We start from the raw sequence: 72,089 nt of genomic DNA, 5'->3' as shown, positions 1-72,089 counted from the left end.
TAAACTGCCTCTTCCATCAATCTAATCAGCCAATGTTCAATCATTTGAAAATAAATTAGACGACCTAAGATTACGGTTATCCTACCAACGGGACATTAAAAACTGTAATATCTTACGTGGCTGAACGACGACATGGGTAACATACAGCTAGCGAGCTATACGCTACATCGGCAGGATAGAACGGCTGACTCCGGTAAGACAAGGGGTGGCAGTCTGTATATATTTGTAAACAACAGCTGATAAACAAAATCTAATATTAAGGAAGTCTCGAGGTTTTGCTCGCCTGAGGTAGAGTATCTCATGATAAGCTGTAGACCACACTATTTACCAAGAGAGTTTTCATCTATATTTTTCGAAGCTGTCTATTTACCACCACAAACCGATTCAGGCACTAAGATTTTTTATTTTTGTATTATTATATTTTTGTCATTTAGCAGACGCTCTTATCCAGAGCGACTTACAAGAGCAATTAGGGTTAAGTGCCTTGCTCAAGGGCACATCGACAGATTTTTCACCTAGTCGGCTCGGGGATTAGAACCAGCGACCTATCGGTAACTGGCACAACGCTCTTAACCACTAAGCTACCTGCCATAAGATTGCACTCAATGAGCTGTATAAGGCCATAAGTAAACAGGAAAATGCTCATCCAGAGGCAGCGCTCCTAGTGGCCGGGGACTTTAATGCAGGGAAACTTAAATCTGTTCCACCTAATTTCTACCAGCATGTTAAATGTGCAACCAGAGGGAAAAAACTCTAGACCACCTTTACTTCACACACAGAGACGCGTACAAAGCTCTCCCACGTCCTCCATTTGGCAAATCTGACCATAACTCTATCCTCCTGATTCCTGCTAATAAGCAAAAACTAAAGCAGGAAGCACCAGTGACTCGGTTAATAAGGAACTGGTCAGATGACTCAGATGCTAAGCTACAGGACTGTTTTGCTAGCACAGACTGGAATATGTTCCGGGATTCTTCCGATAGCATTGAGGAGTGCACCACATCAGTCACTGGCTTCATCAATAAGTGCATCGATGACGTCGTCCCCACAGTGACCGTACGTACGTACTCCAACCAGAAGCCATGGGTTACAGGCAACATCCGCACTGAGCTAAAGGGTAGAGCTGCCGCCTTCAAGGAGCGGGACTCTAACCCGGACGCTTATAAGAAATCCTGCTATGCCCTCCGACGAGCCATCAAACAGGCAAAGAGTCAATACAGGACTAAGATTGAATCGTACTACACCGGCTCTGATGCTCGTCGGATGTGGCAGGGCTTGCGAACTATGACAGACTACAAAGGGAAGCACAGCCGTGAGCTGCCCAGTGACACAAGCCTACCAGACGAGCTCAATCACTTCTATGCTCGCTTTGAGGCAAGCAACACTGAAGCATGCATGAGAGCATCAGCTGTTCCGGATAACTATGTGATCACTCTCTCTGTATCCGATGTGAGTAAGACTTTTAAGCAGGTCAACATTCACATGGCCGCACGGCCAGAATTACCAGGACATGTACTCCGAGCATGCGCTGACCAACTGGCAAGTGTCTTCACTGACATTTTCAACATGTCCCTGACTGAGTCTGTAATACCAACATGTTTCAAGCAGACCACCATAGTCCCTGTGGCCAAAAACACTAAGATAACCTGCCTAAATGACTACCGACCCGTAGCGTTCACGTCTGTAGCCATGAAGTGCTTTGAAAGGCTGGTCATGGCTCACATCAACACCATTATCCCAGAAACCCTAGACCCACTCCAATTTGCATACCGCCCCAACAGATCCACAGATGATGCAATCTCTATTGCACTCCACACTGCCCTTTCCCACCTGGACAAGAGGAACACCTACGTGAGAATGCTATTCACTGACTACAGCTCAGCGTTCAACACCATAGAGCCCTCAAAGCTCATCACTAAGCTAAGGACCCTGGGACTAAACACCTCCCTCTGCAACTGGATCCTGGACTTCCTGACGGGCCGCCCCCAGGTGGTAAGGGTAGGTAACAACACATCTGCCACGCTGATCCTCAACACGGGGGCCCCTCAGGGGTGCGTGCTCAGTCCCCTCCTGTACTCCCTGTTCACCCACCAGGCACGACTCCAACACCATCATTAAGTTTGCAGACGACACAACAGTGGTAGGCCTGATCACCGACAATGATGACACAGCCTATAGGGAGGAGGCCAGAGACCTGGCCGTGTGATGCCAGGATAACAACCTCTCCCTCAACGTGCTCAAGACAAAGGAGATGATTGTGGACTACAGGAAAAAAAAGAGGACTGAGCACGCCCCCATTCTCATCGACGGGGCTGTAGTGGAACAGGTTGAGAGCTTCAAGTTCCTTGGTGTCCACATCACCAACAAACTATCATGGTCCAAACACACCAAGACAGTTGTGAAGAGGGCATGACAAAGCCTATTCCCCCTCAGGAGACTGAAAAGATTTGGCATGGGTCCTCAGATCCTCAAAAAGTTCTACAGCTGCACCATCGAGAGCATCTTGACTGGTTGCATCACCGCCTGGTATGGCAACTGCTCGGCCTCCGACCGCAAGGCACTACAGAGGGTAGTGCGTATGGCCCAGTACATCACTGGGGCCAAGCTTCCTGCCATCCAGGACCTCTATACCAGGCGGTGTCAGAGGAAGGCCCTAAAAATTATCAGACTCCAGCCACCCTAATTGTAGACTGTTCTCTCTGCTACCGCGCGGCAATCGGTACCGGAGCACCAAGTCTAGGTCCAAAAGGCTACTTAACAGCTTCTACCCCCAAGCCATAAGACTCCTGAACAGCTAATCATGGCTACCCGGACTATTCGCATTGCCCCCCCCACTAATCTTTTTACTGCTTCAGCCCCTTCTCTCTTATTTTTGGATGCATTTGCTATTATTTTCCCTCTAATATATGCTTTAATAACTGTGTGACATGCCTCCAACTCAATCATCAAGTTTGCAGACGACACAACAGTAGTGGGCTTGATTACCAACAATGACGAGACAACCTACAGGGAGGAGGTGAGGGCTCTGGGAGTGTGGTGCCAGGAAAATAACCTCTCACTCAACAAAACAAAGGAGATGATCATGGACTTCAGGAAACAGCAGAGGGTGCACCCCCCTATCCACATCGATGGGACCGCAGTGGAGAATTACATTACAGTCATTTAGCAGACGCTCTTATCCAGAGCGACTTACAGTTAGTGTGTGCATACATTCTTTTTTTCATACTGACCCCTCTTGGGAATCAAACCCACAACCCTGGCGTTGCAAACGCCATGCTCTACCAACTGAGCGACATCCCTGCCGGCCATTCCCTCCCCTACCCTGGGCCAATTGTGCGCCGCCCCATGGGTCTCCCGGTCGCGGCCGGCTACGACAGAGCCTGGATTCAAACCAGGATCTCTAGTGGCACAGCTAGCACTGCGATGCAGTGCCTTAGACCACTGCGCCACTCAGGTGACCAGAGAAGGTGGAAAGCTTCAAGTTCCTTGGCATACACATCACTGACAAACTGAAATGGTCCACCCACGCAGACAGTGTGGTGAAGAAGGCGCAACAGAGCCTCTTCAACCTCAGGAGGCTGAAGAAATTTGGCTTGGCACCTAAAACCCTCACAAACTTCCACAGATGCACAATTGAGAGCATCCTGTCGGGCTGTATCACCGCCTGGTACGACAACTGCACCGGCCGCAACCGCAGGGTTCTCCAGAGGGTGGTGCGGTCTGCCGAATGCATCACCGGGGGCAAACTACCCGCCCTCCAGGACACCTACAGCACCCGATGTCACAGGAAGGCCAAAAAGATCATCAAGGACATCAACCACCTGAGCCACTGCCTATTATCCCCGCTATCATCCAGAAGGCGAGGTCAGTACAGGTGCATCAAAGCTGGGACCGAGAGAATGAAAAACAGCTTCTATCTCAAGGCCATCAGACTGGTAAATAGCCATCACTAGCACATTAGAGGCTGCTGCTGCCTATTGAAATCACTGGCCACTTTAAGAAATGGAACAGTAGTTGCTTTAATAATGTTTACATATCTTGCACTACTCATCTCATATGTATATACTGCATTCTATTCTATAATATTCTACTGTATCTTAGTCCATGCCGCTCTGTCATTGCTTGTCCATATATGTATATATTCTTAAATCCCATTCCTTACTTAGATTTGTGTGTATTGGGTATATGTTGTGAAATTGTTAGATATTACTTGTTAGATATTACTGCACTGTCAGAGCTAGAAGCACAAGCATTTTGCTACACCTGCAATAACATCGGCTAAACACATGTATGTGACAAATACAATTTGATTTGATTTGATTTGATTAGAGTTTTCCCAAACTGTGGAAACCTTTTCAGTTGCGCCTATGTTGATCTCAAAAAAGGATCTAAGATCATCTGCTAGTGATTGGCTAAATATCTCATCTTATAAAAGCATGGTGTTGAGTCTAAATCTACCCTTCCTCACATTGTCAGAGTTTATATCAACATGTAACTCTACTATAGCATGATCTGTGAGGACAATGGGACCAATCAATCACATTATTAACCATGAAATTAGATATCAAGAAGAAATCTACTCTGGAGTGTGTCTTATGACAGTGGAAGAAAATAGTAGATTCTCTATCATTAGGATGGACTAATCTCCATGTGTCTGTAAGGCTCATATCTTCTGCTAGCATATGTATTGCAAGTCTATCCTTTGGCATGGAGTTACCTTTAAATGTACTTCTATCAATCATATTGTCCATCACTTGGCTAAAGTCTCCAGCAAGGACGATCTGCCCCTCCATATTTCCCAGTATAATGTTGACCTCATTTAAAACAGTCAGCGTCCTCCTTGCTGGGAGCATGTATGTTGCATAACACTACCTGAATCCCATTTATAAGAGCCTCAATGCAGATGAGCCTGACAAACTCATCAGTGTTGCTTCAACATTACAAAATTAAGTATTTTGCTTATCAGAATAACCACCCCATTTTGTTTGGAATTAAATGAGCTATGATAAACTTCGGCAAACCAGCCTCCTCTAAACTTCAGTGCCTCTGTATCTGTTAAATGCGATTCCTGTATGAACACAATATCTGCCTGTTTTGATATAAAAAATGTCCAAATCTTTTTCCTCTTCACTTGGTTACCACAACCATTTATGTTTGTCACGATCGTTACAGGAAGCGGACCAAGGCGCAGCGTGATAAGCGTACATACTTTATTTATACACAACACAAACCAAAACAACAAATGAACGATACGTGAAGTCCTGAGGTTAAACACAACACAAACCTTAACGGAACAAGATCCCACACCGACTAGTGCCAAACGGGCTGCCTAAGTATGGTCCCCAATCAGAGACAACGAGCTACAGCTGTCTCTGATTGGGAACCACCCTGGCCAACAGATCAAACACGATCTAGAGAACACCACATAGAAAATATAACATAGAAAATCCACACCCTGGCTCAACAATTAAGAGTCCCCAGAGCCAGGGCGTGTCAGTACCCCCCCCCCAAAGGCGCGGACAGCGACCACGTCACACCAACACAACAGGGTAGAGCCGGGTGGACATTCCGCCTCGGAGGCGGATCCGGCTCCGGGCGTGACCACCACTCTCTCTCTACCCCCCCCCGTTGCGCCCCTGGTCTGGTCTGCCCCCGCTGGCCGGAGCTGGACTGGACACCGGTGGAGCGGATTTCTCTTGCTCCGGAGTGGAGTAGCTGACCGGTGCCGGACCAGGCACCGGTGGAACAGGCACGGGCCGTGCCGGACTGACGACGCGAACCACTGGCTTGGTGCGGGGAGCAGGAACAGGCCGGACCGGGCTGGCGACGCGCACCACTGGCTTGGTGCGGGGAGCAGGAACGGGCCGGACCGGGCTGACGACGCGCACCACAGGCTTGGTGCGGGGAGCCGTTTCTCCTCTCCTGCCTGGGCATTTACTTTTGCCCATGGCCCTCTGCCCGCGAATATGTCCTCCCAAGACCACCATTCGCCCACCTGGGACATCGCCAACTTCTCCTCCTGGGCACGCTGCTTGGTCCTCTGATGGTGGGATCTTCTGTCACGATCGTTACAGGAAGCGGACCAAGGCGCAGCGTGATAAGCGTACATACTTTATTTGTACACAACACAAACCAAAACAACAAATGAACGATACGTGAAGTCCTGAGGTTAAACACAACACAAACCTTAACGGAACAAGATCCCACACCGACTAGTGCCAAACGGGCTGCCTAAGTATGGTCCCCAATCAGAGACAACGAGCTACAGCTGTCTCTGATTGGGAACCACCCTGGCCAACAGATCAAACATGATCTAGAGAACACCACATAGAAAATCCACACCCTGGCTCAACAATTAAGAGTCCCCAGAGCCAGGGCGTGACAATGTTCCAACAGATGATGTTTACACATCTTTTTCCTCTTCACTTGGTTACCACAACCATTTATGTTCCGACAGATGATGTTTACAAATCTTTTTCCTCTTCACTTGGTTACCACAACCATTTATGTTCCAACAGATGATGTTTACAAATCTTTTTCCTCTTCACTTGGTTACCACAACCATTTATGTTCCAACAGATGATGTTTACAAATCTTTTTCCTCTTCACTTGGTTACCACAACCATTTATATTCCAAGAGATTATGTTTACATAATCATTAGCCATATTTGCGCTGAGTAGTTATTGCCTGTGAGTGTGAAGTGTTCCATTTAATACACGACAACTCTAATGAACATCATTATATAACATTTCACAATATATGCTCCAGCTGTACAATAAAACAATCCCAAAATAAAACAAAGCAGTTAGGAATGTAGTTTGAATTTTGAAAAGTTAGTGTGGGCGAGGTGGAAAAGTTATTGTTATCGATCAATTATGACAAACCTCCTGGCATTGACAACTTAGATGGAAAGCTACTGAGGATGGTAGCTGACTCTATAGCCACTCCTATCTGTCATATCTTTAATCTGAGTCTAGAGGAAAGTCTTTGTCCTCAGGCCTGGAGGGAAGCCAAAGTCATTCTGCTACCCAAGAATGGTAAAGCAGCCTTTACTGGTTCTAACAGCAGATCTATCAGCTTGCTGCCAGCTCTTAGCAAACTGTTTGAAAACATTGGGTTATACTAAATACAATGCTATTTCTCTGTAAACAAATTAACAACAGACTTTCTGTATACTTATAGAGAAGGGCACTCAACACGTACTGCACTGACACAAATGACTGATGATTGGTTGAAAGAAATTGATAATAAGAAGATTGTGGGAGCTGTACTGTTAGATTTCAGTGCAGACTTTGATATTATTGACCATAACCTGTTGTTGAAAAAACGTATGTGTTATGGCATTTCAACCTCTGCCATATTGTGGATTCAGAGCTATCTATCTAATAGAACTCAAAGGGTTTTCTTTAATGGAAGCTTCTCTAATGTCAAACATGTAAAGTGTGGTGTACCGCAGGCCAGCTCTCTAGACCTTCTACTCTTTTCTATTTTTACCAATGACCTGCCACTGGCATTACACAAAGCATGTGTGTCCATGTATGCTGATGATTCAACCATATACGCATCAGCAACCACAACTAAATAAGTCACTGAAACCCTTAACAAAGAGTTGCAGTCTGGTTTGGAATGGGTGGCCAGTAAATAACTGGTACTGCAACTAAGAGCATTGGATTTGGTACAAAACATTCTCTAAGTTCTAGACCTCAGCTGAATCTGGTAATGAATGGTGTGGCTGTTGAACAAGTTGAGGAGACTAAATTACTAGGCGTTACCTTAGATTGTAAACTGTCATGGTCAAAACATATAGATTCAATGGTTGTAAAGATGGGGAGAGGTCTGTCCGTAATAAAGAGATGCTCTGCTTTTTTGACACCACACTCCACAAAGCAAGTCCTGCAGGCTCTAGTTTTGTCTTATCTTGATTATTGTCCAGTCGTGTGGTCGAGTGCTGCAAGGAAAGACCTAGTTAAGCTGCAGCTGGCCCAGAACAGAGCAGCACGTCTTGCTCTTCATTGTAATCAGAGGGCTGATATATATACTGATATATATACTATAGTCTCTCTTGGCTAAGAGTTCTTTATATAAGAAACATCAATGTGTTGAAAATCCCAAATTGTTTGCATAGTCAACTTACACACAGCTCTGAATCAACACCTCCACACCTCCTCTCCTCCATACTATCTTGTAGAATCAACACCTCCACTCCTCCATACTATCTTGTTGATTCAACACCTCCACTCCTCCATTCCTCCATACTGTTTTCTAGAATCAACACCTCCACTCCTCCACTCCTCCATACTGTTTTCTAGAATCAACACCTCCACTCCCTCCACTCCTCCATACTGTTTTCTAGAATCAACACCTTCACTCGTCCATACTGTCTTCTAGAATCAAAACCTCCACTCCTCCACTCCTCCATACTGTTTTCTAGAATCAACACCTCCACTCCTACACTCCTCCATACTGTTTTCTAGAATCAACACCTCCACTCCCTCCACTCCTCCATACTGTCTTCTAGAATCAACACCTTCACTCGTCCATACTGTCTTCTAGAATCAAAACCTCCACTCCTCCACTCCTCCATACTGTTTTCTAGAATCAACACCTCCACTCCTCCACTCCTCCATACTGTTTTCTAGAATCAACACCTTCACTCGTCCATACTGTCTTCTAGAATCAAAACCTCCACTCCTCCACTCCTCCATACTGTCTTCTAGAATCAACACCTCCACTCCTCCACTCCTCCATACTGTTTTCTAGAATCAACACCTCCACTCCTCCACTCCTCCATACTGTTTTCTAGAATCAACACCTCCACTCCCTCCACTCCTCCATACTGTTTTCTAGAATCAACACCTTCACTCGTCCATACTGTCTTCTAGAATCAAAACCTCCACTCCTCCACTCCTCCATACTGTTTTCTAGAATCAACACCTCCACTCCTCCACTCCTCCATACTGTCTTCTAGAATCAACACCTCCACTCCTCCACTCCTCCATACTGTTTTCTAGAATCAACACCTCCACTCCCTCCACTCCTCCATACTGTCTTCTAGAATCAACACCTTCACTCGTCCATACTGTCTTCTAGAATCAAAACCTCCACTCCTCCACTCCTCCATACTGTTTTCTAGAATCAACACCTTCACTCATCCATACTGTCTTCTAGAATCAAAACCTCCACTCCTCCACTCCTCCATACTGTTTTCTAGAATCAACACCTCCACTCCTCCACTCCTCCATACTGTTTTCTAGAATCAACACCTCCACTCCTCCACTCCTCCATACTGTTTTCTAGAATCAACACCTCCACTCCCTCCACTCCTCCATACTGTTTTCTAGAATCAACACCTTCACTCGTCCATACTGTCTTCTAGAATCAAAACCTCCACTCCTCCACTCCTCCATACTGTCTTCTAGAATCAACACCTCCACTCCTCCACTCCTCCATACTGTTTTCTAGAATCAACACCTCCACTCCTCCACTCCTCCATACTGTTTTCTAGAATCAACACCTCCACTCCCTCCACTCCTCCATACTGTTTTCTAGAATCAACACCTTCACTCGTCCATACTGTCTTCTAGAATCAAAACCTCCACTCCTCCACTCCTCCATACTGTTTTCTAGAATCAACACCTCCACTCCTCCACTCCTCCATACTGTCTTCTAGAATCAACACCTCCACTCCTCCACTCCTCCATACTGTTTTCTAGAATCAACACCTCCACTCCCTCCACTCCTCCATACTGTCTTCTAGAATCAACACCTTCACTCGTCCATACTGTCTTCTAGAATCAAAACCTCCACTCCTCCACTCCTCCATACTGTTTTCTAGAATCAACACCTCCACTCCTCCACTCCTCCATACTGTTTTCTAGAATCAACACCTCCACTCCCTCCACTCCTCCATACTGTTTTCTAGAATCAACACCTTCACTCGTCCATACTGTCTTCTAGAATCAAAACCTCCACTCCTCCACTCTTCCATACTGTTTTCTAGAATCAACACCTCCACTCCTCCACTCCTCCATACTGTCTTCTAGAATCAACACCTCCACTCCTCCACTCCTCCATACTGTTTTCTAGAATCAACACCTCCACTCCCTCCACTCCTCCATAATGTCTTCTAGAATCAACACCTTCACTCGTCCATACTGTCTTCTAGAATCAAAACCTCCACTCCTCCACTCCTCCATACTGTTTTCTAGAATCAACACCTCCACTCCTCCACTCCTCCATACTGTTTTCTAGAATCAACACCTCCACTCCCTCCACTCCTCCATACTGTTTTCTAGAATCAACACCTTCACTCGTCCATACTGTCTTCTAGAATCAAAACCTCCACTCCTCCACTCCTCCATACTGTTTTCTAGAATCAACACCTCCACTCCTCCACTCCTCCATACTGTCTTCTAGAATCAACACCTTCACTCCTCCACTCCTCCATACTGTTTTCTAGAATCAACACCTCCACTCCTCCACTCCTCCATACTGTCTTCTAGAATCAACACCTCCACTCCTCCATACTATCTTGTAGATTCAACACCTCCACTCCTCCACTCCTCCATACTGTCTTCTAGAATCAACACCTCCACTCCCTCCACTCCTCCATACTGTTTTCTAGAATCAACACCTTCACTCGTCCATACTGTCTTCTAGAATCAAAACCTCCACTCCTCCACTCTTCCATACTGTTTTCTAGAATCAACACCTCCACTCCTCCACTCCTCCATACTGTTTTCTAGAATCAACACCTCCACTCCCTCCACTCCTCCATACTGTTTTCTAGAATCAACACCTCCACTCCTCCATACTGTCTTCTAGAATCAACACCTTCACTCCTCCACTCCTCCATACTGTTTTCTAGAATCAACACCTCCACTCCTCCACTCCTCCATACTGTCTTCTAGAATCAACACCTCCACTCCTCCATACTATCTTGTAGATTCAACACCTCCACTCCTCCACTCCTCCATACTGTCTTCTAGAATCAACACCTCCACTCCCTCCACTCTTCCATACTGTTTTCTAGAATCAACACCTTCACTCGTCCATACTGTCTTCTAGAATCAAAACCTCCACTCCTCCACTCTTCCATACTGTTTTCTAGAATCAACACCTCCACTCCTCCACTCCTCCATACTGTTTTCTAGAATCAACACCTCCACTCCCTCCACTCCTCCATACTGTTTTCTAGAATCAACACCTTCACTCGTCCACACTGTCTTCTAGAATCAAAACCTCCACTCCTCCACTCCTCCATACTGTCTTCTAGAATCAACACCTCCACTCCTCCACTCCTCCATACTGTTTTCTAGAATCAACACCTCCACTCCTCCACTCCTCCATACTGTTTTCTAGAATCAACACCTCCACTCCCTCCACTCCTCCATACTGTTTTCTAGAATCAACACCTTCACTCGTCCATACTGTCTTCTAGAATCAAAACCTCCACTCCTCCACTCCTCCATACTGTCTTCTAGAATCAACACCTCCACTCCTCCACTCCTCCATACTGTTTTCTAGAATCAACACCTCCACTCCTCCACTCCTCCATACTGTTTTCTAGAATCAACACCTCCACTCCTCCACTCCTCCATACTGTTTTCTAGAATCAACACCTCCACTCCTCCACTCCTCCATACTGTCTTCTAGAATCAACACCTCCACTCCTCCACTCCTCCATACTGTTTTCTAGAATCAACACCTCCACTCCCTCCACTCCTCCATACTGTCTTCTAGAATCAACACCTTCACTCGTCCATACTGTCTTCTAGAATCAAAACCTCCACTCCTCCACTCCTCCATACTGTTTTCTAGAATCAACACCTCCACTCCTCCACTCCTCCATACTGTTTTCTAGAATCAACACCTCCACTCCCTCCACTCCTCCATACTGTTTTCTAGAATCAACACCTTCACTCGTCCATACTGTCTTCTAGAATCAAAACCTCCACTCCTCCACTCCTCCATACTGTCTTCTAGAATCAACACCTCCACTCCTCCACTCCTCCATACTGTCTTCTAGAATCAACACCTCCACTCCTCCACTCCTCCATACTGTTTTCTAGAATCAACACCTCCACTCCCTCCACTCCTCCATACTGTCTTCTAGAATCAACACCTTCACTCGTCCATACTGTCTTCTAGAATCAAAACCTCCACTCCTCCACTCCTCCATACTGTTTTCTAGAATCAACACCTCCACTCCTCCACTCCTCCATACTGTTTTCTAGAATCAACACCTCCACTCCCTCCACTCCTCCATACTGTTTTCTAGAATCAACACCTTCACTCGTCCATACTGTCTTCTAGAATCAAAACCTCCACTCCTCCACTCCTCCATACTGTTTTCTAGAATCAACACCTCCACTCCTCCACTCCTCCATACTGTCTTCTAGAATCAACAGCTTCACTCCTCCACTCCTCCATACTGTTTTCTAGAATCAACACCTCCACTCCTCCACTCCTCCATACTGTCTTCTAGAATCAACACCTCCACTCCTCCATACTATCTTGTAGATTCAACACCTCCACTCCTCCACTCTTCCATACTGTCTTCTAGAATCAACACCTCCACTCCTCCACTCCTCCATACTATCTTGTAGATTCAACACCTCCACTCCTCCACTCCTCCATACTATCTTGTAGAATCAACAGTTTTACTCCTTCACTCCTCCATACTGTCTTCTAGAATAAACACCTCCACTCCTCCATACTATCTTCTAGAATCAACAGTTTTACACCTCCACTCCTCCATACTGTCTTCTAGAATCAACACCCCCACTCCACAATTCCTCCACTACTCCATTCTGTCTTCTCAAATCAACTCCTCCACTCCTCCAATCAACCACACTGTCGACTAGAATCAACACAATCACTCCTTCACTCCTCCATACTGTTTTCTAGAATCAACACCTCCACTCCTCCACTCCTCCATACTGTTTTCTAGAATCAACACCTCCTCCACTCCTCCATACTGTCTTCTAGAATCAACACCTCCACTCCTCCATACTGTCTTCTAGAATCAACACCTCCACTCCTCCACTCCTCCATACTGTCTTCTAGAATCAACACCTCCACTCCTCCATACTGTCTTCTAGAATCAACACCTCCACTCCTCCACTCCTCCATACTGTCTTCTAGAATCAACAACTCTCCTCCAATCCTCCATACTGTCTTCTAGAATCAACACAATCACACCTCCACTCCTCCATACTGTTTTCTAGAATCAACACCTCCACTCCTCCATACTGTCTTCTAGATTCAACACCTCCACTCCTCCACTCCTCCATACTGTCTTCTAGAATCAACACCTCCACTCCTCCATACTGTCTTCTAGAATCAACACCTCCACTCCTCCACTCCTCCATACTGTCTTCTAGAATCAACATTTCCATTCCTCTACTCCTAGATACTGTCTTCTAGAATCAACTAATCCACTCCTCCAAACTGTCTTCTAGAATCAACACAACCACTCCTCCACTCCTCCAAACTGTCTTCTAGAATCAACTAATCCAATCCTCCAAACTGTCTTCTAGATTCAACTAATCCAATCCTCCAAACTGTCTTCTAGAATCAACTAATCCAATCCTCCAAACTGTCTTCTAGATTCAACTAATCCAATCCTCCAAACTGTCTTCTAGAATCAACTAATCCAATCCTCCAAACTGTCTTCTAGAATCAACTAATCCAATCCTCCAAACTGTCTTCTAGAATCAACTAATCCAATCCTCCATACTGTCTTCTAGAATCTAGATATCAGGTAGAGTTACTGAGTGAGGTCCACATGGTAAAGACACAGGTTATATGTTACAGAAGGCATGGGGCTGCATGGTGAGGAAATCCTGTCAACCTGAACATGTGCTCTGTCTCTGTCTTTCCTCAGCCTTAGGTTGCAAACACACAGGCTGGTTGGTTGATGAGGAGATTACTGAATATTGAACTAGTCATTAAATATCACTGGATAAATATACAGACGTGTAGGCTATTATCAACGATAAAACAGTGTTATTACATAGTTACATAGTTTAATTGGGTATACAAAAGAGATATGTTATTGTGCTTACAGACGTGTAGGCTATTATCAATGATAAAACACTGTTACTATATAGTTACATAGTTTAATTTAACAAAGGAGATATGTTTTTGTGCTTGCGCTCTACTTACGGCTGGGGGATTAATATAAATTGATTGAGGAAGGATTAATTAACTCATATTAAAATTGCATTGGGGAAGAATGAATGCAGATTTAGACTACATATTGGAAACTACCATCTTTTCAGTTTTGCTTGCTGCATATAGCCGTGTGTCTCTGTGTGTCTAGGAAGGCTCGTCTTCTCTCAGCTCTGATGTCACTCACTGCAAGCGCCTGAGGCTTGGAGCGCGCCACCGGGGAAGTCAGTGGTGAGTCCATGCGGGGAAATCAGATTGAGAGCGGGTGATACCGGGATAGCTAGCACTACCAGGGTAACCGGTTCTTTTCTGGAAAAGACAGATTTCTCCAGTCAACTTTAAAAGAGGGAGTTATCAAAGGTAAGATTTATGTTATTTGAATGATGGGTGTCCAAGCCTCCTGTAGCTGAGTTGGTAGAGCATGGCTCAGTTGGTAGAGCAGGGTTCAGTTGGTAGAGCAGGGCTCAGTTGGTAGAGCAGGGCTCAGTTGGTAGAGCAGGGCTCAGTTGGTAGAGCAGGGCTCAGTTGGTAGAGCAGGGCTCAGTTGGTAGAGCAGGGCTCAGTTGGTAGAGCAGGGCTCAGTTGGTAGAGCATGGCGTTTGCAACGCCAGGGTTGTGGGTTCGTTTTCCAATTGGGGCCAGTATGAAAAAATGTATGCACTCACTAACTGTAAGTCGCTAAAGAGCGTCTGCTAAATGACTAAGATGTAAAAACATGTGTCCTTGTCCTTGAACGTTTTTCTGTTGAAAATATTATCTTCTGATAAATAGCCTATAGCCTATATTGAAACTTGTACAAACACCTCAACATGCAAATGTCATGTTAATTATTGCAACAACACACCGTTTTAGAATAACACTTTAATCATCAGTGTAACATTCAGTTCGTGTTTCTCCTCTGGCCCGGTTGGTTTCAGCACCATGGCCAGCGCCGGTTCCCAGGACAGTAAAGGAGTGGTGCAGATCTTCAAGCAGGACCAGTGCCCATCCGGTCGCCCCGAGGACTGCCTCCCCAACTTCACAGGGCAGCCCGGTTTCCTGGAGCTGTTCAACTACACGGCTAACGGCAGCTGGCTGGGGGACCCGGAGCCCATGTCGCCCATCATCCCTATTATAGCAGTGATGTACTCTGTAGTGTTTGTGGTCGGACTGGTTGGAAACTGTCTGGTCATGTTTGTCATCATCAGGTGAGTCTAGGATGTTCTGACCAGGTTAGTATACTCCTGTCCCTTACCTGTCTGTTAGTCACCTGTTCTGACCAGGTGAGTCTTCTCCTGTCCCTTTCCTGTATGGTCCATGTGGAGTAAGTTAGTGGTTATAGGCTATGTCATGCATCTAGATGAAGGCATCACTACTTTAGCACAGATCCAAGCATGCAGCCGTGGGAGTTTTTAACCCAGTGCTGGACCATGGTTAGGTGTTTTAATTGTATTTCTTTTTTTTTTCTTTTTTTTAAAGTCAGTTAAGAACAAATTCTTATTTACAATGACGGGCTACCCCGGACAATGCTGGGCCAATTGTGCACTGCCCTGTGGGACTCCCAATCAGGGCCGGGTTGTGATACAGCCTGGAATCGAACCAGGGTCTGTAGTGACACCTCTAGCACTGAGATGTGGTGCCTTAGACTGCTGCGCCACTCGGGAGGTATAATCTATATGAATCACTATTGAAAGAATTCGCCAATAAGCGACTAGGCCCTACTATGCTGCATTACTATGAGGACGTTGTGTGATAGTGTTGGTTCCGGTTTAACTTTCAACTGCTCCAGTGATTCAATGACATGCCATGGAGTTGTCTGAGTTTAGCGCGCGATACTGAGATGCTGTGTGTTTGAAGTTTGTGGACATTCCTTTGCGCCCCCAAGTGGAACACATTCAGAGCCAAAACTGTTAAAATACAGATTTAGATTCTGATTCATTTCACATTTAATAATTTTTCACTGTCAGTGTGCGTGCGCGCGTGTGCATGTGCGTCTGTGTGTGAAATGGATATGATAATGTGGTTCTCTGGATCCTTGATGCCTTTTTTTTGCATCAGAATCCATCAGGATTCTAGAGGTGATGATTGGTAGATTAGTAGAATGGTAGATTAGTAGAATGGTAGATTAATAGAATGGTAGATTAATAGAATGGTAGATTAATAGAATGGTAGGTTAACTTATTGGTAGATTAATAGAATGGTAGATTAATAGAACGGTAGATTGGTAGAATGGTAGATTAGTATAACGGTAGATTGGCAGAATGGTAGAATGGTAGATTGTTATAGTGGAAATGTATAATTCATTGATCCCCTCCGTAAGATCCTATTCCTCACTGTAATGCCAGGGAGGGAGGAAGGGAGAGAGGGAGGAAGAGAGGGAGGAAGAGCGAGAGAGAGGAAGGGAGAGAGGGAGGAAGAGAGAGAGAGAGGAAGGGAGAGAGGGAGGAAGAGCGAGAGAGAGGAAGAGATAGAGAGAGGGAGGAAGGGAGAGAGGGAGGAAGAGAGGGAGGAAGGGAGAGAGGAAGGAAGGGAGAGAGGGAGCAAGAGAGAGAGAGAGGAAGGGAGAGAGGGAGGAAGGGAGAGAGGGAGGAAGAGAGAGAGAGAGGAAGAGAGAGAGAGGAAGGGAGAGAGGGAGGAAGAGGGAGAGAGAGGAAGGGAGAGAGGGAGGAAGAGAGAGAGAGAGGGAGGAAGAGAGGGAGGAAGGGAGAGAGGAAGGAAGGGAGAGAGGGAGCAAGAGAGAGAGGAAGGGAGAGAGGGAGGAAGGGAGAGAGGGAGGGAGGAAGAGAGAGAGAGACAGGAAGGGAGAGAGGGAGGAAGAGAGAGAGAGATGGAGGAAGAGAGGGAGGAAGAGAGAGAGAGAGGAAGGGAGAGAGGGAGGAAGAGAGAGAGATATCATAGTGAGGAGTTGAAAGTTCAAGGGCAGGAAGTAAAGGATCAGAAAACAGGAAGACATAGGAACACATACTTTATTCAAACCGTATGATTGAGTTGCTATAGGAACACATACTTTATTCAAACTGTATGATTGAGTTGCTATAGGAACACATACTTTATTCAAACCGTATGATTGAGTTGCTATAGGAACACATACTTTATTCAAACTGTATGATTGAGTTGCTATAGGAACACATACTTTATTCAAACTGTATGATTGAGTTGCTATAGGAACACATACTTTATTCAAACCGTATGATTGAGTTGCTATAGGAACACATACTTTATTCAAACCGTATGATTGAGTTGCTATAGGAACACATACTTTATTCAAACTGTATGATTGAGTTGCTATAGGAACACATACTTTATTCAAACTGTGTGATTGAGTTGCTATAGGAACACATACTTTATTCAAACTGTATGATTGAGTTGCTATAGTAACACATACTTTATTCAAACTGTGTGATTGAGTTGCTATAGGAACACATACTTTATTCAAACTGTGTGATTGAGTTGCTATAGGAACACATACTTTATTCAAACTGTGTGATTGAGTTGCTATAGGAACACATACTTTATTCAAACTGTATGATTGAGTTGCTATAGGAACACATACTTTATTCAAACTGTATGATTGAGTTGCTATAGGAACACATACTTTATTCAAACTGTATGTTTGAGTTGCTATAGGAACACATACTTTATTCAAACTGTATGATTGAGTTGCTATAGGAACACATACTTTATTCAAACTGTATGATTGAGTTGCTATAGGAACACATACTTTATTCAAACTGTGTGATTGAGTTGCTATAGGAACACATACTTTATTCAAACTGTATGATTGAGTTGCTATAGGAACACATACTTTATTCAAACTGTGTGATTGAGTTGCTATAGGAACACATACTTTATTCAAACTGTATGATTGAGTTGCTATAGGAACACATACTTTATTCAAACTGTGTGATTGAGTTGCTATAGGAACACATACTTTATTCAAACTGTATGATTGAGTTGCTATAGGAACACATACTTTATTCAAACCGTATGATTGGCGTAGCTCTGCCTCTGTAATAAAAGACTCAGCACTCATCAATCAATCAAATGTATTTATAAAGCCCTTTTTACATCAACAGATATCACAAAGTGCTATACAGAAACCCAGCCTAAAGCCCCAAACAGCCAGCAATGCAGAAGCACGGTGGCTAGGAAAAACTCCCTAGAAGGGCAGGAACCTAGGAAGAAACCTAGAGAGGAACCAGGCTCTGAGGGGTGGCCAGTCCCCTTCTGGCTGTGGCGGGTGGAGATTATAAGAGTACATGGCCATTAAGGCCAGATTGTTCTTCAAGATATTCATAGATGACCAGCAGGGTCAAATAATAATCACAGTGGTTATAGAGGGTACAACAGGTCAGTACCTCAGGAGTAAATGTCAGTTAAAATCAAATCAAAAATCAAAATAAAATGTATTTGTCACATGCGGCGAATACAACAGGTGTAGACTTTACTGTGAAATGTTTACTTCCAACAATGCAGAGTTAAAATGAAAGAAAGATTTGCCAATAAAAACAGGAAATAGTAACACAATAAAATAACAGTAATAAGGCTATATACAAGGAGAACCGGTACCGAGTCAATGTTCAGGGGTAGGAAGTAGAGTGCCTTCGGAAAGTATTCAGACCCCTTGACTTTTTCCACATTTTGTTAGGTTACAGCCTTATTTAAAAAAAATCCTCATCAATCTACACACAATACCCCATAATGACAAAGCGAAAACAGGTTTTTATAAATTTTTGCAAATTTATTAACAAATAAAAAAAAGAAATACCTTATTTACATAAATATTCTGACCCTTTGCTATGAGATTCGAAATTGAGCTCAGGTGCATCCTGTTTCCGTTGATCATCCTTGAGATGTTTCTATAACTTGATTGGAGTCCAACTGTGGTAAATTCAATTGATTGGACATGATTTGGAAAGGCACACACCTGTCTATATAAGGTCCCACAGTTGACAGTGCATGTCAGAGCAAAAACCAAACCATGAGGTGGAAGGAATTGGTATAATGGTAGATAGGTATAATGGTATAATGGTATAATGGTAGATAGGTAGAATGGTAGATTCATATATTCTTAGATTAGTAGAGTGATAGATTGGTAGTTTGGTAAAATGGTAGATTGATAGAATGGTGGATAGGTAGAATTGTACATTGGTAGATTGGTAGATTGTTAGAAAGGTAATTTGGTAGAATGGTAGAATGGTAGATTAAGGTATGGGAGATTAGTATAATGGTAGATCAGTTGATTAGTATAATGGTAGATCAGTAGAATAGTAGAATGGTAGATTGGTGGATTGATAGCATGGTAGATTGCTAGATTTGTGGAATGGTAGATTGGTAGATTGGTAGAATTTTAGATTAATAGTATGGTAGTCTGGTAGAATGGTAGATTGGTAGAATTTTAGAATGGTAGAGTGGTAGATCGGTGGAATGGAAGATTGGTAGATTTGTAGAATGGTAGATTGGTAGATTGGTAGGATGGTAAAATGGTAGATTAGTAGTATGATAGATTATTATAATGTTGGAATGGTAGATTGGTGGAATGGTAGATTGGTAGATTGGTAGATTGGTAGAATGGTAGGTTAGTACATTCGTAGAATGGTAGGTTAGTAAATTAGTAGAATAGTAGATTGGTAGAACGGTAGAATGGTAGAATGGTAGATTGGTGGAATGGTGGATTGGTAGATTGGTAGATTCTAGGAATGGTGGAATGATAGATTGGTAGAATTGTAGATTGGTAGATTGGTAGGATGGTAGAATGGTAGATTAATAGTATGGTAGATTAGTGGAATGGTAGAATTGTGGAATTGTAGATTTGTATAATGGTAGATTAGTAATTTGTTAGAATGGTATAGTGGTAGGTTAGTAGATTGGTAGATTGGTAGAATGGTAGATTGGTAGAATGGTAGATTAGTAGAATGGTTGATTAGTAGAATTGTAGAACGGTAGATTGGTAGAATTGTAGATTAGTACATTATTAGAATGGTAGGTTAGTAGATTAGTAGAATGGTAAATTGGTAGAATGTAAATTGGTAGAATGGTAGATTAGTAGAATGGTAGATTGGTAAAATGGTAGATTGGTATAATGGTATAATGGTAGATGTGTAGAATGGTAGATTCGTATATTCTTAGATTAGTAGAGTGATAGATTGGTAGTTTGATAAAATTGTAGATTGATAGAATGGTGGATTGGTAGAATTGTACATTGGTAGATTGTTAGAATGGTAGATTGGTAGAAAGGTAATTTGGTAGAATGGTAGAATGGTAGATTAAGGTTTTGGAGATTAGTAGAATGGTAGATCAGTTGATTAGTAGAATGGTAGATCAGTAGAATAGTAGAATGGTAGATTGGTGGATTGGTAGCATGGTAGATTGGTAGATTTGTGGAATGGTAGATTGATAGATTGTTAGAATTTTAGATTAATAATATGGTAGACTAGTAGAATGGTAGATTGATGGAATTTTAGATTGGTTTAATGGTAGATTAGTAAATTGGTAGAATGGTAGATTGGTAGAATGGTCGATCTGTAGAATGGTAGATTGGTAGAATGATAGGTTGGTAAAATGGTAGATTGGTAGAATTTTAGAATGGTAGAGTGGTAGATCGGTGGAATGGAAGATTGGTAGATTTGTAGAATGGTAGAATGGTAGATTGGTAGGATGGTAGAATGGTAGATTAGTAGTATGATAGATTATTATAATGTTGGAATGGTAGATTGGTGGAATGGTAGATTGGTAGATTGGTAGATTGGTAGAATGGTAGGTTAGTAAATTAGTAGAATAGTAGATTGGTAGAACGGTAGAATGGTAGAATGGTAAATTGGTGGAATGGTGGATTGGTCGATAGATAGATTCTTGGAATGGTGGAATGATAGATAGGTAGAATTGTAGATTGGTAGAATGGTAGAATTTTAGATTAATAGTATGGTAGTCTGGTAGAATGGTAGATTGGTAGAATTTTAGAATGGTAGAGTGGTAGATCGGTGGAATGGAAGATTGGTAGATTTGTAGAATGGTAGATTGGTAGATTGGTAGGATGGTAAAATGGTAGATTAGTAGTATGATAGATTGTTAGAATGTTGGAATGGTAGATTGGTGGAATGGTAGATTGGTAGATTGGTAGATTGGTAGAATGGTAGGTTAGTACATTCGTAGAATGGTAGGTTAGTAAATTAGTAGAATAGTAGATTGGTAGAACGGTAGAATGGTAGAATGGTAGATTGGTGGAATGGTGGATTGGTAGATTGGTAGATTCTTGGAAAGGTGGAATGATAGATTGGTAGAATTGTAGATTGGTAGATTGGTAGGATGGTAGAATGGTAGATTAATAGTATGGTAGATTAGTGGAATGGTAGAATTGTGGAATTGTAGATTTGTATAATGGTAGATTAGTAATTTGTTAGAATGGTATAGTGGTAGGTTAGTAGATTGGTAGATTGGTAGAATGGTAGATTGGTAGAAAGGTAGATTAGTAGAATGGTTGATTAGTAGAATTGTAGAACGGTAGATTGGTAGAATTGTAGATTAGTACATTATTAGAATGTTAGGTTAGTAGATTAGTAGAATGGTAAATTGGTAGAATGTAAATTGGTAGAATGGTAGATTAGTAGAATGTAGATTGGTAGAATGGTAGATTGGTATAATGGTATAATGGTAGATGTGTAGAATGGTAGATTCATATATTCTTAGATTAGTAGAGTGATAGATTGGTAGTTTGATAAAATTGTAGATTGATAGAATGGTGGATTGGTAGAATTGTACATTGGTAGATTGGTAGAATGGGAGATTGGTAGAAAGGTAATTTGGTAGAATGGTAGAATGGTAGATTAAGGTTTTGGAGATTAGTAGAATGGTAGATCAGTTGATTAGTAGAATGGTAGATCAGTAGAATAGTAGAATGGTAGATTGGTGGATTGGTAGCATGGTAGATTGGTAGATTTGTGGAATGGTAGATTGATAGATTGGTAGAATTTTAGATTAATAATATGGTAGACTAGTAGAATGGTAGATTGATGGAATTTTAGATTGGTTTAATGGTAGATTAGTAAATTGGTAGAATGGTAGATTGGTAGAATGGTCGATCTGTAGAATGGTAGATTGGTAGAATGATAGGTTGGTAAAATGGTAGATTGGTAGAATTTTAGAATGGTAGAGTGGTAGATCGGTGGAATGGAAGATTGGTAGATTTGTAGAATGGTAGAATGGTAGATTGGTAGGATGGTAGAATGGTAGATTAGTAGTATGATAGATTATTATAATGTTGGAATGGTAGATTGGTGGAATGGTAGATTGGTAGATTGGTAGATTGGTAGAATGGTAGGTTAGTAAATTAGTAGAATAGTAGATTGGTAGAACGGTAGAATGGTAGAATGGTAAATTGGTGGAATGGTGGATTGGTAGATAGATAGATTCTTGGAATGGTGGAATGATAGATAGGTAGAATTGTAGATTGGTAGAATGGTAGATTGGTAGGATGGTAGAATGGTAGATTAATAGTATGGTAGATTAGTGGAATGGTAGAGTTGTTGAATTGAGATTGGAATAATGGTAGATTAGTAATTTGTTACAATGGTAGAATGGTAGGTTAGTAGATTGGTAGAATGGTAGAAGGGTAGAATAGTAGAATGGTAGATTAGTAGAATGGTAAATTGGTAGAATGTATATTGGTAGAATGGTAGATTATTAGGATGAGAGATTGGTAGATTGTTGGAATGGTAGATTGGTAAAATGGTAGAATGGTAGATAGGTAGAATGGTAGATACATATATCTTAGATTAGTAGAGTGATAGATTGGTAGTTTGGTAAAATGGTAGATTGATAGAATGGTGGATTGGTAGAATTTTACATTAGTAGATTGTTAGAATGGTAGATTAGTAGAATGGTAGATTGGTAGAATGGTAGAACAGTAGATTGGTAGATTGGTAGATTGTTGGAATGGTATATTGGTAGGATGGAGGAATGGTAGATTGGTAGAATGGCATATTGGTATGATGGTAGAATGGTAGATTAGTAATTTGTTAGAATGGTATAGTGGTAGGTTAGTAGATTGGTAGATTGGTAGAATGGTAGATTGGTAGATTAGTAGAATGGTCGATTAGTAGAATTGTAGAACGGTAGATTGGTAGAATTGTAGATTAGTACATTATTAGAATGGTAGGTTAGTAGATTAGTAGAATGGTAAATTGGTAGAATGTAGATTGGTAGAATGGTAGATTAGTAGAATGGTAGATTGGTAAAATGGTAGATTGGTATAATGGTATAATGGTAGATGTGTAGAATGGTAGATTCATATATTCTTAGATTAGTAGAGTGATAGATTGGTAGTTTGATAAAATTGTAGATTGATAGAATGGTGGATAAGTAGAATTGTACATTGGTAGATTGGTAGAATGGTAGATTGGTAGAAAGTTAATTTGGTAGAATGGTAGAATGGTAGATTAAGGTTTTGGAGATTAGTAGAATGGTAGATCAGTTGATTAGTAGAATGGTAGATCAGTAGAATAGTAGAATGGTAGATTGGTGGATTGGTAGCATGGTAGATTGGTAGATTTGTGGAATGGTAGATTGATAGATTGGTAGAATTTTAGATTAATAGTATGGTAGACTAGTAGAATGGTAGATTGGTGGAATTTTAGATTGGTTTAATGGTAGATTAGTAAATTGGTAGAATGGTAGATTGGTAGAATGGTCGATCTGTAGAATGGTAGATTGGTAGAATGATAGGTTGGTAAAATGGTAGATTGGTAGAATTTTAGAATGGTAGAGTGGTATATCGGTGGAATGGAAGATTGGTAGATTTGTAGAATGGTAGAATGGTAGATTGGTAGGATGGTAGAATGGTAGATTAGTAGTATGATAGATTATTATAATGTTGGAATGGTAGATTGGTGGAATGGTAGATTGGTAGATTGGTAGATTGGTATAATGGTAGGTTAGTAAATTAGTAGAATAGTAGATTGGTAGAACGGTAGAATGGTAGAATGGTAGATTGGTGGAATGGTGGATTGGTAGATAGATAGATTCTTGGAATGGTGGAATGATAGATAGGTAGAATTGTAGATTGGTAGAATGGTAGATTGGTAGGATGGTAGAATGGTAGATTAATAGTATGGTAGATTAGTGGAAAGGTAGAGTTGTTGAATTGAGATTGGTATAATGGTAGATTAGTAATTTGTTACAATGGTAGAATGGTAGGTTAGTAGATTGGTAGAATGGTAGAAGGGTAGATTAGTAGAATTGTAGAATGGTAGAATGGTAAATTGGTAGAATGTATATTGGTAGAATGGTAGATTATTAGGATGAGAGATTTGTAGATTGTTGGAATGATAGATTAGTAGAATGGTAGATTGTTAGAATGGTAGATTGGTAAAATGGTAGAATGGTAGATAGGTAGAATGGTAGATACATATATCTTAGATTAGTAGAGTGATATATTGGTAGTTTGGTAAAATGGTAGATTGATAGAATGGTGGATTGGTAGAATTTTACATTAGTAGATTGTTAGAATGGTAGATTAGTAGAATGGTAGATTGGTAGAATGGTAGAACAGTAGATTGGTAGATTGGTAGATTGTTGGAATGGTATATTGGTAGGTTGGAGGAATGGTAGATTGGTAGAATGGCATATTGGTATGATGGTAGAATGGTAGATTAGTAATTTGTTAGAATGGTATAGTGGTAGGTTAGTAGATTGGTAGATTGGTAGAATGGTAGATTGGTAGAATGGTAGATTAGTAGAATGGTCGATTAGTAGAATTGTAGAACAGTAGATTGGTAGAATTGTAGATTAGTACATTATTAGAATGTTAGGTTAGTAGATTAGTAGAATGGTAAATAGGTAGAATGTAGATTGGTAGAATGGTAGATTAGTAGAATGGTAGATTGGTAGAATGGTAGATTGGTAGAATGGTATAATGGTAGATGTGTAGAATGGTAGATTCATATATTCTTAGATTAGTAGAGTGATAGATTGGTAGTTTGATAAAATTGTAGATTGATAGAATGGTGGATAAGTAGAATTGTACATTGGTAGATTGGTAGAATGGTAGATTGGTAGAAAGGTAATTTGGTAGATTGGTGGATTGGTAGCATGGTAGATTGGTAGATTTGTGGAATGGTAGATTGATAGATTGGTAGAATGTTAGATTAATAGTATGGTAGACTAGTAGAATGGTAGATTGGTGGAATTTTAGATTGGTTTAATGGTAGATTAGTAAATTGGTAAAATGGTAGATTTATGAATGGTCGATCTGTAGAATGGTAGATTGGTAGAATGATAGGTTGGTAAATGGTAGATTGGTAGAATTTTAGAATGGTAGAGTGGTAGATCGGTGGAATGGAAGATTGGTAGATTTGTAGAATGGTAGAATGGTAGATTGGTAGGATGGTAGAATTGTAGATTAGTAGTATGATAGATTATTATAATGTTGGAATGGTAGATTGGTAGATTGGTAGATTGGTAGAATGGTAGGTTAGTAAATTAGTAGAATAGTAGATTGGTAGAACGGTAGAATGGTAGAATGGTAGATTGGTGGAATGGTGGATTGGTAGATAGATAGATTCTTGGAATGGTGGAATGATAGATAGGTAGAATTGTAGATTGGTAGAATGGTAGATTGGTAGGATGGTAGAATGGTAGATTAATAGTATGGTAGATTAGTGGAATGGTAGAGTTGTTGAATTGAGATTGGTATAATGGTAGATTAGTAATTTGTTACAATGGTAGAATGGTAGGTTAGTAGATTGGTAGAATGGTAAAAGGGTAGATTAGTAGAATTGTAGAATGGTAGAAAAGTAAATTGGTAGAATGTATATTGGTAGAATGGTAGATTATTAGGATGAGAGATTGGTAGATTGTTGGAATGGTAGATTAGTAGAATGGTAGATTGTTAGAATGGTAGATTGGTAAAATGGTAGAATGGTAGATAGGTAGAATAGTAGATACATATATCTTAGATTAGTAGAGTGATAGATTGGTAGTTTGGTAAAATGTTAGATTGATAGAATTGTGGATTTGTAAAATTTTACATTAGTAGATTGTTAGAATGGTAGATTAGTAGAATGGTAGATTGGTAGAATGGTAGAACAGTAGATTGGTAGATTGGTAGATTGTTGGAATGGTATATTGGTAGGTTGGAGGAATGGTAGATTGGTAGAATGGCATATTGGTATGATGGTAGAATGGTAGATTAGTAATTTGTTAGAATGGTATAGTGGTAGGTTAGTAGATTGGTAGATTGGTAGAATGGTAGATTGGTAGAATGGTAGATTAGTAGAATGGTCGATTAGTAGAATTGTAGAACAGTAGATTGGTAGAATTGTAGATTAGTACATTATTAGAATGTTAGGTTAGTAGATTAGTAGAATGGTAAATAGGTAGAATGTAGATTGGTAGAATGGTAGATTAGTAGAATGGTAGATTGGTATAATGGTATAATGGTAGATGTGTAGAATGGTAGATTCATATATTCTTAGATTAGTAGAGTGATAGATTGGTAGTTTGATAAAATTGTAGATTGATAGAATGGTGGATAAGTAGAATTGTACATTGGTAGATTGGTAGAATGGTAGATTGGTAGAAAGGTAATTTGGTAGATTGGTGGATTGGTAGCATGGTAGATTGGTAGTTTGGTAAAATGGTAGATTGATAGAATGGTGGATTGGTAGAATTTTACATTAGTAGATTGTTAGAATGGTAGATTAGTAGAATGGTAGATTGGTAGAATGGTAGAACAGTAGATTGGTAGATTGGTAGATTGTTGGAATGGTATATTGGTAGGTTGGAGGAATGGTAGATTGGTAGAATGGCATATTGGTATGATGGTAGAATGGTAGATTAGTAATTTGTTAGAATGGTATAGTGGTAGGTTAGTAGATTGGTAGATTGGTAGAATGGTAGATTGGTAGAATGGTAGATTAGTAGAATGGTCGATTAGTAGAATTGTAGAACAGTAGATTGGTAGAATTGTAGATTAGTACATTATTAGAATGTTAGGTTAGTAGATTAGTAGAATGGTAAATAGGTAGAATGTAGATTGGTAGAATGGTAGATTAGTAGAATGGTAGATTGGTAGAATGGTAGATTGGTAGAATGGTATAATGGTAGATGTGTAGAATGGTAGATTCATATATTCTTAGATTAGTAGAGTGATAGATTGGTAGTTTGATAAAATTGTAGATTGATAGAATGGTGGATAAGTAGAATTGTACATTGGTAGATTGGTAGAATGGTAGATTGGTAGAAAGGTAATTTGGTAGATTGGTGGATTGGTAGCATGGTAGATTGGTAGATTTGTGGAATGGTAGATTGATAGATTGGTAGAATGTTAGATTAATAGTATGGTAGACTAGTAGAATGGTAGATTGGTGGAATTTTAGATTGGTTTAATGGTAGATTAGTAAATTGGTAAAATGGTAGATTTATGAATGGTCGATCTGTAGAATGGTAGATTGGTAGAATGATAGGTTGGTAAATGGTAGATTGGTAGAATTTTAGAATGGTAGAGTGGTAGATCGGTGGAATGGAAGATTGGTAGATTTGTAGAATGGTAGAATGGTAGATTGGTAGGATGGTAGAATTGTAGATTAGTAGTATGATAGATTATTATAATGTTGGAATGGTAGATTGGTAGATTGGTAGATTGGTAGAATGGTAGGTTAGTAAATTAGTAGAATAGTAGATTGGTAGAACGGTAGAATGGTAGAATGGTAGATTGGTGGAATGGTGGATTGGTAGATAGATAGATTCTTGGAATGGTGGAATGATAGATAGGTAGAATTGTAGATTGGTAGAATGGTAGATTGGTAGGATGGTAGAATGGTAGATTAATAGTATGGTAGATTAGTGGAATGGTAGAGTTGTTGAATTGAGATTGGTATAATGGTAGATTAGTAATTTGTTACAATGGTAGAATGGTAGGTTAGTAGATTGGTAGAATGGTAGAAGGGTAGATTAGTAGAATTGTAGAATGGTAGAAAAGTAAATTGGTAGAATGTATATTGGTAGAATGGTAGATTATTAGGATGAGAGATTGGTAGATTGTTGGAATGGTAGATTAGTAGAATGGTAGATTGTTAGAATGGTAGATTGGTAAAATGGTAGAATGGTAGATAGGTAGAATAGTAGATACATATATCTTAGATTAGTAGAGTGATAGATTGGTAGTTTGGTAAAATGTTAGATTGATAGAATGGTGGATTTGTAAAATTTTACATTAGTAGATTGTTAGAATGGTAGATTAGTAGAATGGTAGATTGGTAGAATGGTAGAACAGTAGATTGGTAGATTGGTAGATTGTTGGAATGGTATATTGGTAGGTTGGAGGAATGGTAGATTGGTAGAATGGCATATTGGTATGATGGTAGAATGGTAGATTAGTAATTTGTTAGAATGGTATAGTGGTAGGTTAGTAGATTGGTAGATTGGTAGAATGGTAGATTGGTAGAATGGTAGATTAGTAGAATGGTCGATTAGTAGAATTGTAGAACAGTAGATTGGTAGAATTGTAGATTAGTACATTATTAGAATGTTAGGTTAGTAGATTAGTAGAATGGTAAATAGGTAGAATGTAGATTGGTAGAATGGTAGATTAGTAGAATGGTAGATTGGTAGAATGGTAGATTGGTATAATGGTATAATGGTAGATGTGTAGAATGGTAGATTCTTATATTCTTAGATTAGTAGAGTGATAGATTGGTAGTTTGATAAAATTGTAGATTGATAGAATGGTGGATAAGTAGAATTGTACATTGGTAGATTGGTAGAATGGTAGATTGGTAGAAAGGTAATTTGGTAGATTGGTGGATTGGTAGCATGGTAGATTGGTAGATTTGTTGAATGGTAGATTGATAGATTGTTAGAATGTTAGATTAATAGTATGGTAGACTAGTAGAATGGTAGATTGGTGGAATTTTAGATTGGTTTAATGGTAGATTAGTAAATTGGTAAAATGGTAGATTTATGAATGGTCGATCTGTAGAATGGTAGATTGGTAGAATGATAGGTTGGTAAAATGGTAGATTGGTAGAATTTTAGAATGGTAGAGTGGTAGATCGGTGGAATGGAAGATTGGTAGATTTGTAGAATGGTAGAATGGTAGATTGGTAGGATGGTAGAATGGTAGATTAGTAGTATGATAGATTATTATAATGTTGGAATGGTAGATTGGTGGAATGGTAGATTGGTAGATTGGTAGATTGGTAGAATGGTAGGTTAGTAAATTAGTAGAATAGTAGATTGGTAGAACGGTATAATGGTAGAATGGTAGATTGGTGGAATGGTGGATTGGTAGATAGATAGATTCTTGGAATGGTGGAATGATAGATAGGTAGAATTGTAGATTGGTAGAATGGTAGATTGGTAGGATGGTAGAATGGTAGATTAATAGTATGGTAGATTAGTGGAATGGTAGAGTTGTTGAATTGAGATTGGTATAATGGTAGATTAGTAATTTGTTACAATGGTAGAATGGTAGGTTAGTAGATTGGTAGAATGGTAGAAGGGTAGATTAGTAGAATTGTAGAATGGTAGAATGGTAAATTGGTAGAATGTATATTGGTAGAATGGTAGATTATTAGGATGAGAGATTGGTAGATTGTTGGAATGGTAGATTAGTAGAATGGTAGATTGTTAGAATGGTAGATTGGTAAAATGGTAGAATGGTAGATAGGTAGAATTGTAGATACATATATCTTAGATTAGTAGAGTGATAGATTGGTAGTTTGGTAAAATGGTAGATTGATAGAATGGTGGATTTGTAAAATTTTACATTAGTAGATTGTTAGAATGGTAGATTAGTAGAATGGTAGATTGGTAGAATGGTAGAACAGTAGATTGGTAGATTGGTAGATTGTTGGAATGGTATATTGGTAGGTTGGAGGAATGGTAGATTGGTAGAATGGCATATTGGTATGATGGTAGAATGGTAGATTAGTGGTATGGTAGATTAGTAGAATGGTAGTTTGGTGGAATGGTAGATTTGTCAATTGGTAGATTAGTAGAATTGTAGATTGGTAGAATGGTACATTGGTAGAATGGTGGAGTGGTATATTAGTAGAATGGTAGAATGGAAAATTGCTAGATTCGTAGAATTGTAGATTAGTAGATTGGTAGATTTTTAGAATGGTAGATTAGTAGAATGGTAGATTGGTAAATTTTTATTAAGTTAGAATAGTAGAATTGTAGATTATCACATTATTAGAATGTTAGGCTAGTGTATTTGTAGAATTGCAGAATGGTAGATTGCTAGAATGGTAGAATGGTAAATTGGTAGAATGATAGATTGGTAGAATGGTAGATTCTTAGGGTGGAAGATTAGTAGGTTTTTTGAATGGTAGATTTGTAGAATGGTAGATTGGTATAATGGTAGATTGGTATAATGGTAGTTTGGTAGAATGGCAGATAGGTAGAATGGTAGATTCATATTTTCTTAGATTAGTAGAGTGATAGATTGGTGGTTTGGTAAAATGGTGGATTGATAGAATGGTGGATTAGGAGAATTGTGGATTAGTTGATTGAATGATTCGTAGATTTTTAGAATGGTAGATTTGTGGAATGGTGGAATCTTAAATTGATAGATAGGTAGAATGGTAGATTAGTAGTATGGTAGATTAGTAGTATGGTATATTAGTAGAATGGTAGATCTGTAGAATGGTAGATTGGTGGAGTGGTAGAAGGGTAGATTGGTAGATTGATAGAATGGTAGATTGGTAGATTGGTGGAACGGTAAATTGGAAGATTGGTAGAGTGGTAGATCGGTAAAATAGTAGAATGGTAGATTGGCAGATTGGTAGATTGGTAGGATGGTAGATTAGTGGTATGATAGATTATTAGAATGTTGGAATGGTAGATTGCTGGAATGGTAGATTGGTAGAATGGTAGATTGGTAGAATGGTAGAACAGTAGATTGGTAGATTGGTAGATTGATAGATTGTTGGAATGGTATATTGGTAGGTTGGAGGAATGGTAGATTGGTAGAATGGCATATTGGTATGATGGTAGAATGGTAGATTAGTGGTATGGTAGATTTGTCGATTGGTAGATTAGTAGAGTTGTAGATTGGTAAAATGGTAGATTGGTAGAATGGTGGAGTGGTATATTAGTAGAATGGTAGAATGGAAAATTGCTAGATTCGTAGAATTGTAGATTAGTAGATTGGTAGATTGGTAGATTGTTATTAAGTTAGAATAGTAGAATTGTAGATTATCACATTATTAGAATGTTAGGCTAGTGTATTTGTAGAATTGCAGAATTGTAGATTGCTAGAATGGTAGAATGGTAAATTGGTAAAATGATAGATTGCTAGAATGGTAGATTCTTAGGGTGGAAGATTAGTAGGCTTTTTTGAAAGGTAGATTTGTAGAATGGTAGATTGGTATAATGGTAGATTGGTAGATTGGTGGAACGGTAAATTGGAAGATTGGTAGAGTGGTAGATCGGTAAAATAGTAGAATGGTAGATTGGTAGATTGGCAGATTGGTAGATTGGTAGGATGGTAGATTAGTGGTATGATAGATTATTAGAATGTTGGAATGGTAGATTGGTGGAATGGTAGATTGGTAGAATGGTAGATTGGTAGGTTAGTAACTTGGTAAAAAGGTAGATTGATAGAATTGTAGGTTAGTAAATTCGTAGAATGGTAGAATGGTAGGTTAGTAAATTCGTAAAATAGTAGATTGTTAGAACGGTAGAATGGTAGCTTGATAGAATGGTAGAATGGTAGATTAAGGTATGGTAGATTAGTAGAATGGTAGAATGGTAGATTGGTAGAATAGTAGATTAGAAGGATGGTATATTAGTAGACTGGTAGGTCAGTAGAATGGTATATTGGTGGAGTGGTAGATTGGTAGATTGATAGAATGGTAGATTTGTAGATTGATAAAATGGTAGATTGTAGATTGGTGAAATGGTAGATTGGTAGAGTGATAGATCGTGGAATGGTAGATTGATAGAATGGTAGATTCGTAGAAAGGTAGATTAGTAGAATGGTAGATTGGTAGAATGGTAGATTGATAAAATGGTAGAGTAATAGATTGACAGATTGGTAGTTTGTTAGAATTGTAGATTGATAGAATGGTAGATTAGTAGAATGGTAGATTAATATGTTAGTAGATTAGTAGATCGATAGATATGTAGATTGGTGGATGGGTAGATATATAGAGTGGTAGATTGTTAGAATTTTAGGTTAGTAGATTATATAGATTGTTAGAATGGTAGATTAGTAGAATGGTAGATTGATAGAATGGTGGATTAGAAGAATGGTAGATTGGTAGATTGGTATAATGGTATAATGGTAGTTTGGTAGAATGGTAGATTCATATATCTTAGATTAGTAGAGTGATAGATTGGTAGTTTGGTGAAATGGTAGATTAATAGAATGGTAGATTGATAGAATGGAGAATAGTAGATTGGTAGAATGGTAGATCTGTAGTATGGTATATTGGTAGGATGGTAGAATCGTAGATTAGAGGTATGGTAGATTAGTAGAATGGTAGATTGTTGGAATGGCAGATTGGATGAATGGTAGGTTAGTAGATTAGTAGAATGGTAGAAAGGTAGATTGGTAGAATTGTAGATTAGTAGAATGGTAGATTTGTAAATCGGTAGAATGGTAGGTTAGCAGTTTGGTAGACTGGTTGAATGGTAGAATGGTAGAATGGTAGATTGGTAGAATTGTAGAATGGTAGAATAGTAGATTGGTAGAATGGTAGGTTAGTAGAATGGTAGATTGATAGAATGGTAGATTGGTAGATTGGTAGAATTGTAGATTAAAAGATTGGTAGATTTTTAGAATGGTAGATTAGTAGAATGGTAGAATGGTAGATTTTTAGAATGGTAGATTAATAGAATGGTAGAATGGTAGATTGGTAGAATGGTCGAATGGTAAATTGGTAGAATGGTAGATTCTTAGGGTGGGAGATTGGTAGATTTTTTTGAATGGTAGATTTCTAGAATGGTAGATTGGTATAATGATAGATTGGTAGAATGGCAGATAGGTAGAATGGTAGATTCATATTTTCTTAGAATAGTAGAGTGATAGATTGGTAGTTTGGTAAATTGGTAGTTCTGTAGCTCAGCTGGTAGAGCACGGCGCTTGTAACGCCAAGGTAGTGGGTTCGATCCCCGGGACCACCCATACACAAAAATGTATGCACACATGACTGTAAGTCGCTTTGGATAAAAGCGTCTGCTAAATGGTATATTATTATATTATTATTATTATATAATGTTGGATTGGTATAATTGTAGATTAGTGGATTGAATGTTTCGTAGATTGTTAGAATGGTAGATTTGTGGAATGGTGGAATCTTAAATTGATAGATAAGTAGAATGGTAGATTAGTAGTATGGTAGATTAGTAGTATGGTATATTAGTAGAATGGTAGATCAGTAGAATGGTAGATTGGTGGAGTGGTAGAATGGTAGATTGGTAAAATGATAGATTATTAGAATGCTGGAATTGTAGAACGGTAGAATGGTAGATTAGTAGTTTGGTAGATACATTTACATTACATTTACGTCATTTAGCAGACGCTCTTATCCAGAGCGACTTACAAATTGGTGCATTCACCTTATAGCCAGTGGGATAACCACTTTTGACATTATCGATCATAGTCTGTTGCTGGAAAAACCTATGTGTTATGGCTTTACACCCCCTGCTATATTGTGGATAAAGAGTTACCTGTCTAACAGAACACAGAGGGTGTTCTTTAATGGAAGCCTCTCCAACGTAATCTAGGTAGAATCAGGAATTCCCCAGGGCAGCTGTCTAGGCCCCTTACTTTTTTCAATCTTTACTAACGACATGCCACTGGCTTTGAGTAAAGCCAAACCATTTATTAAACCCTAAACCTCAACTAAATCTTGTAATGAATAATGTGGAAATTGAGCAAGTTGAGGTGACTAAATTGCTTGGAGTATCCCTGGATTATAAACGGTCATGGTCAAAACATTTTGATACAACAGTAGCTAGGATGGGTAGAAGTCTGTCTATAATTAAGCGCTGCTCTGCATTCTTAACAGCACTATCAACAAGGCAGGTCCTACAGGCCCTAGTTTTGTCGCACCTGGACTACTGTCCAGTCGTGTGGTCAGGTGCCACAAAGAGGGACCTCAGAAAATTACAAAGGCTCAGAACAGGGCAGCACGGCTGGCCCTTAAATGTACACGGAGAGCTAACATTAATAATATGCATGTCAATCTCTCCTGGCTCAAAGTGGTGGAGAGGATTGACTTCATCACTACTTGTATTTGTGAGAGGTATTAACATGTTGAATGCTCCGAGCTGTCTGTTTGAACTACTGGCACACAGCTCGGACACCCATGCATACCCCACAAGACATGCCACCAGAGGTCTCTTCACAGTCCCCAAGTCAAGAACAGACTATGGGAGGCGCACAGTACTACATAGAGCCATGACACATGGAACTCTATTCCACATCAAGTAAGTCATGCCAGCAGTAAAATTTGATTTAAAAAACAGATAAAAATACACCTTATGGAACAGCGGGTACTGTGAAGCAACACAAACATAAACACACGATAACATACACACTATACACACATGTACACATGGATTTTGTGTTATAGAGATATGGTAATGGCCTGAGGGCACACACTTAATATGTTGTGAAATCTGTTATGAATGTATTGTAAATGTTTTAAAAATGTATGACTGCCTTAATTTCGCTGGACCCCAGGAAGAGCAGCTTGGGGATCCATAATAAATACAAATACTCCTTCTCATTTAGCCAATTTAATTCTGTAAATGTAACTCCATTTTGCATAGATTAGAAATCCCCCACTTTACTTGCTACACAAGTGTGTAGGCTACCGTAGTGTCTTTTTTAATGGGGCGGGCTCATAAAAACTGTCAGAAAACGTTTGTTTTATTAAAATGCAGAATGTAATGGTAGGCTATGTAGCAATGTCACATAGATCATTTTTTTAAATTAAATTTACAAAAATGAATACTCTCCCAAGTAATCGAATATTAACGTCCGTTCGGATATTCGAATAACCGTTCCAAAACAGGGGGGATTTCGTTTTCAACATAGGCGGATTCCACTTCTTTTTTTTTCTTCTTTTTTTTTGCCATTTAGCAGACGCTTTTATCCAAAGCGACTTACAGTCATGTGTGCATACATTTTTGTGTATAGGTGGTCCCGGGGATCGAACCCACTACCCTGGCCTTACAAGCGCCGTGCTCTACCAGCTGAGCTACAGAGGACCACGTGAAATGATTCAAACGTGAAATGATTCACTTTTGGCTACTTTCTTTCACACCTTTTTATGATGTAATTTAGGCTACTATTCTTCACACTGCTGCATGTAGATACTATTACACCAACACAGCTACCTCAATCACTCCTAATAAAGGTGTAGTAAGATAGAATATAGATAGATAGAATAGTAGATAGTAGTAGAATGGTAGAATGGTAGATTATGAAATTCGTAGAATGGTAGAATGTTAGGTTAGTAGATTAGTAGAATGGTAGATTGATAGAATGGTAGAATGGTAGGTTAAGGTATGGTAGATTAGTAGAATGGTAGATTGGTAAATTGTTAGAACGGTAGATAAATATGATTGTAAATTAGCACATTCTTAGAATGGTAGGCTAGTATATTTGTAGAATGATGAATGGTAAATTGGTAGAATGGTAGATTGGTATGATGATAGATTCTTAGGGTGGGAGATTGGTAGATTTTTCTGAATGGAGATTTGTGGAATGGTAGATCAGTGTAATGGTAGATTGATAGATTGGCAGATTCATGTTTTCTTAGATTAGTACAGTGATAGAATGGTCGTTTGGTAAAATTGTATATTGATAGAATGTTGGATTGTTAGAATTGTAGATTAGTAGATTGAATGATTCGTAGATTGTTAGAATGGTAGATTTGTGGAATGGTGGAATCTTAAATTGGTAGATTGGTAGATTGTAGAAAGGTAGAATGGTAGATTAGTAGTATGGTATATTAGTAGAATGGTAGATCAGTAGAATGGTAGATTGGTGAGTGGTAGAATGGTAAAATGGTAGATTGGTAGAATGTTAGATTAGTAAATTGGTAGAAAGGTATGTTGGAAGATTGGTAGATTGGTAGATTGTTAGATTAGTAAATTGGTAGAAAGGTATATTGGTAGAAAGGTAGAATGATAGAATGGTAGATTGGTAGAATGGTAGATTAGTAAATTCGAAGAATGGTAGAATGGTAGGTTAGTAGATTAGTAGAATGGTAGATTGATAGAATGATAGAATGGTAGATTAAGGTATGGGAGATTAGTAGAATGGTAGATCAGTAGAATCGTAAAATGGTAGATTGGTAGATTCATGGCATGGTGGAATGATAGATTTGTAGAATGGTAGATTGGTAAAATGGTAGATTAATAGTATGGTAGACTAGTAGAATGGTAGATTTGTGGAATGGTAGATTGGTAGAGTGGTAGATCGTGGAATGGTAGATTGGAAGATTGGTAGAATGCTAGATTGGAAGATTGGTAGATTGGTAGGATGGTAGATTAGTAGTATGATAGATTAGTAGAATGATAGATTGGTGGAATGGTAGATTGTTAGAATGGTAGATTAGTAAATTGGCAGAAAGGTAGAATTGTATGTTAGTAAATTAGTAGTATGGTAGAATGGTAGGTTAGTAAAATAGTAGAATACTAGATTGGTAGAACGCTAGATTGGTAGATTAGTAGAATGGTAGATTAGTAGAATGGTAGATTGGTGGAATGGTAGATTGGTTTAATGGTGGAATGGTAGAGTGGTAGATCGGTGGAATGGTAGATTGGTAGAGTGGTATAATGGTAGATTGGTAGGATGGTACAATGGTAGATTAGTAGTATAATAGATTTGTAGAATGGTAGTTAGGTAGTTAGGTAGAATGGTAGATTGGTAGAATGGTAGATTGGTAGATTGGTAGGATGGTACAATGGTAGATTAGTAGTATAATAGATTTGTAGAATGGTAGTTTGGTGGAATGGTAGATTGGTAGAATGGTAGATTAGTAAATTAGTAGAATGGTAGATTGGGAGATTGGTAGATAGGTATAAAGGTAGATTAATATATTATTAGATTATTAGAGTGATAGATTGGTAGTGTGCTAAAATGGTAGATTGATAGAATGGTATATTGGTAGATTGGTGGAATGGTAGAGTGGTAGATCGGTGGAATGGTAGATTGGTAGAGTGGTATAATGGTAGATTAGTAAATTCGAAGAATGGTAGAATGGTAGGTTAGTAGATTAGTAGAATGGTAGATTGATAGAATGATAGAATGGTAGATTAAGGTATGGGAGATTAGTAGAATGGTAGATCAGTAGAATCGTAAAATGGTAGATTGGTAGATTCATGGCATGGTGGAATGATAGATTTGTAGAATGGTAGATTGGTAAAATGGTAGATTAATAGTATGGTAGACTAGTAGAATGGTAGATTTGTGGAATGGTAGATTGGTAGAGTGGTAGATCGTGGAATGGTAGATTGGAAGATTGGTAGAATGCTAGATTGGAAGATTGGTAGATTGGTAGGATGGTAGATTAGTAGTATGATAGATTAGTAGAATGATAGATTGGTGGAATGGTAGATTGTTAGAATGGTAGATTAGTAAATTGGCAGAAAGGTAGAATTGTATGTTAGTAAATTAGTAGTATGGTAGAATGGTAGGTTAGTAAAATAGTAGAATACTAGATTGGTAGAACGCTAGATTGGTAGATTAGTAGAATGGTAGATTAGTAGAATGGTAGATTGGTGGAATGGTAGATTGGTTTAATGGTGGAATGGTAGAGTGGTAGATCGGTGGAATGGTAGATTGGTAGAGTGGTATAATGGTAGATTGGTAGGATGGTATAATGGTAGATTAGTAGTATAATAGATTTGTAGAATGGTAGTTAGGTAGAATGGTAGATTGGTAGAATGGTAGATTGGTAGATTGGTAGGATGGTACAATGGTAGATTAGTAGTATAATAGATTTGTAGAATGGTAGTTTGGTGGAATGGTAGATTGGTAGAATGGTAGATTAGTAAATTAGTAGAATGGTAGATTGGGAGATTGGTAGATAGGTATAAAGGTAGATTAATATATTATTAGATTGTTAGAGTGATAGATTGGTAGTTTGCTAAAATGGTAGATTGATAGAATGGAATATTGGTAGATTGGTGGAATGGTAGATTGGTAGAGTGGTAGAATGGCAGATTGGAAGATTGGTAGGATGGTACAGTGGTAGATTAGTAGTATGATAGATTTGTAGAATTGTAGATTGGAAGAATGGTAGATTGATAGAATGGTAGATTAATATTTTAGTATATTGATAGATTGATAGATTGGTAGTTTGGTAGATTGGTAGAATGGTAGATTGTTTGAATTTTAGGTTAGTAGGTTAGGTAGATTTGTAGAATGGTGGATTAGTAGAATGGAGAGAGGTAGATTGGTAGTATTGTAGGTTAGTAAATTCTTAGAATGGTATGTTAGTAAATTAGTAGAATAGTAGATTGTAGAATGGTAGATTAGTAAATTGGTAGATTAATAGAATGGTAGAATGGTAGGTTAGTAGAATGGTAGATTGGTAGAATGGTTGATTAGTTTAATGGTAGATTGGTAGATTGGTACAATAGTAGATTAATAGATTGATATATTGGTAGTTTGGTAGAATTGTAGATTGATAGATTGATAGATTGGTAGATTTTTAGAATGGTAGAATGGTAGATTGATATGTTAGTAGATTGTTAAATTGATAGATTGGTAGATTGGTAGATTGTTAGAATGGTAGAATGGTAGATTATTATTTTAGTAGATTAGTAGATTGAGAGATTGGTGGATTAGTAGAATGGTAGATTAGTAGAATGGTAGATTGGTAGAATGGTAGAATGGTATAATGGTCGTTTGGTAGAATGGTAGATTCATATTTTAGTAGATTAGTGGAGAGATAGATTTGTAGTTTGATAAAAATGGTAGATTGATAGAATGGTGGATTTGTAGAATTTTAGATTAGTAGATTGTTTGAATGGTAGATTGATAGATTGGTAGAATAGTAGAATGGTAGCATGGTATATTGGTAGTATGGTAGATTAGTAGATTGGTAGATTTGTGGAATGGTAGATTAGTATGGTAGATTAGTAGATTGGTAGATTTGTGGAATGGTAGATTCGTGGAATAGTAGATTGGATGAATGGTAGGTTAGTAGATTAGTAGAATTGTAGATAGATAGAATGGTAGATGTGTAGAATGGTAGATTATTAAAATGGAAGGTTAGCAGATTAGTAGAATGGTAGATTGGTAGAATAGTATACTGGTTGAATGTTAAAATGGTAGATTGGTAGAATGGTAGAATAGTAGATTGGTGGAATGGTAGATTGGTAGAGTGGTAGAATGGCAGATTGGAAGATTGGTAGGATGGTACAGTGGTAGATTAGTAGTATAATAGATTTGTAGAATGGTAGTTTGGTGGAATGGTAGATTGGTAGAATGGTAGAATGGTAGATTAGTAAATTAGTAGAATGGTAGATTGGGAGATTGGTAGATAGGTATAAAGGTAGATTAATATATTATTAGATTATTAGAGTGATAGATTGGTAGTTTGCTAAAATGGTAGATTGATAGAATGGTAGATTGGTAGATTGGTACAATGGTAGATTGATAGATTGGTAGTTTGGTAGAATTGTAGATTGATAGAATGGTAGATTAGTGGTGTGGTAGATTATTATATTGGTAGATTGTTTGAATGGTAGATTGGTGGAAGGGTAGAATGGTCGATTTGTAGATTGGTAGTATGGTAGAATGGCAGATTGGTAGAATGGTGGAGTGGTAGAGTGGTAGATTGGTTCAGTGGTTGATTAATATGTTAGTAGATTCATAGATTGATAGATTGGTAGTTTGGTAGATTGGTAGATTGATAGAATGGTAGATTAGTAGAATGGTAGATTGTTAAAATGGTGGATTAGTAGATTAGTATAATGGTAGATTGTTAGAATGGTAGATTAGTATAATGGTAGATTAGTTGAATGGTAGATTGGTAGATTGGTACAATGGTAGATTGATAGATTGGTAGTTTGGTAGAATTGTAGATCGATAGAATGGTAGATTAGTGGTGTGGTAGATTATTATATTGGTAGATTGTTTAAATTGTAGATTGGTGGAAGGGTAGAATGGTCGATTTGTAGATTGGTAGAATGGTAGAATGGCAGATTGGTAGAATGGTGGAGTGGTAGATTGGTAGATTGGTACAATGGTAGATTAATATTTTAGTAGATTGACAGATTGATAGATTGGTAGTTTGGTAGATTGGTAGATTTGTAGAATGGTAGACTGTTCTAATTTTAGGTTAGTAGGTTAGGTAGATTGTTAGAATGTTGGATTAGTAGAATGGTAGATTGTAGAATGGTGGATTAATAGAATGGTAGAGATGTAGATTGGTAGAATTGTAGGTTAGTAAATTCGTAGAATGGTATGTTAGTAAATTAGTGGAATAGTAGATTGTAGAATGGTAGATTAGTAGAATGGTAGATTAGTAGAATGGTAGGTTAGTAGAATGGTAGATTGGTAGATTAATAGATTGATAGATTGGTAGTTTGGTAGAATTGTAGATTGATAGAATGGTAGATTGGTAGATTAGTGGTGTTGTAGATTATTATATTGGTAGATTGTTTGAATGTTAGATTGGTGGAAGGGTAGAATGGTAGATTTGTAGATTGGTAGAATGGTAGAATGGCAGATTGGTAGAATGGTGGAGTGGTAGAATGTTAGATTGGTACAATGGTAGATTAATATGTTAGTAGATTCGTAGATTGATAGATTGGTAATTTGGTAGATTGATAGAATGGTAGATTAGTAGAATGGTAGATTGTTAGAATGGTGGATTGGTAGATTAGTATAATGGTAGATTAGTTGAATGGTAGATTGGTATAATGGTAGATTGGTAGAATGGTAGATTAATATTTTAGTAGATTGACAGATTGAAAGATTGGTAGTTTGGTAGATTGGTAGATTGTAGAATGGTAGACTGTTCTAATTTTAGGTTAGTAATTTAGGTAGATTGTTAGAATGGTGGATTAGTAGAATGGTAGATTGTAGAATGGTGGATTAATAGAATGGTAGGGAGGTAGATTGGTAGAATTGTAAGTTAGTAAATTCGTAGAATGGTATGTTAGTAAATTAGTGTAATAGTAGATTTTGGAATGGTAGAATGGTAGATTAGTAGAATGGTAGATTAGTAGGATGGTAGGGAGGTAGAATGGTAGATTGGTAGAATGGTATATTAGTATAATGGTAGATTAGTTGAATGGTAGATTGGTAGATTGGTACAATGGTAGATTGATAGATTGGTAGTTTGGTAGAATTGTAGATTGATAGAATGGTAGATTAGTGGTGTGGTAGATTATTATATTGGTAGATTGTTTGAATGGTAGATTGGTGGAAGGGTAGAATGGTCGATTTGTAGATTGGTAGTATGGTAGAATGGCAGATTGGTAGAATGGTGGAGTGGTAGAGTGGTAGATTGGTTCAGTGGTTGATTAATATGTTAGTAGATTCATAGATTGATAGATTGGTAGTTTGGTAGATTGGTAGATTGATAGAATGGTAGATTAGTAGAATGGTAGATTGTTAAAATGGTGGATTAGTAGATTAGTATAATGGTAGATTGTTAGAATGGTAGATTAGTATAATGGTAGATTAGTTGAATGGTAGATTGGTAGATTGGTACAATGGTAGATTGATAGATTGGTAGTTTGGTAGAATTGTAGATTGATAGAATGGTAGATTAGTGGTGTGGTAGATTATTATATTGGTAGATTGTTTAAATTGTAGATTGGTGGAAGGGTAGAATGGTCGATTTGTAGATTGGTAGAATGGTAGAATGGCAGATTGGTAGAATGGTGGAGTGGTAGAATGGTAGATTGGTACAATGGTAGATTAATATTTTAGTAGATTGACAGATTGATAGATTGGTAGTTTGGTAGATTGGTAGATTTGTAGAATGGTAGACTGTTCTAATTTTAGGTTAGTAGGTTAGGTAGATTGTTAGAATGTTGGATTAGTAGAATGGTAGATTGTAGAATGGTGGATTAATAGAATGGTAGAGATGTAGATTGGTAGAATTGTAGGTTAGTAAATTCGTAGAATGGTATGTTAGTAAATTAGTGGAATAGTAGATTGTAGAATGGTAGATTAGTAGAATGGTAGATTAGTAGAATGGTAGGTTAGTAGAATGGTAGATTAGTAGTATAATAGATTTGTAGAATGGTAGTTTGGTAGAATTGTAGATTGATAGAATGGTAGATTGGTAGATTAGTGGTGTTGTAGATTATTATATTGGTAGATTGTTTGAATGTTAGATTGGTGGAAGGGTAGAATGGTAGATTTGTAGATTGGTAGAATGGTAGAATGGCAGATTGGTAGAATGGTGGAGTGGTAGAATGTTAGATTGGTACAATGGTAGATTAATATGTTAGTAGATTCGTAGATTGATAGATTGGTAATTTGGTAGATTGATAGAATGGTAGATTAGTAGAATGGTAGATTGTTAGAATGGTGGATTAGTAGAATGGTAGATTTTGTACAGAGATAGATTTGTAGTTTGGTAAAATGGTAGATTGTTAGAATGGTAGATTGGTAGATTGTTAGAATGGTAGAATAGTAGATTGGTAGAATGGTAGTGTGGTGTATTGGTAGTATGGTAGATTGGTAGATTGTTGGAATGGTATATTGGTAGGTTGTTGGAATGGTAAATAAGTAGCATGGTAGATTAGTAGAATGGTATATTGCTAGGATGGTAGAATGGTAGATTAAGGTATGGTAGATTGGTAGATTTGTGGAATTGTGGAATTATAGATTGGTAGAATGGTAGATTGGTAGAATGGTAGATTGGTAGATTTGTGGAATGGTGGAATGATAGATTTGTAGAATGGTAGATTGGTAGAATGGTGGATTAATAGTATGGTAGACTAGTAGAATGGCAGATTAGTAGAATGGTAGATTGGTTGATTGGTATACTGGTTGAATGTTAGAATGGTATATTGGTAGAATGGTAGAATAGTAGATTGGTAGAATGGTATAATGGTAGATTAGTAGTATGGTAGATTATTATATTGGTAGATTGTTTGAATGATTGATTGGTAGATTTTTTTTTGGTAGATTAGTAGAATGGTAGATTGGTAGTTTGGTAGATTGGTAGATTGATAGAATGGTAGATTAGTAGAATGGTAGATTGTTAGAATGGTGCATTAGTATAATGGTAGATTTTGTACAGAGATACATTTGTAGTTTGGTAAAATGGTAGATTGCTGGAATGGTAGATCAATATGTAATCACTACCAAAGGTGTTTCAACAATGTACTGAGTAAAGGGTCTGAATACTTATGTAAATGTAATATTTTCTGGCTTTCTTTCATATAAAACCAGTTTTTGCTTTGTCATTATGGGGTATTGTGTGTAGATTCATAAGGGGAAAAAATTATTTAATCAATTTTAGAATAAGGCTGTAACGTAACAAAATGTGTGTATGTGTTCTGTGTGAGCATATGTCAATTGTGCTGGAGTGGATGGCTGCCGTTTTACGGGCTCCTAACCAATTGTGCTATTTTGTATGTTTTTTCGCATTGTTTGTAACTTATTTTGTACATAATGTTTCTGTCATCGTCTCTTATGACCGATAAGAGCTTCTGGATATCAGAACAGCAATTACTCACCTCGAGCTGGACAAAGATTTTTTCTTTAACGAGTCGGACATGAAGGATTTACTGCTGCTACCGGACCAGGCCCAAATCCCTGAAGAAAAGACGGAGATACAGATTTAAATAAATAAAGATATACAGTACCAGTCAAAACTTTGGACACATCTACACATTCAAGGGTTTTTCTTTATTTTTTACTATTTTCTACATTGTAGAATAATAGTGAAGACATCAAAACTATGAAATAACACTAATGGAATGATGTCGTAACCAAAAAAGTGTTGAACAAATCAAAACATATTTTATATTTGAGATTCTTCAAATAGCCACCCTTTGCCTTGATGACAGCTTTGCACACTTTTGGCATTCTCTCAACCAGCTTCACCTGGAATGCTTTTCCAACAGTCTTAAATATCAAATTTGGACTCCAGACCAAAGGACACATTTCCATCGGTCTAATGTCCATTGCTCGTTTTTCTTGGCCCAAGCAGGTCTCTTCTTCTTATTGGTATCCTTTAGTAGTGGTATCTTTTCAGCAATTCGAACATGAAGGCCTGATTCACGTAGTCTCCTCTGAATAGTTGATGTTGAGATGTGTCTGTTACTTGAACTCTGTGAAGCATTTATTTGGGCTGCAATTTCTGAGGGTGGTAACTCTAATGCACATATCCTCTGCAGCAGAGTTAACTCTGATCTTCCTTTCTTGTGGCGGTCCTCATGAGAGCCAGTTTCATCATAGCGCTTGATGGTTTTTGCGACTGCACTTGAAGAAACTTTCAAAGTTCTTGAAATGTTCTGAATTGACTGACCTTCAAGTAATGATGGACTGTCATTTCTCTTTGCTTATTTGAGCTTTTCATTCCATAATATGGACTTGGTCTTTTACCAAATAGGGCTATCTTCTGTATACCCCACTACCTTGTCACAACACACCTAATTGGCTGAAACACATTAAGAAGGAAAGAAATTCCACAAATTAACTTTTAAGAAGGCAAACCTGTTAATTGAAATGCATTCCAGGTGACTACCTCATGAAGCTGGTTGAGAGAATGACAAGCGTGTGCTATCTTCAAGGCAAAGGGTGGCTATTTGAAGAATCTCAAATATATAATATATTTTGATTTGTTTAACACTTTTTTTGGTTACTACATGATTCCATATGTGTTATTTCATAGTTTTGATGTCTTCACTATTATTCTGCAATGTAGAAAATAGTAAAAATAAAGAAAAACCCTTGAATGAGTAGGTGTGTCCAAACAGATACAGGGCCCGCATTTCTATTTATTAAGAATCCCCATTAGTTCCTGCCAAGGCAGCAGCTACTCTTCCTGGGGTTTATTATGGATCCCCATTAGTTCCTGCCAAGGCAGCAGCTACTCTTCCTGGGGTTTATTATGGATCCCCATTAGTTCCTGCCAAGGCAGCAGCTACTCTTTCTGGGGTTTATTATGGATCCCCATTAGTTCCTGCCAAGGCAGCAGCTACTCTTCCTGGGGTTTATTATGGATCCCCATTAGTTCCTGCCAAGGCAGCAGCTACTCTTCCTGGGGTTTATTATGGATCCCCATTAGTTCCTGCCAAGGCAGAAGCTACTCTTCCTGGGGTTTATTATGGATCCCCATTAGTTCCTGCCAAGGCAGCAGCAACTCTGCATGGGGTTTATTATGGATAGTGCACAGTGAGCTGCACACAGTGGACTTCCTACTAGGGCACACCGCCTCAGTGTAACTTTGGTGCATAGGCACATGATCATTGCATACAATATTTTTACATTTACATTTTAGTCATTTAGCAGACGCTCTTATCCAGAGCGACTTACAGGATCAATTAGGGTTAAGTGCCTTGCTTAAGGGCACATCGACAGATTTTTCACCTAGTCGGCTCGGGGATTAGAACCAGCGACCTTTCGGTAACTGGCACAACGCTCTTACCCACTAAGCTACCTGCCGCCCTACAATAGCTGTAGGATCAACAGAGGTATTCAGGGCAGTAAATTAAGTAACTTACATTGTGTCTGACAACGCCCCTGGGATAATGTACATTTGATGGAGCATTATGACAACTCAGTGTCACAATTGTAGGGATTAAATGAGCTGGTCTTGGGTCATTGATAAGTCATTGTCTCAACAATCAATCAATCAATCAATTTTATTTTATATAGCCCTTCTTACATCAGCTAATATCTCGAAGTGCTGTACAGAAACCCAGCCTAAAACCCCAAACAGCTAGTAATGCAGGTGTAGAAGCACGGTGGCTAGGAAAAACTCCCTAGAAAGGCGAAAACCTAGGAAGAAACCTAGAGAGGAACCAGGCTATGAGGGGTGGCCAGTCCTCTTCTGGCTGTGCCGGGTGGAGATTATAACAGAACCATGCCAAGATGTTCAAAAATGTTCATAAGTGACAAGCATGGTCAAATAATAATCAGGAATAAATCTCAGTTGGCTTTTCATAGCCGATCATTAAGAGTTGAAAACAGCAGGTCTGGGACAGGTAGGGGTTCCATAACCGCAGGCAGAACAGTTTAAACTGGAATAGCAGCAAGGCCAGGCGGACTGGGGACAGCAAGGAGTCACCACGGCCGGTAGTCCCGACGTATGGTCCTAGGGCTCAGGTCTCTCAGTTGGCTTTTCATAGCCGATCATTAAGAGTTGAAAACAGCAGGTCTGGGACAGGTAGGGGTTTCGTAGCCGCAGGCAGAACAGTTGAAACTGGAATAGCAGCAAGGCCAGGCGGACTGGGGACAGCAAGGTGTCATCATGCCCGGTAGTCCTGACGTATGGTCCTAGGGCTCAGGTTCTCAGAGAGAAAGAGAGAACGAGAGAATTAGAGAGAGCATACTTAAATTCACACAGGACACTGGATAAGACAGGAGAAGTACTCCAGGTATAACCAACTAACCCCAGCCCCCCGACACATAAACTACTGCAGCATAAATACTGGAGGCTGAGACAGGAGCGGTCCGGAGACACTGTGGCCCCATCCGAAGAAACCCCCGGACAGGGCCAAACAGGAAGGATATAACCCCACCCACTCCGCCAAAGCACAGCCCCCGCACCACTAGAGGGATATCCCCAACCACCAACTTACAATCCTGAGACAAGGCCGAGTATAGCCCACAGAGGTCTCCACCACAGCACAAACCAAGGGGGGGGGCGCCAACCCAGACAGGAAGATCACGTCAGTAACTCAACCCACTCAAGTGACGCACCCCTCCCAGGGACGGCATGAAAGAGCACCAGCAAGCCAGTGACTCAGCCCCTGCAACAGGGTTAGAGGCAGAGAACCCCAGTGGAGAGGGGAACCGGCCCGGCAGAGACAGCAAGGGCTGTTCGTTGCTCCAGCCTTTCCGTTCACCTTCACACTCCTGGGCCAGACTACACTCAATCATATGACCTACTGAAGAGATAAGTCTTCAGTAAAGACTTAAAGGTTGAGACCGAGTCTGCGTCTCTCACATGGGTAGGCAGACTGTTCCATAAAAATGGAGATCTATAGGAGAAAGCCCTGCCTCCCGCTGTTTGCTTAGAAATTCTAGGGACAATTAGGAGGCCTGCGTCTTGTGACCGTAGCGTACGTATTGGTATGTACGGCAGGACCAACTCGGAAAGATAGGTAGGAGCAAGCCCATGTAACGCTTTATAGGTTAACAGTAAAACCTTGAAATCAGCCCTTGCCTTAACAGGAAGCCAGTGTAGGGAAGCTAGCACTGGAGTAATATGATCAAATTTCTTGGTTCTAGTCAGGATTCTAGCAGCCGTATTTAGCACTAACTGAAGTTTATTTAGTGCTTTATCCGGGTAGCCGGAAAATAGAGCATTGCAGTAGTCTAACCTAGAAGTAACAAATGCATGGATTAATTTTTCTGCATCATTTTTGGACAGAAAATTTCTGATTTTTGCAATGTTACGTAGATGGAAAAAAGCTGTCCTTGAAACAGTCTTGATATGTTCGTCAAAAGAGAGATCAGGGTCAAGAGTAACGCCTAGGTCCTTCACAGTTTTATTTGAGACGACTTTACAACCATCAAGATGAATTGTCAGATTTAACAGAAGATCTCTTTGTTTCTTGGGACCTAGAACAAGCATCTCTGTTTTGTCCGAGTTTAAAAGTAAAACGTTTTCAGCCATCCACTTCCTTATGTCTGAAACACAGGCTTCTAGCGAGGGCAATTTTGGGGCTTCACCATGCTTCATTGAAATGTACAGCTGTGTGTCATCCGCATAGCAGTGAAAGTTAACATTATGTTTTCGAATAACATCCCCAAGAGGTAAAATATATAGTGAAAACAATAGTGGTCCTAAAACGGAACCTTGAGGAACACCGAAATGTACAGTTGATTTGTCGGAGGACAGACCATTCACAGAGACAAACTGATATCTTTCCGACAGGTAGGATCTAAACCAGGCCAGAACTTGTCCGTGTAGACCAATTTGGGTTTCCAGTCTCTCCAAAAGAATGTGGTGATCGATGATCAACACAGCCTTGTAATGCATGGACAGAGTCCAGGAGCCAAGATTATTTCGATGGACCAGAAGGTGTCAAAGTTATCTATAAAAGTGATTCCAACAGAGTAATCTTTTAGCTAGGTGTGTAATTCCAGTAGCCTGCTGAATCTTTCACACCTGAGGCCAACGATAATACTGGAACTGAAATGATTGGCCACTTTTTGGAATCTTTCAGTGCTAGAATCAGTTCTTTAAAATCTAAAAGTTCTGAGCTAGCCCTTCTGATGTCGTTTGACCCCACATGGACTACAACAGCGTCAGCTCCCGGTACCTGTCGCAGAATGGTCGGAATCAACCTTGTAATGTCCTGTACCCGTACTTCCTGTTTGAGTTTCTGCCTATAGGAAGGGAGGAGCAAAATGGAATCATGGTCAGATTTGCCGAAAGGAGGGCGGGGGAGGGCCTTATAACCATCCCGGAAGTTCGAATAGCAATGGTAACTCAAAGGTAACTCCAAACACATTTTTGGTTAAACAAAGGTTCAAAATGGCGTCGCCCTGTTCATGGCTCCGAAGCAACTTTGAGTTTTTTGTTTGTTATTTCTCACATTATAGCTCAGAATGTCCTTTTGCATTATTTCATACAGCCGGAAAGAACTTCTGGATATTAGAGCGGCGGTAACTCACCAGCATTTCGACCAGAAATACGACTTTCCTGAATTGGACCCTTTGTTCGTACCCCTCAAGGCAATTCCACTTATCCCAGGGACTGCTCTAAGACGCCACTGGTGGAGAACAGGAATTTGAAGTAGACTTAGTCCGACTCAGGATGCGTGCATACCACCCACCGCTTCCGAGTATATTACTCGCTAATGTTCAGTCCCTGGACAATAAAGTAGACGAGCTCAGATCGAGGATCTCCTTCCAGAGAGATATATCCCAGACTGGGAATATGGTTGAATACAAACCGTGTATCTATGCCCTCCGTAAGGCAATCAAACAGGCAAAACGTCAGTACAGAGACAAAGCGGAGTTGTAATTTGTCACGAGAATTTTGTTATCTCAATGGTTGAAGTCAAACACTTCTAAAATCTTTGAATAAGAGGTGTAAATCTCTAGTTTAAATTAATTAGACAAAGACCCCTTAATTGCTGGTCAGTGGGTTTATTCATTGAGAGCGCTCTGCCCTCTCAAGTTCAGAGTCCATCTTTTATACACACACATCAGAGGAAAAGTCCCACCCCACTTTAGGCGGCCTGTGTTTTTCCCCTGTACACATATAAATAATTCTCATATCCTGCAACATGTTTCATACTCTCTTCCAAGCCTAACGGTTTCCTCCCCTCCCTAAATTGGGAGGCCTATTTCCTTATCTTGGTTTCACAGTTGTCACAAGTTGTCTAGCCTAACAGACCTTCTTCTCCTTCGTTGTCTGGCCTAACTCCTACTCACATTGCTAAATAGTAACACAATGTCATAATCTTTACTGGTCCTACACACATTATTAGATTATAGTCTCATGATTCTAACACATTTCACAAAGTGGAGTGTAATAATTAGTCATTCCCAAATTATTCTATCATAATTCAATGGCTCAGACACAAGACGTATGTGGCAGAGACTCCAGAGAATCACGGATTAGAAAGGGAAAACCAGCCACATCGCGGACATAGACAAGTTAAACAACTTCTTCGCCCACTTCAAGTGAAACACAGTGCCACCGACGCGGGCCACCTCTGCTTCCGAGGACTGTGGGCTCTCGTTCTCCATGGCCGACGTGAGTAAGACATTTAAGCGTGTTAACCCTCGCAAGGCTGCCGGCCCAGACGGCATCCCTAGCCGCATCCTCAGAGCATGCGCAGACCAGCTGGCTGGAGTGTTTACGGACATATTCAATCTCTCCCTATCCCAGTCTGCTGTCCCCGCATGCTTCAAGATGGCCACATTGTTCCTGTACCCAAGAAAGCAAAGGTAACTGAACTAAATGACTATCGCCCCGTAGCACTCACCTCTGTCATCATGAAGTGCTTTGAGAGACTAGTTAAGGATCATATCACCTCTACCTTACCTGCCACCCTAGACACACTACAATTTGCTTACCGCCCCAATAGATCCACGGATGACACAACCGCCATCGCACTGCACACTGCCCTATCCCATCTGGACTAGAGGAATACCTACAGTGGGGAGAACAAGTATTTGATACTCTGCCGATTTTTCAGGTTTTCCTACTTACAAAGCATGTAGAGGTCTGTAATTTTTATCATATGTACACTTCAACTGTGAGAGACGGAATCTAAAACAAAGATCCAGAAAATCACATTGTATGATTTCTAAGTAATTAATTTGCATTTTATCCCTCAACATCAACAAAATGAAGGAGCTGATCATGGACTTCAGGAGACAGCAGAGGGAGTACGCCCCAATCCACATCGACAGGACCGCAGTGGAGAAGGTACCTCCGCACACGTCACTGACAATCTGAAATGGTCCATCTACACAGACAGTGTGGTGAAGAAGGCACAACAGCGCCTCTTCAACCTCAGCAGGCTGAATAAATTTGCCCATAAGACCCTCACAAACTTTTACAGATTCACCATTGAGAGCATTCTGTCGGGCTGCATCACCACCTGGTACGGCAACTGCACCGTCCACAACCACAGGGCTCTCCAGAGGGTAGTGCGGTCTGCCCCACAAGACGGCTACCACCTGGTTACTCTACCATGCACCTTAGAGACTGCTGCCCTATGTACATAGACATGGAAGACTAGTCTGTTTAATGTTTACATACTGTTGTATCCACGTCATATGTATATACTGTATTCTAGTCAAAGACTATCCTATTTAACTATTGCTGTACATATACTATTCTTCAGATATACTATATATTCTATCCATATACTGTCCATATTGTCTATACATCCCATATATATATATATATATATATATATATATATATATATATATATATATATATATATATATATATATACAGTTGAAGTCGGAAGTTTACATACACTTAGGTTGGAGTCATTAAAACTAGATTTTCAACCACTCAACACATTTCTTGTTAACAAACTATAGTGCTGAGCACTTGTTGGCTGATTTTCTTTCACTCTGCAGTCCGACTCATCCCAAACCATCTCAATTGGGTTGAGGTCGGGGGATTGTGGAGGCCAGGTCATCTGATGCAGCACTCCATCTCTCTCCTTCTTTGTAAAATAGCCCTTACACAGCCTGGAGGTGTGTTGGGTCATTGTCCTGTTGAAAAACAAATGATTGTCCCATTAAGCCCAAACCAGATGGGAGGGCGTATCACTGTAGAATGTTGTGGTTGCCGTGATGGATAAGTAGGCCTTGAATTCTAAATAAATCACAGACAGTGTCACCAGCAAAAAAAAACACACCATAACACTTCCTCCTCCATGCTTTACGGTGGGAACTACACATGTGGAGATCATCCGTTCACCCACACCGCGTCTCACAAAGACACAGCGGTTGGAACCAAAAATCTCCAATTTGTACACATTTCCACCGGTCTAATGTCCATTGCTCGTGTTTCTTGGCCCAAGCAGGTCTCTTCTTCTTATTGGTGTCCTTTAGTAGTGGTTTCTTTGCAGCAATTCGACCATGAAGGCCTGATTCACACAGTCTCCTCTGAACAGTTGATGTTGAGATGTGTCTGTTACTTGAACTCTGTGAAGCATTTATTTGGGCTGCAATTTTTGAGGCTGGTAACTCTAATGAACTTATCCTCTGCAGCAGAGATAAGACTGGGTCTTCCATTCCTGTGGCGGTCCTCATGAGAGCCAGTTTTATCATAGCACTTGATGGTTTTTGCGACTGCACTTGAAGAAACGTTAAAAGTTCTTGACATTTTCCGTGTTGACTGACCTTCATGTCTTAAAGTAATGATGGACTGTCGTTTCTCTTTGCTTATTTGAGCTGTTCTTGCCATAATATGGACTTGGTCTTTTACCAAATAGGGCTATCTTCTGTATACCCCCCCCCCCCCAGTCCTATTATCTATGTCTGATCAGGTACACCACTAATAAAGTCCTATTATCTCTGTCTGATCCTATTATTGTGACGAACAGCGCCGGAGAAGATGGCTGCCGTTTTACAGCCCTCTAACCAATTGTACTATTATGTGTGTTTTTCCGCGTTATTTGTAATTTATTTTGTACATAATGTTTCTGCCATCGTCTCTTATAACCAAAAAGAGCTTCTGGATATCAGGACAGCGATTACTCACCTCGTATTGGACGAAGATTCTTTCTTCAACGAGGCGGCCGCGAAGGATATCATACAGACACCCGACAAGGCCCAAATCCCCGTCATTCGCATGAGGAAGAGACGGAGATATCGTGGACGTAGGTCGGGGTGCCTTGTAAGGATCCGACTGCGAGCGAGTAAACTGCCGCTCCCATCAATCCTATTAGCCAATCTTCAATCATTGGAGAACAAATTGGATGACCTAAGATTACGGTTATCCTATCAACGGGACATTAAAAACTGTAATATATTATGTTTCACTGAGTCGTGGCTGAACGACGACATGGATAACATACAGCTAGCGGGCTATACGCTACATCGGCAGGATAGAACGGCTGACTCCGGTAAGACAAGGGGTGGTGGTCTGTGTATATTTGTAAACAACAGCTGGTGCACAAAATCAAATACTAAGGAAGTCTCGAGGTTTTGCTCGCCTGAGGTAGAGTATCTTATGATAAGCTGTAGACCACACTATTTACCAAGAGAGTTTTCATCTATATTTTTCATAGCTGTCTATTTACCACCACAAACCAATGCTGGCATTAAGATTGCACTGAATGAGTTGTATAAGGCCATAAATCAACAGGAAAACGCTCATCCAGATGCAGCGCTCCTAGTGGCCGGGGACTTTAATGCAGGGAAACTTAAATCCGTTCTACCTAATTTCTGCCAGCATGTTAAATGTGCAACCAGAGGAAAAAAAACTCTGGACCACCTTTACTCCACACACAGAGACGCATACAAAGCTCTCCCTCGCCCTCCATTTGGCAAATCTGACCATAACTCTATCCTCCTGATTCCTGCTTATAAGCAAAAACTAAAGCAGGAAGCACCAGTGACTCGGTTAATAAAAAAGTGGTCAGATGACGCAGATGCTAAGCTACAGGACTGTTTTGCTAGCACAGACTGGAACATGTTCTGGGATTCTTCAGACAGCATTGAGGAGTACACCACATCAGTCACTGGCTTCATCAATAAGTGCATTGATGATGTCGTCCCCACAGTGACCGTACGTACATACCCCAACCAGAAGCCATGGATTACAGGAAACATCCGCACTGAGCTAAAGGGTAGAGCTGCCGCTTTCAAGGAGCGGGACTCTAACCCGGACGCTTATAAGAAATCCCGCTATGCCCTCCGACGAACCATCAAACAGGCAAAGAGTCAATACAGGACTAAGATTGAATCGTACTACACTGGCTCTGACGCTCGTCGGATGTGGCAGGGCTTGAAAACTATTACAGACTACAAAGGGAAGCACAGCCGCGAGCTGCCCAGTGACACAAGCCTACCAGACGAGCTAAACCACTTCTATGCTCGCTTCGAGGCAAGCAACACTGAAGCATGCATGAGAGCACCAGCTGTTCCGGATGACTATGTGATCACGCTCTCCGTAGCCGATGTGAGTAAGACTTTTAAGCAGGTCAACATTCACAAGGCCGCAGGGCCAGACGGATTACCAGGACGTGTACTCCGAGCATGTGCTGACCAACTGGCAAGTGTCTTCACTGACATTTTCAACATGTCCCTGACTGAGTCTGTAATACCAACATGTTTCAAGCAGACCACCATAGTCCCCGTGCCCAAGGACTCTAAGATAACCTGCCTAAATGACTACCGACCCGTAGCACTGACGTCTGTAGCCATGAAGTGCTTTGAAAAGCTGGTCACGGCTCACATCAGCAGCATTATCCCAGAAACCCTAGACTCACTCCAATTTGCATACCGCCCCAACAGATCCACAGATGATGCAATCTCTATTGCACTCCACACTGCCCTTTCCCACCTGGACAAGAGGAACACCTACGTGAGAATGCTATTCATTGACTACAGCTCAGCATTCAACACCATAGTGCCCTCTAAGCTCATCACTAAGCTAAGGATCCTGGGACTAAACACCTCCCTCTGCAACTGGATCCTGGACTTCCTGACGGGCCGCCCCCAGGTGGTAAGGATAGGTAACAACACATCTGCCACACTGATCCTCAACACGGGGGCCCCTCAGGGGTGCGTGCTCAGTCCCCTCCTGTACTCCCTGTTCACCCATGACTGCATGGCCAGGCACGACTCCAACACCATCATTAAGTTTGCCGACGACACAACAGTGGTAGGCCTGATCACCGACAATGATGAGACAGCCTATAGGGAGGAGGTCAGAGACCTGGCCGTGTGGTGCCAGGACAACAACCTCTCCCTCAACGTGACCAAGACAAAGGAGATGATTGTGGACTACAGGAAAAAAAAAGAGGACTGAGCACGCCCCCATTCTCATCGACGGGGCTTTCGTGGAACAGGTTGAGAGCTTCAAGTTCCTTAGTGTCCACATCACCAACGAACTATCATGGTCCAAACCCACCAAGACAGTCGTGAAGAGGGCACGACAAAGCCTATTCCCCCTCAGGAGACTGAAAAGATTTGGCATGGGTCCTCAGATCCTCAAAAAATTCTACAGCTGCACCATCGAGAGCATCCTGACTGGTTGCATCACCGCCTGGTATGGCAACTGCTTGGCCTCCGACCGCAAGGCACTACAGAGGGTAGTGCGTACGGCCCAGTACATCACTGGGGCCAAGCTTCCTGCCATCCAGCACCTCTATACCAGGCGGTGTCAGAGGAAGGCCCTCAAAATTGTCAAAGACTCCAGCCACCCTAGTCATAGACTGTTCTCTCTGCTACCGCACGGCAAGCGGTACCGGAGTGCCAAGTCTAGGTCCAAAAGACTTCTCAACAGCTTCTACCCCCAAGCCATAAGACTCCTGAACAGCTAATCATGGCTACCCGGACTATTTGCACTGCCCCCCCACCCCATCCTTTTACGCTGCTGCTACTCTGTTAACTATTTATGCATAGTCACTTTAACTCTACCCACATGTACATATTACCTCAACTACCTCAACTAGCCGGTGCCCCCGCACATTGACTCTGCACCGGTACCCCCCTGTATATATAGCCTCCCTACTGTTATTTTATTTTACTTCTGCTCTTTTTTTCTCAACACTTTTTTTGTTGTTGTTTTATTTTACTTTTTTTGTTAAAAAGAAATGCACTGTTGGTTAAGGGCTGTAAGTAAGCATTTCACTGTAATGTCTGCACCTGTTGTATTCGGCGCATGTGGCCAATACATTTTGATTTGATTTGATTTGATTTGATTATCTCTGTCTGATCAGGTACACCACTAATACAGTCCTATTATCTCTGTCTGATCAGGTACACCACTAATACAGTCCTATTATCTCTGTCTGATCAGGTACACCACTAATACAGTCCTATTATCTCTGTCTGATCAGGTACACCACTAATAAAGTCCTATTATCTCTGTCTGATCAGGTACACCACTAATAAAGTCCTATTATCTCTGTCTGATCAGGTACACTAAGATGAATACGGCCACCAACATCTACATCTTTAATCTGGCTGTAGCCGATGCCCTCGTGACCACCACCATGCCTTTCCAGAGTACTGACTACCTGATCAACTCCTGGCCCTTCGGAGAGGTAACCCTAACCCCTAACTTCTAAATCTTTCAGAGTCCTGACTACCTGCTCAACTCCTGGCCTTTTGGAGAGGTGGCAGAATACTGTACCTCAATAGCATAATGTCTGGTAGATAACCTACTCTGCCTGTCCTGTGGTGAGCTGATTTTAAATGGCATAAAGCACATTTCTATGGAAAATAATGATCCTCTCCTCCAGGTGGTGTGTAAGGTGTTTATCAGTATAGACTACTACAACATGTTCACCAGCATCTTCACTCTGACCATGATGTCAGTGGATCGATATGTAGCTGTGTGTCACCCGGTCAAGGCTCTGGACTTTAGAACTCCTGTGAAAGCGAAGATCATCAACATTCTCATCTGGGTTTCATCCTCCGCTGCCGGCATCCCTGCTCTGGTGCTGGGCAGCACACAGAACAACAACGGTACGCGCACACGCACACACACACACACACACACACACACACACACACACACACACACACACACACACACACACACACACACACACACACACACACACACACACACACACACACACACACACACACACACACACACACACACACACACACACACACACACACACACACACACACACACACACACACACACACACACACACACACACACACACACACACACACACACAGTCATGTTGATTACCTATTGAATCCTGTCAGTGCGTATGGTTTAGGATTTAGGGGTCGATGTGGGTTTATGTCTGTCGAGGAGTAGAGGCTTAGTATGAGAAGGAGATGTGCATTATTGGTTATTTGTGTTTTAAGGTGACAAATACATATAATGGATCTGTTCCACTCAGCCACTGAAAGATGCTGATTGGTCAATAAGCTGTATAAAGCTTTCTGATTGGTCAATAAGCTGTATAAAGCTTCCTGATTGGTCAATCTGCTGTCTGGAACACAGGCAGGACAGACAGAACCTGATCAATAATAATAATACAAGGCACTTAGATAGCGCTTTTCAACTGTTAGACTTGCTGTAGAATAGCTGGTCTGAAGAACCTGTCACTGAAGCTTGAGTTCAGACACTGTGAACAGGGAGGAGGTCATATGAGTTAGGTTGAGGTCAGACACTGGGAATAGGGAGGAGGTCATATGAGTTAGGTTGAGGTCAGACACTGGGAACAGGGAGGAGGTCATATGAGTTAGGTTGAGGTCAGACACTGGGAACAGGGAGGAGGTCATATGAGTTAGGTTGAGGTCAGACACTGGGAACAGGGAGGAGGTCATATGAGTTAGGTTGAGGTCAGACACTGGGAACAGGGAGGAGGTCATATGAGTTAGGTTGAGGTCAGACACTGGGAACAGGGAGGAGGTCATATGAGTTAGGTTGAGGTCAGACACTGGGAACAGGGAGGAGGTTGAGGTCAACAGAGCAGATGAGGTCTTGTATATGTCCCTTGATGTGACTGGGAACATTGACATGTTGGGTAATATTGAAACAGTCCAGAACTGCAATGAAATCAGAGGCAAGTTTTGAGTTTGATGAGTCCATGTGAATATTCACATCGCCAAGCAACAGACAGCATTACATTTGACATTTTAGTAATTTAGCAGACGCTCTTATCCAGAGCGACTTACAGGAGCAATTAGGGTTCAGTGCCTTGCTCAAGGGCACATCGGCCGATTTTTCACCTAGTCGGCTCGGGGATTAGAACCAGCGACCTTTCGTGTACTGGCACAACGCTCTTAACCACTCTACCCCACAGCAGGGGGAGAGTGGACAGCTATGGTGAGTAGCTCAGACAGGAACAATTCATTAGCTTTAGGAGGACAGTACACAAGGATAGGGGTCATGGAGCAGGATGGTTTATAGGCAATGTATTGAAATGAGGAGACCGTAGAGAGAGACAGTTGAGTTATTTAGATCGTAGAGTTGTACAGTACAGTGGGGTGGAGCGGGGTGATACAGGTAGACATAACCAGCAGGAGTAGCTTGGTTAAGAGAAAATAAATCACCAGGTTGTTGCCAGGTTTCAGTTAGGAGGAGGAAGACTAGCTTGCTCGAGTGTTGAGGAGAGCAAAGTTAGTACTGTGAGACTGAGAGGTGAGTTTATTTATTTTTGTACAAAAAAAAGTCACCTTTATTTAACCAGGTAAGAAGCCAGTTGAGAACAAGTTCTCATTTACAACTTGTTATATTTATATATTATATACAACTGCGACCTGGCCAAGATAAAGCAAAGCAGTGCGGTAAAAACAAAAACAACACAGAGTTACATATGGGGTAAACAAAACGTACAGTCAATAACACAATAGAAAATATATATACAGTGTGTGCAAATGTAGTAAGTTATGGAGGTAAGGCAATAAATAGGCCATAGTGCAAAATAATTACAATTAGTATTAACACTGGAATGATATGCAAATAGAGATACTGGGGTGCAAATGAGCAAAATAAATAACAATATGGGGATGAGGTAGTTGGGTGGGCTAATTTCAGATGGGCTGTGTACAGGTGCAGTGATCGGTAAGGTGCTCTGACAACTGATGCTTAAAGTTAGTGAGGGAGATAAGAGTCTCCAGCTTCAGAGATTTTTGCAGTTCGTTTCAGTCATTGGCAGCAGAGAACTGGAAGGAATGGCGGCCAAAGGAGGTGTTGGCTTTGGGGATGACCAGTGAGATATACCTGCTGGAGTGCATACTACGGGTGGGTGTTGCTATGGTGACCAATGAGCTAAGATAAGGCGGGGATTTGCCTAGTAGTGATTTATAGATGGCCTGGAGCCAGTGGGTTTGACGACGAATATGTAGTGAGGACCAGCCAACAAGAGCGTACAGGTCACAGTGGTGGGTAGTATATGGGGCTTTGGTGACAAAACGGATGGCACTGTGATAGACTACATAGTTTTATGAGGGCATGTTTGGCAGCATGAGTGAAGGAGGCTTTGTTGTGAAATAGGAAGCCGATTCTAGATTTAACTTTGGATTGGAGATGCTTAATGTGAGTCTGGAAGGAGAGTTTACAGTCTAACCAGACACCTAGGTATTTGTAGTTGTCCACATATTCTAGGTCAGACCAGCCGAGAGTAGTGATTCTAGTCGGGTGGGCGGGTGCAAACAGCGTTCGATTGAAGAGCATGCATTTAGTTTTACTAGTGTTTAAGAGCAGTTGGAGGCTACTGAAGGAGTGTTGTATGGCATTGAAGCTCGTTTGGAGGTTTGTTAACACAGTGTCCAATGAAGGGCCAGATGTATACAAAATGGTGTCGTCTGCGTAGCGGTGGATCTGAGAATCACGGTGGTTGACAGAGTCGAAAGCCTTGGCCAGGTCGATGAAGACGGCTGCACAGTACTGTCTATTATCGATTGCGGTTATAATATCGTTTAGGACCTTGAGCGTGGCTGAGGTGCACCCATGACAAGCTCGTAAACCGGATTGCATAGTGGAGAAGGTACGGTGTGATTCGAAATGGTCGGTGATCTGTTTGTTAACTTGGCTTTCAAAAACTTTCGAAAGGCAGGGCAGGATGGATATAGGTCTGTAACAGTTTGGATCTAGAGTGTCACCCCCTTTGAAGAGGGGGATGACCGCGGCAGCTTTCCAATCTCTGGGGATCTCAGACGTTACGAAAGAGAGGTTGAACAGGCTAGTAATAGGGGTCGCGACAATTTTGGCGGCTAATTTTAGAAAGAAAGGGTCCAGATTGTCTAGGCCAGATGATTTGTAGGGGTCCAGATTTTGCAGCTCTCTCAGAACATCAGCTGTCTGAATTTGTGTGAAGGAGAAGCGGGGGGGGGGGGGGGCAAGTTGCAGCGGAGAGTGCAGAGCTGGTGACCGGGGTAGTGGTAGCCAGGTGGAAAGCATGACCAGCCGTAGCAAAATGCTTGTTGAAATTCTCGCTTATTGTAGATTATTGTGGTGATAGTGTTTCATAGCCTCAGTGCAGTGGGCAGCTGGGAGGAAGTGCTCTTATTCTCCATGGACTTTACAGTGTCCCAAAACTTTTGGAGTTAGTGCTACAGGATGCACATTTCTGTTTGAAAAAGCTAGCATTTGTTTTCCTAACTGCTTGTGTATATTGGTTCCTAACTTCCCTGAAAAGTTGCATATCGCGGGGGCTATTCGATGCTAATGCAGTACGCCACAGGATGTTTTTGTGCTGGTCATGGGCAGTCAAGTCTGAGGAGAACCAGGGGCTATATCTGTTCTTAGTTCTGAATTTTATTTTAGATTGAGAGGAAAGCACTTTTAAAGAACAACCAGGCATCCTCTACCTACCGCTTTACAGTGAAATTGTATAATAAGAACTAACTGGAATAGCAATAGGCAAGGCATATTTACATGGGAGAGAGGCATAAAGCAATCACAGGTGTTATTCGAGAGAGCTAAGACAACAACTGGTAATGGCGATGAAAGTTTGGGCTGAGGCTAAACAGATAAACAGGACAGGATACCGTGTAAAGGAACAGTCCAGCAGGCATCATCTGTGCAGCTGAGTGATCATAAGGTCCAGTGAACAGCAATATGTGAGTCCGAGAGCAGTTCGAATTGGTGCTACAGCACAGGCTAGCAGGAAGCATGGCTGTTGTTTGCGTGTGCTAGCGGGCCGGGGCTAGCAGATGGATCTTTGAGGTCGTCGCAACGGGAAGCCTGTTGAAACCACAGATGATTACGTCGGCAGACCAGTCGTAATGGATCGGCGAGGCTCTGTGTCGACTCTAGGAGGTCCCGTCCGGTTGACAGAGAGGTAGATAGCCGGGAGATGGGCCTGAGTCAAGGCTAGCTCAAGGCTGATTAGCCAACAACAACGTTCATTCGGTTGCAGCTAGCTAGTTGCGATTATCCAGTGTTAAAGGTCCAGTGATTCAGTGATTCCGGCAGAAAAACCGATATGTTCTGGGTCGATAACACGCTGTGCAGACAGTGCAGACTGGCCGAATAATAGTCCAGGCTAGAGCTGGCTGGTAGGTAGTGCAGGCCACGGACAATGGTGAAAAACCGCTAACGGTGGCTAATAGCAAGTAGCTAGTTAGCTGGCTAATCCCGTCCGGTAGACAGAGAGGTAGGTAGCCGGGATATGGGCCTGGTTTGAGGCTAGCTCAAAGCTAACTGGTGCTTGCTTCGGGGGCAGTGGTGATTAGCCAACAGCAACATCCATTCGGTTGCGGCTAGCTAGTTGCGATCCGGTGTTAATGTCCAGTGATTCAGTTATTCTGGCAGATAATCCGATGTTCTGGGTGTAAACCGCTAACGGTGGCTAATAGCAAGTAGCTAGTTAGCTGGCTAGCTAGTTTCAACTGGAGATTCTAGATAAAAGGTAAGTCAATAATAGAATCCGTTCCACATTGAGTGAGGCGGGTTGCAGGAAAGTATATTTAGTAGAAGGATGAAAAGTGTGATAGGGAAATATGTACGGAATATAAAAAAAATATACAAAAACACACTATTTACACGGACACACACAGAGTACACGACCGCACTGCTATGCCATCTTGGGGTTTATGGATAGTGGTAGGATGAAGAGGGGGCAGGCAGTATGAGGCGACGGATTGGGAGCAGGATACGAGTGAGACCAGAGAGAGTTAATGTTGCTACCAGTAGTATAGTTGACAGACCAGTTCCAACGTGAGCCACGATGCAGGTAGCGGTGTCTTATGTAGGATACATGATGAGCCCCACGATGCAGGTAGCGGTGTCTATGTAGGATGCATGATGAGCCCCATGATGCAGGTAGCGGTGTCTATGTAGGATGCATGATGAGCCCCATGATGCAGGTAGCGGTGTCTATGTAGGATGCATGATGAGCCCCACGATGCAGGTAGTGGTGTCTTATGTAGGATGCATGATGAGCCCCATGATGCAGGTAGCGGTGTCTTATGTAGGATGCATGATGAGCCCCATGATGCAGGTAGCGGTGTCTTATGTAGGATGCATGATGAGCCCCATGATGCAGGTAGCGGTGTCTTATGTAGGATGCATGATGAGCCCCACGATGCAGGTAGTGGTGTCTTATGTAGGATGCATGATGAGCCCCACAATGCAGGTAGTGGTGTCTATGTAGGATGGATGATGAGCCCCACAATGCAGGTAGCGGTGTCTATGTAGGATGCATGATGAGCCGGCAGGAATAAGGACATCAGAGGAGAGCCCAGAGTTATTATTCAGGAGATTAAGATCAAGGGAGTTTTTAGTCTGGAAAAAACAGGGAGAGATAAATCACAGTAATTCAGGACAGCGCACAAACATGACGAACAGAGAGGAGCCAGTGGGCAGGTACATAACAGGAGGAACAGAGAGGAGCCAGTGGGCAGGTACATGACGAACAGAAAGGAGCCAGTGGGCAGGTACATAACAGGAGGAACAGAGAGGAGCCAGTGGGCAGGTACATAACAGGAGGAACAGAGAGGAGCCAGTGGGCAGGTACATAACAGGAGGAGCAGAGAGGAGCCAGTGGGCAGGTACATAACAGGAGGAGCAGAGAGGAGCCAGTGGGCAGGTACATAACAGGAGGAACAGAGAGGAGCCAGTGGGCAGGTACATAACCAGTGGGCAGGTACATAACAGGAGGAACAGAGAGGAGCCAGTGGGCAGGTACATAACAGGAGGAGCAGAGAGGAGCCAGTGGGCAGGTACATAACAGGAGGAACAGAGAGGAGCCAGTGGGCAGGTACATAACAGGAGGAGCAGAGAGGAGCCAGTGGGCAGGTACATAACAGGAGGAACAGAGAGGAGCCAGTGGGCAGGTACATAACAGGAGGAGCAGAGAGGAGCCAGTGGGCAGGTACATAACAGGACGAACAGAGAGGAGCCAGTGGGCAGGTACATAACAGGAGGAGCAGAGAGGAGCCAGTGGGCAGGTACATAACCAGTGGGCAGGTACATAACCAGTGGGCAGGTACATAACAGGAGGAGCAGAGAGGAGCCAGTGGGCAGGTACATAACAGGAGGAACAGAGAGGAGCCAGTGGGCAGGTACATAACCAGTGGGCAGGTACATAACAGGAGGAGCAGAGAGGAGCCAGTGGGCAGGTACATAACCAGTGGGCAGGTACATAACAGGAGGAGCAGAGAGGAGCCAGTGGGCAGGTACATAACCAGTGGGCAGGTACATAACCAGTGGGCAGGTACATAACAGGAGGAACAGAGAGGAGCCAGTGGGCAGGTACATAACAGGAGGAACAGAGAGGAGCCAGTGGGCAGGTACATAACAGGAGGAACAGAGAGGAGCCAGTGGGCAGGTACATAACCAGTGGGCAGGTACATAACAGTGATTTAGATCCAACAAAACGTCAGATAAATCCAAACAGAAACCCCCACCGTCTGTAAAGCAGCAAGCCAGAACCCAACTAGACTACTCTAAACCAGCTAGCACTAGAGCCCACAGTCAGAACCCATCTGAAACACAACCTTCACCAGCTAGCACTAGAACCCACAGTCAGAACCCATCTGAAACACAACCTTCACCAGCTAGCACTAGAATCCACAGTCAGAACCCATCTGAAACACAACCTTCACCAGCTAGCACTAAAACCCACAGTCAGAACCCATCTGAAACACAACCTTCACCAGCTAGCACTAGAATCCACAGTCAGAACCCATCTGAAACACAATCTTCACCAGCTAGCACTAGAATCCACAGTCAGAACCCATCTGAAATACAACCTTCACCAGCTAGCACTAGAACCCACAGTCAGAACCCATCTGAAACACAACCTTCACCAGCTAGCACTAGAATCCACAGTCAGAACCCATCTGAAACACAACCTTCACCAGCTAGCCCCTAGAACCCACAGTCAAAACCCATCTGAAACACAACCTTCACCAGCTAACACTAGAATTCACAGTCAAAACCCATCTGAAACACAACCTTCACCAGCTAGCACTAGAACCCACAGTCAAAACCCATCTGAAACACAACCTTCACCAGTTAGCACTAGAACCCACAGTCAAAACCCATCTGAAACACAACCTTCACCAGCTAGCACTAGAACCCACAGTCAGAACCCATCTGAAACACAACCTTCACCAGCTAGCACTAGAATCCACAGTCAGATCCATCTGAAACACAACCTTCACCAGCTAGCACTAGAACCCACAGTCAATACCCATCTGAAACACAACCTTCACCAGCTAGCACTAGAACCCACAGTCAAAACCCATCTGAAACACAACCTTCACCAGCTAGCACTAGAACCCACAGTCAAAACCCATCTGAAACACAACTTTCACCAGCTAGCACTAGATCCCACAGTCAAAACCCATCTGAAACACAACCTTCACCAGCTAGCACTAGAACCCACAGTCAAAACCAATCTGAAACACAACCTTCACCAGCTAGCACTAGATCTCACAGTCAAAACCCATCTGAAACACAAACTTCACCAGCTAGCACTAGAACCCACAGTCAGAACCCATCTGAAACACAACCTTCACCAGCTAGCACTAGAACCCACAGTCAAAACCCATCTGAAACACAACTGTCACCAACTAGCACTAGAATCCACAGTCAAAACCCATCTGAAACACAACCTTCACCAGCTAGCACTAGCATCCACAGTCAAAACCCATCTGAAACACAAACTTCACCAGCTAGCACTAGAATCCACAGTCAAAACCCATCTGAAACACAACCTTCAACAGCTAGCACTATAACCCACAGTCAAAACCCATCTGAAACACTACCTTCACCAGCTAGCACTAGAACCCACAGTCAAAACCCATCTGAAACACAACCTTCACCTGCTAGCACTAGAACCCACAGTCAGAACCCATCTGAAACACAACCTTCACCAGCTAGCACTAGAACCCACAGTCAAAACCCATCTGAAACACAACCTTCAACAGCTAGCACTATAACCCACAGTCAAAACCCATCTGAAACACTACCTTCACCAGCTAGCACTAGAACCCACAGTCAAAACCCATCTGAAACACAACCTTCACCTGCTAGCACTAGAACCCACAGTCAGAACCCATCTGAAACACAACCTTCACCAGCTAGCACTAGAACCCACAGTCAAAACCCATCTGAAACACAACTTTCACCAACTAGCACTAGAATCCACAGTCAAAACCCATCTGAAACACAACCTTCACCAGCTAGCACTAGCATCCACAGTCAAAACCCATCTGAAACACAAACTTCACCAGCTAGCACTAGAATCCACAGTCAAAACCCATCTGAAACACAACCTTCAACAGCTAGCACTAGAACCCACAGTCAAAACCCATCTGAAACACTACCTTCACCAGCTAGCACTAGAACCCACAGTCAAAACCCATCTGAAACACAACCTTCACCTGCTAGCACTAGAACCCCACAGTCAGAACCCATCTGAAACACAACCTTCATCAGCTAGCACTAGAACCCACAGTCAAAACCCATCTGAAACACAATCTTCACCAGCTAGCACTAGAAACCACAGTCAGAACCCATCTCAAACACAACCTTCACCAACTAGCACTAAAATCCACAGTCAGAACCCATCTGAAACACAACCTTCACCAGCTAGCACTAGAACTCACAGTCAAAACCCATCTGACACAGAGTCCAAAATCCAAAATAGATCAATTATCCAGAGGTGGGTCAGGGAACCAGGAGAACAGTGATCAGAGGAAGAATCCAGGCAGGTGGAGGTGATCACAGCAGCAAAGTCCAGACTCAGAGGTAGTCTAGCAGCCAACTAGGTTGTAAAAGTCATAAAAACCCCAGTAGGCTAAAAAGTGGACAAAACAATCACTCAATGAAAAACAGACGAGTAAACACTGTTACTAAACAGGTACCAGGGTGAAGCGGCAATCGAGCACGACGCCAGCAGATACCCTAACCCGGAATTGTCTTCAGCATACAGTCTCGGTCATACTGTGTTGACTTCAGCATACTGGAAGTGTTGACTTTAGCATACAGTCTCATTCCACTGTGGCATTTACCGATAATAAATCCCTGCGCTGTGATGTTTACCTCCAGCAATTACATCACCCTACCATTGTCTATACATCAGACCACTGTCTGTACACAAGACCACTGTCTATACATCACACCACTGTCTAACTGATTCATCAGACCACTGTCTATACATCAGACCACTATTTATACATCAGACCACTGTCTATACATCAGACCACTGTCTAACTGATACATCAGACCACTGTCTATACATCAGACCACTGTCTAACTGAAACATCAGACCACTGTCTATAAATCAGACCACTGTCTATACATTAGACCACTGTCTATACATCAGACCACTGTCTAACTGATTCATCAGACCACTGTCTATAAATCAGACCACTGTCTAACTGAAACATCAGACCACTGTCTATAAATCAGACCACTGTCTATACATCAGACCATTGTCTAATTGATTCATCAGACCAATGTCTATACATCAGACCACTGTCTATAAATCAGACCACTGTCTATACATCATACCAATGTCTATACGTCAGAACATTGTCTATACATCAGACCACTTTGTATACACCAGACGACTGTCTATACACCAGACCTATCTTTCTACATCAGACCACTGTCTATACATCAGACCACTGTCTAACTGATGCATCAGACCACTGTCTATACATCAGACCACTGTCTATACATCAGACCACTGTCTATACATCAGACCACGGTCTAACTGATTCATCAGACCACTGTCTATACAACAGACCACTGTCTAACTGATATATCAGACCACTGTCTAACTGATACATCAGACCACTGTCTATACATCAGACCACTGTCTAACTGATTCATCAGACCACTGTCTATAAATCAGACCACTGTCTAACTGAAACATCAGACCACTGTCTATAAATAGACCACTGTCTATACATCAGACCATTGTCTAATTGATTAATCAGACCACTGTCTATAAATCAGACCACTGTCTATACATCATACCATTGTCTAACTGATTCATCAGACCACTGTCTATACATGAGACTGCTGTCAGTCTGATAATAATAATAATAATAATAATATGCCATTTAGCAGACGCTTTTATCCAAAGCGACTTACAGTCATGTGTGCATACATTTTTACGTATGGGTGGTCCCGGGGACCGAACCCACTACCCTGGCATTACAAGCGCCATGCTCTACCAATTGAGCTACAGAGGACCACTGTCCATACCACTATCTGATACATCAAACCACTGTCCATACATTAGACCACTGTCTATAAATCAGACCACTGTCTATACATCAGAACACTGTCTAACTGATACATCAGACCACTGTCTATACATCAGACCACTGTCTATACATCAGACCACTGTCTATAAATCAGACCACTGTCTATACATCAGACCACTGTCTATACATCAGACCACTGTCTATACATCAGACCACTATTTATACATCAGACCACTGTCTATACATCAGACCACTGTCTAACTGATACATCAGACCACAGTCTATACATCAGACCACTGTCTAACTGAAACATCAGACCACTGTCTATAAATCAGACCACTGTCTATACATTAGACCACTGTCTATACATCAGACCACTGTCTAACTGATTCATCAGACCACTGTCTATAAATCAGACCACTGTCTAACTGAAACATCAGACCACTGTCTATAAATCAGACCACTGTCTATACATCAGACCATTGTCTAATTGATTCATCAGACCAATGTCTATACATCAGACCACTGTCTATAAATCAGACCACTGTCTATACATCATACCAATGTCTATACGTCAGAACATTGTCTATACATCAGACCACTTTGTATACACCAGACGACTGTCTATACACCAGACCTATCTTTCTACATCAGACCACTGTCTATACATCAGACCACTGTCTAACTGATGCATCAGACCACTGTCTATACATCAGACCACTGTCTATACATCAGACCACTGTCTATACATCAGACCACGGTCTAACTGATTCATCAGACCACTGTCTATACAACAGACCACTGTCTAACTGATATATCAGACCACTGTCTAACTGATACATCAGACCACTGTCTATACATCAGACCACTGTCTAACTGATTCATCATACCACTGTCTATAAATCAGACCACTGTCTAACTGAAACATCAGACCACTGTCTATAAATAGACCACTGTCTATACATCAGACCATTGTCTAATTGATTAATCAGACCACTGTCTATAAATCAGACCACTGTCTATACATCATACCATTGTCTAACTGATTCATCAGACCACTGTCTATACATGAGACTGCTGTCAGTCTGATAATAATAATAATAATAATAATAATAATATGCCATTTAGCAGACGCTTTTATCCAAAGCGACTTACAGTCATGTGTGCATACATTTTTACGTATGGGTGGTCCCGGGGACCGAACCCACTACCCTGGCATTACAAGCGCCATGCTCTACCAATTGAGCTACAGAGGACCACTGTCCATACCACTATCTGATACATCAAACCACTGTCCATACATTAGACCACTGTCTATAAATCAGACCACTGTCTATACATCAGACCACTGTCTATACATCAGAACACTGTCTATACATCAGACCACTGTCTATACATCAGACCACTGTCTAACTGATACATCAGACCACTGTCTATAAATCAGACCACTGTCTATAAATCAGACCACTGTCTATACATCAGACCACTGTCTATACATCAGAACACTGTCTAACTGATACATCAGACCACTGTCTATACATCAGACCACTGTCTAACTGATACATCAGACCACTGTCTATACATCAGACCACTGTTTATACATCAGACCACTGTCTAACTGATTCATCGGACCACTGTCTATAAATCAGACCACTGTCTAACTGAAACATCAGACCACTGTCTATAAATCAGACCACTGTCTATACATCAGACCAATGTCTATACGTCAGAACACTGTCTATACATCAGACCACTTTGTATACACCAGACCACTGTCTATACACCAGACCTATCTTTCTACATCAGACCACTGTCTATACATCAGACCACTGTCTATACATCAGACCACTGTCTAACTGAAACATCAGACTACTGTCTATAAATCAGACCACTGTCTAACTGAAACATCAGACCACTGTCTATAAATCAGACCACTGTCTAACTGAAACATTAGACCACTGTCTATAAATCAGACCACTGTCTATACATCATACCACTGTCTAACTGAAACATCAGACCACTGTCTATACATCAGAACACTGTCTATACATCAGACCACATTGTATACACCAGACGACTGTCTATACACCAGACCTATCTTTCTACATCAGACCACTGTCTATACATCAGACCAATGTCTAACTGATACATCAGACCACTGTCTATACATCAGACCACTGTCTATACATCAGACCACTGTCTATACATCAGACCACTGTCTATACACTAGACCACTGTCTATACATCAGACCACTGTCTATACATCAGACCACTGTCTATACATCAGACCACTGTCTAACTGATACAGAAGTTAGATTTAGGGTTAGTTTGTGTTATTTAGGGTTAGTTAAGGTTAGTTAGGGTTAGTTAAGGTTAGTTAGGGTTAGTTAAGGTTAGTTAGGGTTAGTTAGGGTTAGTTAGGGTTAGTTGAGGTTGGTTAGGGTTAGTTAGGGTTAGTTATGGTTAGTTAAGGTTAGTTAGGGTTAGTTAAGGTTAGTTAGGGTTAGTTAAGGTTAGTTATGGTTAGTTAAGGTTAGTTAGGGTTATTTAAGGTTAGTTAGGGTTAGTTAAGGTTAGTTAGGGTTAGTTAACCCTCCCGTTGTCCTAGGGTCAAAATGACCCGCCACTGTGTTGAACCAACTTTATTTAATTTTTATATTTTGGGGATCATTTGTGAGAAGGAGGCAGTGAGACTTTAAAGAAAGTATCACTGCCTCCTTCTCACAAATGATCCAAAAAATATAAAAATTAAATAAAGTTGGTTCAACACAGTGGCGGGTCATTTTGACCCAAGGACAACGGGAGGGTTAAGGTTAGTCAAGGTTGGTTAAGGTTAGTTAGGGTTAGTTAGGGTTAGTTAAGGTTAGTTATGGTTAGTTATGGTTAGTTAAGGTTAGTTAAGGTTAGTTAGGGTTAGTTAGGGTTAGTTGAGGTTGGTTAGGGTCAGTTAGGGTTAGTTAGGGTTAGTTAGGGTTAGTTAAGGTTAGTTAGGGTTAGTTAAGGTTAGTTAGGGTTAGTTAGGGTTAGTTAAGGTTAGTTAGGGTTAGTTAAGGTTAGTTAGGGTTAGTTAAGGTTAGTTAGGGTTAGTTAGGGTTAGTTAGGGTTAGTTAAGGTTAGTTAGGGTTAGTTAGGTTTAGTTAGGGTTAATGTTAATATTACTGTCTATCTCTAGGTACTACAGAGTGTGCCCTCCAGTTCCCTGACCCCTATATCTACTGGGACAGAGTGATGAAGGTCTGCGTGTTCATCTTCGGCTTCGTGGCACCCCTCCTCATCGTCAGTGTGTGTTATACCCTAATGGTGCTGCGTCTGAAGAGCGTGCGACTGCTCTCTGGCTCCCGGGAGAAGGACCGGAACCTGCGGCGGATCACCCGGCTGGTTTTGGTGGTGGTAGCAGTGTTCGTAGTCTGCTGGACGCCTATCCACATCTTTATCCTGGTTAAGGCGCTGGCGCCCTCCGGTGACGTTCTCGAGACCACGCCCGTCATGGCGGCCTACTTCTTCTGCGTTGCCCTGGGTTACACCAACAGCAGCCTCAACCCCATTCTCTACGCCTTCCTGGATGAGAACTTCAAACGCTGCTTCAGGGACTATTGCTGCCCGGGGGGGAGGGGGGGAGGGGGTAACAGCCAGGGGGGGAGGGGGGTCAGGGGTAACAGCCAGGGGGGGAGGGGGGTCGGGGGCAACAGCCAGGGGGGGAGTCGAGTGAAGAGCTACACCTGTCCACCAACGGCCCGGGGGAGAGGGCAGGAGGGACAGAGGGAGGGGGAGGCTGGTATGACTAGCGGTGGAGCTGGAACAGTCCTCCCTTAACTCCTACAGCAGAGAGGACTCTAACGGGTTGACACAGATCACATTGTCTATCTCCGGGAGAGTATTACAGCACAGTCTTCTGATGTGTTCTTCTAGAGCAGTACATCTTCACCTCACCACCTCTATCTTAACCTGACCCAGTCCTAAAGAGACCCAGGTCACCTCTTCTATCTGAGGGACAGCAGTACATCCTTCTGATCTAGTCCTAAAGAGACCCAGGTCACCTCTTCTATCTGAGGGACAGCAGTACATCCTTCTGATCTAGTCCTAAAGAGACCCAGGTCACCTCTTCTATCTGAGGGACAGCAGTACATCCTTCTGATCTAGTCATAAAGAGACCCAGGTCACCTCTTCTATCTGAGGGACAGCAGTACATCCTTCTGATCTAGTCCTAAAGAGACCCAGGTCACCTCTTCTATCTGAGGGACAGCAGTACATCCTTCTGATCTAGTCCTAAAGAGACCCAGGTCACCTCTTCTATCTGAGGGACAGCAGTACATCCTTCTGATCTAGTCCTAAAGAGACCCAGGTCACCTCTTCTATCTGAGGGACAGCAGTACATCCTTCTGATCTAGTCATAAAGAGACCCAGGTCACCTCTTCTATCTGAGGGACAGCAGTACATCCTTCTGATCTAGTCCTAAAGAGACCCAGGTCACCTCTTCTATCTGAGGGACAGCAGTACATCCTTCTGATCTAGTCATAAAGAGACCCAGGTCACCTCTTCTATCTGAGGGACAGCAGTACATCCTTCTGATCTAGTCCTAAAGAGACCCAGGTCACCTCTTCTATCTGAGGGACAGCAGTACATCCTTCTGATCTAGTCATAAAGAGACCCAGGTCACCTCTTCTATCTGAGGGACAGCAGTACATCCTTCTGATCTAGTCATAAAGAGTATTCTGATCTGATCTAATGATAGGGTGGTTGGAAGATTTCAGATTTCTTGCTTATTTCCTCCTGATTCCGGGAATCTTCCAACCGGGATCTCTGGAAAACCTGCTCATTTTCTACAGCCATCTGAGTAGGTCACCTCTATTAACTGAGACTAAACATTAGTTCCCTTCCTGCTAGTACAGAGTGAAAAGCGACACAAAGTCAACCATTAGTTTTGTACTAGTCAATTTGTATAGACCAGTCTTCTGCTCC

The 72,089-nt window shown here is 41.3% G+C and overlaps 1 protein-coding gene across 1 annotated transcript; it reads left to right on the top strand.

Moving 5' to 3' along the window:
• Positions 1-15,097: 15,097 nt before the first annotated feature.
• Positions 15,098-70,943, top strand: LOC311098817 (delta-type opioid receptor-like; the record flags this gene model as incomplete). Its single annotated transcript, XM_084139387.1, has 4 exons — positions 15,098-15,363; positions 55,903-56,029; positions 56,228-56,453; positions 70,303-70,943. The coding sequence occupies 4 exons, from the start codon at positions 15,098-15,100 to the stop codon at positions 70,941-70,943; spliced, it is 1,260 nt and encodes a 419-aa protein (XP_083995513.1).
• Between the last annotated feature and the right edge of the window lie 1,146 nt (positions 70,944-72,089).

Source organism: Coregonus lavaretus (genome assembly GCF_964263955.1).
Source record: "Coregonus lavaretus genome assembly, chromosome: 23".
Classification (NCBI taxonomy): Eukaryota; Metazoa; Chordata; class Actinopteri; order Salmoniformes; family Salmonidae; genus Coregonus; species Coregonus lavaretus.
This window is presented reverse-complemented; position numbering and strand designations above follow the sequence as displayed.